We start from the raw sequence: 72089 nt of genomic DNA on the forward strand, positions 1-72089 counted from the left end.
GAATACTAATTGATCCACGACCTCTTCATCAATTTGTTTGCGTGCTACATTTAAAATTTGCATATTAGTCTAAACAGAAAAGAATCCGATAAATATTTATGCTTTCTCTCCATCAATAATTACCGTAGTCCTTCTTATAATCAGTGATTAGCATGGTATCTTTATAGTCTTTCCCGGATAACTTCAAGAACTTTCCACCATTGCCTGTAATTATCGGAAGAATCATTCTTTTGTCACTAAATGGTTGATTATGACAATATTTGGATTAAACTATGTCATTAATAATCCTTTTCTATAAGTACAGTTCTTGAGGGTTTGAGGTACATTTAATTTATCATAAAGATTACGTCTTTTTCTGATACGTTTTTTTTATTTCATTGTGAGCTGAGGACGGATCTTCAGGTTTTCATCAATGCTTTCATTAAAATAGTTTTTATAAAGTATTTATTCTCATAAAACTGACTACTAATGCTAATTTAACGAGTTTTAATCCCCTCCCTTATCAAGTAAGCATCTCTCTCTCTCTCTCTCTCTCTCTCTCTCTCTCTCTCTCTCTCTCTCTCTCTCTTTAATGGTTGTTCATTCAGCAAATGTGTTTTTTAAATTTCCATAACTGGAACATGTAAAATACTGTATTTCTATGTTAGCAAAATATGTTTGTTTTTTAAGGCAATGTTGAGAATGATGCTATGGCATTAAAAACCTGCTGACCAATACTAGTAGTAGTAGTGGTAGTATCATCATCATCATCATCGTTATTATTACTATTATTATTATTATTATTATTATTATTATTATTATTATTGTTACTGAAGTAATTCATGTCTGTTTTAATTTCTTTTAAAAATAAGAATAATCTCAGAAGTGCGAATAGTATCTTACATTTTAAATACCTGGCAATACTAATTATACTACTAATGGTATTATAGTTTTATGGTATGTATTTATATTATATATCAATTTCCCATTATATTCATCAAAAAAGTGTTATTGAAATAATAACATGTGGTCATTTTTCATAAAAGTGACAGTAAATAAAAACTAAAAATAAGGTAAGTGCTGTTTAGATTACACTAGATTTTATTTCAAAATCTAAAACAACCCCGTGCATTGCATTTAAAATGTAAATTTAAAGTCCTCATTTAAAGTTGCGAAAGGAAACAATTAGGAATTCATTAAAGCCTCTCACAACAGAGTACTGAAATTCCGTGAACACTTTTCAGCAAGGCTAATCCCCAGATCAGAACAATGAATTTTTGTGAACACTTATCAGCAAGGATCATACCTAGCCTTTCATCTTTAGCATTAGTTAACGGTCCTTTTAGGGATCCATATATCCAAGCTTATTAGACAATAGGGGTTTCTGAAACCTTGGTATACATTTAGTCAGTCTATTTAACACAACCAATAACATGGAAATTAGTTTGTTAAGAGTTTACAGTTAGCTACCTCTGTAAACAAAGGCATCCAATCAGATGTTAAACTGTATTGTCACAGACTGTTCACCAGCCAATGACAGTGATTAAAATTTATTTACAGAGCTAGGCCACTCCCATATCCTCCATAAATACTCCAGAAGATTGCAACGTCAGTGCTGTATGCCTTCTGGATTTGTGCTGCAAAATAATCCAGTGAGAGAAACATATATAGAATTTTGTGACAATTATCTATAGTATATGTTAAAGAAGTGAAGTACTCACCACGGACCTTTGACACAAGTTCATTTATAATTCATTGTTACCATGGCAACCTTTCATACCTTCACCGTTGGGGACACTGCCTCATTTGACATCGAGGAGAAATTGTCAGAGTCTGGAAGAATTTCACTGACTGATATTGTGGCTGCTACAATTGGGACTTTGGATTCAGAAGAAACAACCTTCGGTATGGATTTTTTAACCCATGCTGATAATGCAAAATATACGGTTAATGACACTTCAGACATAAGTACAGCATCATTTACTGTCCGTGACCAATCGAAGATGCTCATCCAGCTCGATTCCAACCATGACTCATGTTGTTCCAGCGATGATGACAAGTCTAGCAGACTCACGGATGACTCGGTGATGACTAAGCAAAATGAGTCATGTGATTCGGATTTAGAGGAAGCCTGTGCCTTCAGTGACTCTGATGACTTGCTGGACCATCTAGTAACAGCAAAGGGGACTGAGCTGACTTCATCAACAATGACAAATCACTCATCTTTGGACTCATCTACCACTCCCATCTGCGAAGGTCGACATAATACATCCTTCACTGGACTTTTATATTCGCCATCAGATATTGGCCTACTGAACCATCCATTATTTAAGGACTTGCAAGTCACTCTACTGGACGAGTGCAAAATGGATAAATTTCCTAAGAGCCTTGTGGATATGTGTACACCAGAGTCTAAGATGGATGTGTATGCTCGTGAGCGTGCCCTTCAAAGGAAATTTGGCAATTTACAAGAGTTCTATCCACAGGAGACTGGTCAATTGTCAGGATTTTTTCGATACCATTTTATACGGATTGAAACGGAACGATTTAAGATACTTAATGAAAGTGACTACTCGTGCAGCTATCGTGACTCATTAAACTCTCAGTTTGACAGTTACCTGCATAAAATCATGGATCGTGTGGAACAAAGTGTGAAATTATTGGATGAAGCTGCAAAAGGTAGTAGTAGCAAGAGATATATGCCTTATGTACCTCGCCAACGACCAATGCTCTCTCGTCGTTCTGTGAAAATAATGGAGGAATGGTATGCGAGGAATTATGAGCATCCATATCCAAACAGTATTGCGGTGGAAGCCATTGCAAAAACTGGTGGGATCACCAACGAGCAGGTAAAGAAGTGGTTTGCCAACAAACGTAATCGGTGCAAAAACACTCGCACAGTGCCTGTTACAGAAAGAAAATGGCAAAAATTCGCAAGGAATGAACTGGCTATTGTATGATGGATATTTATTGCAGTTTAGTGTGTTTTATGTTGCATTGTTACTTGTTCAATTTGATAGCATTTATCATTTATAACAATACAAAACTTAGACGATTACTCAGCAAATGTCCCTTAATGTTATACATAAATATTTTATATGTTTTTACACAATGTAGTGCTTCTTTATTGGATAATTCATTGCATGAACATATAATAGGCGCTTCTTCATCTTGGATCGGTGTAACCTTTTTTTGGTGTGAGTTTGTTATGTTCATGTGTGTGCTGGACTTGAATGTGTAATGTTATGTCACCTAATATTATGAAGAAAAGTCATTTTGCACAAAATAGATATAATGTTTTGTTTAATTTTATGGTTCTTAAATACATAATATTTTCCCATTTTGACAGGGTGAAATGCTAAGTTTTAATTGTTGTTTATCTTTAAAATATTGATTTTGTGCTATATTTGTTACAGAATATAGTATTTTAAACTACACTTTATTAGTCAGTTTGATGTTATATAAATACTCATATTTTATACAAAATACAGTATTCTGACCTCATCTTTTAGTCATAATTTATACATAACTCAGTATTCTGACCTCATCTTTATTTAGTCATATTTTATACAAAATTCAGTATTCTGACCTCATCTTTATTTAGTCAGTTCAATGTCATATTTTATACAGTATGCAGTATACTAACATCATCTCTGGGGGTTTTTTTTGTCCTTTTCCGACTGGATTATTTGACTTCTGATAACATTGATGTTTAAATTTATATAGCAGAACAGTCATGCCTTTTTGATTTATGTAAGATATGTACTTTTTTTCCATGGGTTTTTACTCCTGAAAGTTACATCAATTTTTTATACATTACTTTTCAACAAGTATTAGGTTAAAAGTTATGTATTTTCATATTTAACAGAGAAGAGAACCATAATCTAGTGAAACATACAATGAAATGGATACCGTGTGTGTCTTTGTGTGTATGTGTATGTGTTTGTGTGCTATATTATATATATTAATAATTTGTTGTACTTATTTTTTTCTAAATGTTATATCTGTAATTTGTGATATTCTCAAAAATGTTTCTGTAAAATGAGAGATTGCCGATTCAGTGTTATTATTATAATTATTCCATTTGCGTACATTTTAGTGCTTAAATTATTAAGATAAATCCTTTCTATGACTGGTTTATTCTATTATTATTAATATTTACGACCATCTTTTAATTGATGAATGATTTAATTGAATCTTTTACTTGATGACACTGATGTTATGGTTAATTTTCAATAAGTTTTTTAAGCTGTTAATATTTTTTAATTAGTCTTAATATTAATTTCTTTGAAACAGCAAAGTGGTTATCAATGGCTTCCTGAAATGTTATGACACATTGGTTTTACTAAAACTTGTAATTACATTCAAAATCCTACTTCCTTAATATTTTTTTCAAATATTGGAAACATAATTACTCAAGAAGAACCATTATAATGTAATGTATATATGAAAATATATCATTCTTGTATATTGATCAAACAATTTATTGTCAACATTGTGTTAGTTGAGAATGTATTTACTTGATCAGAAATGTATATAGGTTAGTAATGGAATCTGATGCCAAAAATATAAAAGTGCTCTGTAATCTTGATTAATTAATGTAATTCACCATTGTCTGTATTGTCCTAAGAGTTTGTTGTCAGAATTCATTAATGTAATTCACCACTGTCTGTATTGTCCTTACTGTTTGTTGTCAGAATTCATTAATGTAATTCACCATTGTCTGTATGGTCCTTACTGTTTGTTGTCAGAATTCATTAATGTAATTCACCATTGTCTGTATTGTCCTTACTGTTTGTTGTCAGAATTCATTAATGTAATTCACCGTTGTCTGTATTGTCCTTACTGTTTGTTGTCAGAATTCATTAATGTAATTCACCATTGTCTGTATTGTCCTTACTGTTTGTTGTCAGAATTCATTAATGTAATTCACCATTGTCTGTATTGTCCTTACTGTTTGTCGTCAGAATTCATTAATGTAATTCATCATTGTCTGTATTGTCCTTACTGTTTGTTGTCAGAATTCATTAATGTAATTCACCATTGTCTGTATTGTCCTTACTGTTTGTTGTCAGAATTCATTAATGTAATGCACCATTGTCTGTATTGTCCTTACTGTTTGTTGTCAGAATTCATTAATGTAATTCACCATTGTCTGTATTGTCCTTACTGTTTGTCGTCAGAATTCATTAATGTAATTCATCATTGTCTGTATTGTCCTTACTGTTTGTTGTCAGAATTCATTAATGTAATTCACCATTGTCTGTATTGTCCTTACTGTTTGTTGTCAGAATTCATTAATGTAATTCACCGTTGTCTGTATTGTCCTTACTGTTTGTTGTCAGAATTCATTAATGTAATTCACCATTGTCTGTATTGTCCTTACTGTTTGTTGTTAGAATTCATTAATGTAATTCATCATTGTTTGTATTGTCCTTACTGTTTGTTGTCAGAATTCATTAATGTAATTCACCGTTGTCTGTATTGTCCTTACTGTTTGTTGTCAGAATTAATTAATGTAATTCACCATTGTCTGTATTGTCCTTACTGTTTGTTGTCAGAATTCATTAATGTAATTCACCATTGTCTGTATTGTCCTTACTGTTTGTTGTCAGAATTCATTAATGTAATTCACCGTTGTCTGTATTGTCCTTACTGTTTGTTGTCATAATTCATTAATGTAATGTAATTGGAATGTAGTGATTGAAAATTAACTCAATGAGAAATATACAAGTACTATGTAATTATGTTAATGTGCTACTTAAATAAAATATAGAATTCATTATTACATATAAATTTTCTTGTGCTGAAACATTAGCGTGTATCTAATGTTTGAACTTATATGGCTACAAATCAAATTGTAATCCAGAGAAAACTTCTTTTCTGTTCAATAAAAATATATAATCCATTAATATTGCATATTATTTGTATATAGTGATTTAAGAACAGAATAAATACCAATGTAGTCCATGAAGTTAAATAATTCCAAACATAAACCAGAATTTATTCAATGATTAAATAAATCTTTTTATTAGTTTCCAGAAACATTAGTCAACAATAATTTACACACGTTATTTATTTATTTAGAAAATATTTAAATAAATTGTTCAACAATCATTTTAAATGGAAATTAATAAACAATAAAATGTACTTTATATTAAAATTTGTTCTTATTATTATGACCAACTGTTTTAATTTATGATTATATAGTCATACGTCTGTGATCACATTAGAATAATAAAAATTAATGTTTACCATAGCCAGTGGAGACTAATACACGCTTGACAGAGGCGAACTATGTCATCATTGATTACGTTCTTGTTATTAGCTCACCTGGTCATAGTATGTGTGTGGGGCTGTGTGTCTTATTTGGCTTTTTAACTTAGCTTTAACAATTTTTCAATCATATCGCTATGATGTCTGCAGTGTGGCCGTTTATAGTGATGTCTAGCACTGGGGCATCATGCTGCATACATGTAACATGATGTCCCACCCAGTCACATTATCCTAACACAAGGATGACCAGTCCTAACACTAACCTCTTAATGCTGAGCGCTGAGCAAGGCAGCTCTTGGTGTCATTTTTAGAAGTCTTTGGTATGACTTGGCCGGGGTTTGATCCCATTTGGTTGCACCGCTGAGACCTTGCGCCTAGAGTTTTCGCCTATCTTGGAGACAAGATAACGACAAGGAAAGAAACCACTATCGTGATGAAAAGCACCACGACGTTTTAGCGAACCAGCCCATGACATTGCCAGTGATCATCATGAAGAACGACACGACTGGCACGAACGTTCCAAGCAAAGCCACCACGGCTCTTACTGCTAGCTTTTTAGCTTTCGATCCAGTCGCTCCAGGTGCTTTTACATCCAATTATTTTACCCAGTCAAATTCTGGTTTAGGTGTCAGGGCTGTAACCCGAAACCGCGACAATTAAGGCAATCGTGATTCACTGTTCGCGGAACAGGTTCGCAATGTTTTAGCGAGGGTTGTGTCCTGACAGACAATTTGCCAAATAACCTCCTTGAGAACAGTCAATTGTTTGCTGATCTTTATCATAACCAGTCGACCTCCTGGGAAAACCCATTCATTTCCCCCTTCTTAGCTGAAATCTGGTCTTTTAGTTTCATCTTGGAGTCGTTCTTTTACTTTTTTTAACGCGTCTATGTAGATTTTTTATTTTGCTGATTTTGGCGCCATTGTACCTGGTTGAGGCACGCAAGCCTCCGCATCGGCAGAGCATTGGTTCCTGATCATCCGCCTCCTTGACCGCCCTGCCATCCGACCTCAGAACTTCAAACTGATCGGCATCTGTGCATACGCTTGCGTCCCCTGATAGCTCTTTCCTCACATTTAGTAGTTTTGTGTTGTCTTGCTGCTAACCTTCGGTGGCAGCCGTTCTACCCCAAAAAATGCATATATGGTCGTGCCGTGGGCTCATTGCAGTCAGTAAAGATTGTATGGCACTGACTATATTCCTCTTTCTTTCTTCAGCCATATGCATTGCTTGGTCTGCTTTTTCACGAGTTATTCTGCATAGACGGATCTTATTTTCATGTTGTATTTTACTGAAAACATTAATCAGCTGATTTTATTTCAAGCTGCTGTTAAGTCGCCAAGAGTCCTGTTCTCTTTGGTCAGTCCGGTCAGTGACATTTCTGCTATTATAAACTTCAAACCACACTTTGTTCCATGCAGCATTTCACAACATATATGTTTAAAGACACCTCTTGTTTTGTTTAATTAAATCTGTGCAGGTTCTTAAGTATATGTTTGTTCTACTCTCCATCCTGTTAAATTTCTATGGAAGGCTATATTTTTATATCTATGTAAACATTCCTACTATATCCTCTTATTTCACTCCATGTGTCTTGCATAATATCTTTTTTTTCTCCATACAATACATGTTTGATAGTATAGTGTAGGCATGTGTATGTGTGTTTATATTTCTGCCCTTTTTCTCTTTTTCCATTTCACTCCTAGGATTATAAGGATCATATAAGAGTGGTAGGTGTGTTAGTTTTGTCTATACAGGGATAACAGAGATGTATAGGGCAATAAGAAAGATGGGGACCACTTCTCATTTTATGGACACAAAAGATCTTTTCTCTACAAGAGCAGACATTCTATGTACGATGAACAAACTTCGACGTAATTATTCTTGCCATTTTCAAACTGGTCATTTTCAAACTCGACCACTTTCAAACTGGTCGTTTTCAAACTCAAGCAGACAATGTCAACTTTACAATACAAGAAACAATTGCATCACACAATATTCTAGCTTATTTTGACAGTGTGACAAGCTTAACTCTTGCCTCTTTTCACTTGTATTTGTATATTCGTAAGCACTCCCACTTGGTAATTAGTAGATAAATGGGCGTTGGTCACTCAAAACAATGTGTTGGATAGTACGTGTGGGGTGTTGGTTTGTAGATAATTGGCGATAGTCACTCAAGATAGATTGATGGATAGTAAGTATGGGGTGTTAGATAATGTATGTCTGCATGTTGGCCACATAAAACGACGTACAGAATAGGGAGTGTGTGACGTTGTTATTAGATGAATGGGCATTGGTCACTAAACCAACGTGTGGGATAGTAAGTATGGTATGTTTGTTAATGACTGTCGGGTGTTGCTTTGTAAATGATTAAGTGTTATTCCCTCCAAAAAGTCAACAACTTAAGCACCATAGACGAACAACCAGATGTTCAATATCAGATTCTCAACATCGGTGGCAACGGTGTTATTATTGCAGCACCACTATGCTGGCATTCACAGGTGATCTGACCAGTGGCACGATAGGATCCGTTGACGGAAGCCGCATAATAATGAAACGCACGGTCCGCGCCATCGTCTAGAATCGAAGACAGTTGTATTTGAAACTTCTACGTCTCTCGGTGCTTTTCCTCTCGACGGTTGTTTGCAATCACAAGTCATACGTTTTTAATCCAAGGCTGCCCATATCTCCCTTTAGAGTGTCAGTGCAATTATTTCTTGGGAATTTTACAGTATTTGTGATAATTGTACAACTATAATTGTACTGTACTGTTTTTGATAGTTATACTGTTCTATTTTTAGATGCCAGGCTAGCACAACAGTCAAGAGAGAGAGAGAGAGAGAGAGAGAGAGAGAGAGAGAGAGAGAGAGACTGAGATTGTACAATAAATATTTGGTAGAAATGACATAATTTATGTCGTCCTATTTTCTTTATTTATGATCTCCAACTAAAAGTGTAAACTAAATTACGATTGTAAAATTGATCTTGTTACATGTCCTTTTGTCATAAATATTCCTATGGGTTCCTACTTTAGGAGACCGCAATTTATAGAAAATGAACAATTTTCAAAATCTTTCACCCTGCCCAGCCAAATAAATAAAGTCATTCGCTGCTGTGTTACCAGCACTGGTAGATGATTGTACTTTAGAAATACATGGCTGACACTATTTGGCATTTTAACTTCATCTGATTATTCAAATTCGATGTATTTTCCATCAGTTCCTAATTTGAATAGAACTATGATATATCTCTCTCGCCTGCAAACAGAACATTTTACAGTTGTAGAAAAATAAAGTGTAGATCATTTACACCAACAGCATTATTCTTCTTGAAATGAACATCTTCTTCTGAAGTAATTTAGCCAGCTTTGTCTTTAGCCATGCCTCAAAAGTACTCAGTGCTCAATCTGTTGCATTTCTGATATTTTTAATCTCAGTTTCATTTATAAGTTTATCGATATCACTGTCACTTACGTTTGTCTGAAATAGTGGCCGTATCTGATACTTGGCTTTTATATGTTCAACCGACTGTCCATCGACGTGAGAATCGCCAGTGTCCGCTATTGTAACTCAGTTATGTCTGGTTCATCTCAGTATCTGCTCCAGAAACTTCAAAAAGTTCAAAACACAGCTGCTCGGATCATACTTAGAGTACCACGATCAGAGCACACGTTCCCGCTGCTCTGTACCCTATACTGGCTATCCATTCGATCCAGAACCAAACACAAAATTTGTTTTATGTGTTACATTTCACTGTCGGACTCTAGTCCAACATACCTATCCGACCTCACCCATGTGTACACACCAGCAAGATACTTACGCTCCTCTTCTGACAATCAGTTATTCCCACTATGAAAACAGTCATATGGACAGCGTTCTTTTGCATACCAGCATGGTGGAATGAATTGCCCACTGAACTTAGACACAAAGACACAGTTATCCCATTCAAGACTGCTCTCAAAACTCACTTATTTCGACTGCAAGAACAAACTTAAAGACCTAAAAATGTTTCCTACCTTAAATATTCTCAGCATGTCTTTTATGTTTTCTAATTTCATGGTATTTGTTTTTGTAATCATATCGTTAGATATGTTTTTGATCTTATAGGTGTTGTCTAATTATTATTATTATTATTATTATTATCATTATATATATATATATATATATATATATATATATATATATATATATATATATATATATATATATATATATATATATATATATATATATATATATAGCATGGGGATGATAAATAGTGATTCGTATGTGCAACAGCACAGTACCTATGGACGTGTGTGAACACAGAAGAGAGGTGGATGATTCAATGCATATTCTTAATAATTGCCGGCATTGATTATCTACGAATGTCTATTTTGTTAATCAGAATATACATAACTAAAATAAAAAGTTTACACTTTCCTTTTGGTACAACGTTTTATGCATTAAAGTTTATCCACAATCTATTTTTAAAAAGACAACATTATTTATCTTCCGGGTCGAGATTAATTGTTTCACAAATGTCGTCAACAAGGCCAAATTTGTACCGTTTACAAGCTTTTGTTTTGGCGTACACACTTCAGCTGGAGTACCAGAAAGATTCAAGTTCTGGTGGATAGTCTGCTTAACAGTACCATGTTTTTGCCGAATGGCATCTTCCACAGCTACCTCATTAAATGTGTTCTTACAATCCGTTTTCTTCTTGCCGATTTTTAACTTTGCACCTGCTTTCCAACGTTTCACAATAAAGGCATTTGGAAACCAGTCTTCCCGATGATCTGGTGTATCGCATGATAATCTCTCTTGTCTGTGTCATGACCTGTAACACGCTGCTCGGACGATTAGCTTTGTGATTCAGGCATGTTCAAAGTTTTGGTGTTATTTTCTCGACAGCATTGTTCATTGCGATACTGCGACCCTCTTGGCTTCCTTCGATCGATCTTTAACATTTTATAGTTAGTTTAGATTTTCACTTATTTTCCTAGAGTCCTCAAATTTTTGTCTTAATTGGTCGTTTTCGAGTAGCTCCCACGTCTTCCTGATCACAGTTCTAATCCCCAGATTGAGAGCTTGTACATGACCTACTTAGTGGCCTGCCGTTCTCCTTCCTTCCTTGCACTCTGAAAACTAGTGTTAAGGGAGACTGAACAATTTTCTTGGCTTGCTCATTTTGTTATGAAAAGATAGGAGAGTTCAGCACTACGTATTGTACTCTTAAAGAGTTTCAGTAAACTGATGGATCGCGTGCTGTAAGAAGTGCAATCCAATTAGCACATTTTGTTCATTTATGGCCCTCTTCAAAAATGCATAAATTGCCAAAATGATATACATACAACAGAAGGAAAACTCACTTTAAAAATTCCAAAAAATTTTTTTTACAAGAGACACATACTATACAAATTAAATGAGGCTCTAAGTTCATAGAAAAAAATTTCACATAGCCGAATGTATCGGTACATCACACTGCAAACTAAGAAAATATCACTAACATTTAAGAGAGTCTATGCTAACTACTGGATTTTGCTTAAATGAATATATCTTTTATCTGCGTTACAATAGCATCCACTGTATATAGAAAATGAATTGAATAAATCATATTTCCAGTTTATTTGGGGCGGTACAACTAAGAAGATTAAAAATGAGAGTTATATGGCATATTTTAAGAACGAGGGATTTAAATGTGATTCACTTACACCAAGTTGTATGTCATATAAAACTTTCCTGAATAAGGCTTGTTTCAGTACACGACAATGGTTTATAGCTAGAATTGGTTTACGAACAAATAATTTCACATTTTCGAGGTATGCGTTTATTTAAATTAAGAAAATTCAATTGAAAGAGATTTCTGAAGCCATTAAAATTACATTTTGACGTGATGCTACGTATGCTTTATCACTATGGAAAATTGATCCTATATTACTTGTCTCAAGATATTTAAATATTGTTCATATAGATAAATACAAAAAGTATATGCAATATGGACAATAAATGGTATTGTACTTATTTACTTTTAGAGGCACGTGTATCGCTTCCAGCTCTGAAAAACTAATATTTTTGTATAGAGTGCTTTCGCCTTATCACAATACTAAAAGCGCGGTGGAAATGGAGATTCGCATTTTTTTATGTAATTGTTTTTTAAAATCTTTACTCTTTAGAATAAGATAAAATAATAAATTTATTTGTAAAAACCTGATAAGAACAAAGATACAAAAGCCAGCAGGGAGACATTAAATTTGGTTAAGGGAGCAGATAAATGGACCAATACTTTTCTTTCATTTATTTTAGCTAAATGTTTGTTCAAAAGATATGTTTGTTAGCTTTAGTGTTAGCTTCCTTCATAGAAATATTGCCACACACCAGTTTTTAAAGAAAACAAAGATTTCTTCATACCAGGTTTTGAAGAAAACATAAATAATTGTAAGCGATAATAATATATGCAACTATAGTGAGCAAAAAATAGAACATATCAATCGTTTATTCGTTGACTATCCAGTAAAAAATAGAACATATCAATCGTTTATTCGTTGACTATCCAGTTAAAAATAGAACATATCAATCGTTTATTCGTTGACTATCCAGTTAAAAATAGAACATATCAATCGTTTATTCGTTGACTATCCAGTTAAAAATAGAACATATCAATCGTTTATTCGTTGACTATCCAGTTAAAAATAGAACATATCAATCGTTTATTCGTTGACTATCCAGTTAAAAATAGAACATATCAATCGTTTATTCGTTGACTATCCAGTTACTTAAGATTTTTGACATTTATTTGTGAAGTGCTTCCTAACTAATGATCTCGAATTTTAAAATGACACGGGAAAATGCGAGAGTGAGCGGGGAATGGGGAGGGGGTTATAGAAAATAGCATTTGTGATAAGCATATTAACGTCGCACATTTGCTTGCAAAATTTGTTGTATAAACACCACGTTTTGCATGCAAATATCTCGAATCTCACACGCTATCAAACGTTTCGTTATATAAAATAAAATGCTGGAAAAATATGAAGCTAAGGTGGATAAAACAATTTTTGTTTCCAAAAAGTGGACCCTAATGTAAACTTCTGGTATGTGGGCATTTAAATATTTACTTTTTCACTTTTAAAGGCCGTTACATAATTTAAGTGGATTTTTTTTACAAACGTAACGATATTAGATCTTTATTTTTTTAAGAAGAAACATTTTAAAAATAATAAAACAGGCAATATAATGACATCTCGGTGATTGTGCGCGAGGCTATCGTTGTCTTCAGAATTTGGGAATTCGTGTGTGTGTGTGTTTAAGTAAGCAAATATATGCAAAGTCCAGAATGCAAAACAATTTAAATAATTCCCTGTACAACCAGGTCAAGTGGTCATGTAGGGAAACATGAAAAATCATGACATAGTGTTCAATTTAAAAAATATCTAAAACGAAATTATGAAAAAATGCAAAATATGTAGGTAAATCTGTTCAGTTTTTACAGTTCTCTTTACGTAACATTTATGGGGCTCTGACAAACAACCAGTAAAGAGAGTATTAGGCAACACTATTCATATGGCTAGCAACCTGATTAGTCAGGAGTTTTATGCGGATCACTGATTCACAATAGTTGATTGACAACTGTCGACACTATCGCAGTGTGTATCGCTCAGTCTTTTGTGAAAATCCACTTAAACATTTTTTTTAAAGTCCTGGTCGTGCACATTATTAGTTTGTTTTTTTTGTTTTTCTTCTTTTGTTATTATATACAAACTTAGCAAACATATGGTGTAGCTAGCTACAGTAATTGTTAACTATGTCCTGTCCTATTTCGTATTTGGATATTCGAAATTCAGATAGCAAACGTGGAAGATTATGTTTAGATGTGAATCACATCCAAACAGTAAATTCACGATCTTTGTCGAAGAATATAAACCACCTGGATCACTTAACTTTTCTTCACTGTTTAATATAGAAATTACAATATTTATTTTCATCCTTGTTTTCGGCAGTTTCAAGGAATTGACTTTTCAGAAAATAACCTTGCTGAAGAGGAAACAAAAACATTTCAAGCACCACTCACGCTACTGGTCAACTCTCGAACGTAAAACTCCACCCTTAAGTTATTCCGTTATTGACCAATCCTCGAAGACATTGTGTGAATCATTGCGTTGTGTCACGTGTACTCTCAGTCTGTCAGACCTAATGCCGGCCTTGTAACATTTCGGTTGTTACCGCTACAAAGCAAATGCAAAATAAAACAGTCGTTGCCGTGATATCTTCGAGAAATATGTAACTTAAAGTTATGCGCATGCGTCAAAATTCTATCCAATAGAAATGAAGCATTTTTTTTCTTTCTTCCTTTTATGTATATATTTTTCTTACAACCCAACGCCAGGCCTTCTCAGTCTGTGATCTCAATATATGCCGGGTAGCATGTATTAATGTGGGCATAGTCTTCCTCAGCTTCGCCGTAATCGACACTGAACTTCGTTGGTGTATCCATAACGTGTCTGTACATCACTTCAGAGGTGCACCTTATTCCACGCAATTTGGCCTTGCGACAAATCTCCACCGCTGCCGACCTGTTTAAAGTAATTTTCATCTGCACATTCTCTTCTTCGTCTGATAACGTCGGCAGCGCCGTCATATCAATGTAGCCTGCAGAATCCCCATCTAAAAATGGGTTTAGATGCTTCGGCATCGTGTCATCTTCTTTCGCTGACACCAGCTCTTGGTACAAATGTTCTGTCGATGTGGTCTCGTGGATGACTTGGATCGCTTCCGCATTCTCTAAAATGTCATTGATGATCATCATACTGCTGTTATTAATGTTTTCTTCACTTGTCAAACTCTGTACGTCAGTTATTTTGCCCAGAGAGTAGTGCCTATAGTCGTCTGTTTGTTTATGCCACCAACTGGGTTGCCTGCACCATGCATCCGTAAGACCCAATTGGCATAGTCTGTCCGTCTTCCCCAGGTGACAATCTAGGGTGTGGTGTAATGGTTCTATGTCGTTCATTATGTAGAACTCGCTATCAGCGTAGTTTGGACATATCCTTCTAGATACACTGGGGAGAGTTTTGGAGTGAGGCGGTATGAAAGACTGTGGACGGTCTTTGGAGTCGCTAAGAGTAAAGATATAATAAATTGTAAGAGACATTTTGAATGCTTCATTGACATGTAGTGAAAGGTATATACACACACACACACACACACACACACATACACTACCGATTGTGAACTGTTACACATGAAAATTCTTCCAGTCACCTAACGTGTGTAGTCCGTATCTATTACAGCGTTTTCAGTGCGACTCCAGATCATCCCCTAGGGTGCCAAATTACAGAATAGAAAGGCCAGAGACCATTTAAGCCGAGTACTCTTAAAAATTTACGCATTCCTATTTCTTGAAATTGACATGGACCTTACATAATTATATTGAATCTAATTTTTACGTATAAACAACTCAAGTATCGATATTTACTCAATTATAAAGAAAAGATATTGTTTTCTGCGAGTTGGAGTCGACCGGCAGTTTTCTGACCAACATTAAAACGCGTTATCTAACTCGGCCACCACTCACACGTAGCAAGTAAACAAGAAAATTCGTACGTAATGTTAAGTGGCTGATAAAAAAACCACGTGAGAGCACTTTCCCTTTGTATAAGCCAGCATGAAAGCTAAACCATTCTGAATGACTTTCTGTGGCTTATTATACACATATTAATACATTATCCCATGTAATATTAGCAAATATAGTCTTGTAATACTAATTTTAGGTTTCTGAAGCACATTTGCAAGCCAATAATTCGTGCAGATTTCCTCCTGTCGAGTATCAATATAACTGACTCTTGTATAAGTCAAGAAATGTATAATTTCGATTTGAGATATCGACGAGCCATACTTAAGCATTTCTTGGTTAAATCCTTTTGCCTTTGAGAATTAAATGGCACGTAAAAAAACAACTAAAAACTAGGACTGAATCTGTGTGCAAATATTGATCGGTTTGCAGTCTGAACTAAAAACTGCATTTCCAGACTCTTGTTCAAATGTTGTATCTGTAATATATTTCGACGCCCATGTTCAATGATTGTGCTCACGTGAGCATCGTGTATGTACTTACGTTGCACCCGTGTATGTATATGTCACGTTGACGGAGGTGTGCATAATAAAATTATAATAGCGATTTTGTTGATTACTGATCAAGGTTAAGGTCTTCTATCCCACATAAATATCCTCTTCCTTCCGGTGCGTAACATTCACGCTTGGTTATGTGAGCTTGATACGAGGACAAAGGTGGGGGGGGGGGGGTAGAAGGCTTTAACATAGATCAGTAAGATAATCTAAACCCGCTGTGGTTATACTACTGTAAGTCACGCGATCATTGTCGCTAAACTCTAGCTACCTGTTTTCAACACTGTTTGTGTACTAAATGTAAAATGAAGTTCAAAAGCCCAAATGCAGATATAATACTTGAAGCATACGCGGGTCTATGAAAGTGTGAAGTCTAGTTGAGGCACTTTGGTTAAAAATTCCTAAAAGCGTGTCCGTTTGCCTTTATTCAAATTTTCAATCAAAGGCTGTACATTTTGGTTGCTTTGACCTAGAGATTGATGTTGGTGCTGAATATCGGGTCTGCCTCAGGGTGATTCCATTTGTCTTAACTGAAGGCCTTTACATATGCCACTGAATATCGGGTCTGCCTCAGGGCGATTCCATTTGCCTTAATTGAAGGCCTTTACATATACTACTGAATATCGGGTCTGCCTCCGGGTGATTTCATTTGCCCTAACTGAAGGCCGTTACATATACTACTGACTATCGGGTCTGCCTCAGGGTGATTCCATTTGCCTTAACTGAAGGCCGTTACATATACTACTGAATATCGGGTCTGCCTCAGGGGGGATACTACTGAATATTTCATGGATATACAAATACAGTTCTGATGATGTTGTGGAATATCTTAACCACCATTGAATTATATCACAGATTTGAGACTTGCATGTCTAAAATTGTGACTATGCGAGAAAGGCATGGACATACCTGTCAGTTCTCTCATCTGCGTAGACTGATTTAGAAATTTCTTTCGTTGGTGGAGCTGAAATATAAGTTGGATACAAGTCTACTTTTCAAAACCCTGCTTACGAAATATATGTCATGTTTGCGAATGACTAGATCTTAACTTACGAGACTATTATTTTTGGAACGCGTTTACTTTCCCTGCTGAATTCATCACTGAAAAGCTTAAATAACTCAACTGCCTAGTCTAATACAGGTCCTGAAGAAACTGGTGAAATGTAAACGTCCATGACAAGTCTATATCTTAAGAAAATTCAAATTACAAATTAATCGTCTTGTTTCCTGGCTACTGCAGATAGTAAATCGTGGTTAATTATAATATAATAAAGATGTTAATGAAAAATTTATATTCCTTCATGTTTGGTAAACAAAATCTTTCAAGTGTTTTATTATTTCTTAAGCTATGGTCCTATGTTTCATTCAGGATTTAAGATAGTCAGGACCCATATAAATGCCTGAGATCTGCTTTAGCTCATACAAGAATTTGGTCTTAAATACGATGCACCCGCTCTTATCAGATCAGTTATGGTATTTTAGTCTGGGCACTTTCGGCTGTAAAAATATTTTTCTTATCATACGGAAATTAGGTTTACTATTGAATATTCCAGTTTACTGTCCGCTCCCAGACGAAATGTATGGCCTACCTTCATGGATAGTGCACACATGCTCTACTATACAGTTGACCCGACCCAGTACGTAATCCGGTCAGTTATTATTTCGTATTCCAGAACATTGTACCACAAACTGTAACCCGTATAAGTTTTATTCTGATAGGTTTAATACTGAACATTCTGGTTCACTGCCTATCATGCCTAAATATTTGACTTTTTCATGTTTCTGGTTCCACTGTTTCTACTGTACAATGCAAACTTCTAATCAGGAAACTAAGTAGTTCTTATTTCTTTCCTTCGTGTCGTTTAAATTTGTGTCGATGTAGGCCTTTACACAGTGGCTTTAATACTGATGATTCAGGTTCCTTGTCCACTCCTGAGTAAATCTTACCGTTACCGTTGTGGTCGGCTTACACGGTTTCTACTACATAATGGAACTATACTGATCCGGCTACAGATCATTTTTCTTCCTGCCCAGTGCGTCTTCAAATTTTAGTCTGAGTAAAACACATTACTATGGATTTGAAATTCAAAATTCCGGTTAATTGGTCTATCCAGCCGGATTAATTAGTTTCCACTGTATTTTGATAACCTTAATTAAGATTTTAAGAAGAATTAGTGGAATACTTACGAGGTAAGGGAGGGGTCGGCCCATGACTGGAAGTATCAAATGCAGAGCCTATGGTCATCACTGGCACGGAGCTTGTTAAGCCATTTTCTTCATTCCAGGCTTCTTCCAGTTCATGATGCTCTCTCACAGACATGCTGCAGTGCTCACAAGTCGTGGATGTTTTGCAGGAACCTTCTTTAGACCGTTTTAAACGTCTCACCCTGTCATGTATTGAAGAAAGTGCAGTAGTATTTCTTATACTGTTAATTCACGTTGATTCGTTGGGTACCAATTTTTGCGGGTTTTGTGTTTTGTCCAAATCGCCAATTTTTAATACCCAACGTAAAATGTATTTGCGAAGCACTCAATTTCAGTCCGAAGCATATTCATGGCTTCCATTTCTAAATAAAATATAACTCGTTTAATAACAAAGATGATGCCACACAAGTTAATGTATTCACAACAATGATGTTATTTAATGGTAAGTTTTAAATCAAAAGACGCAGGTAAGCTGACCACACACACAGGCTTTACGACAATTCGAGGGATATTTTTTTTCTTTTGCAGAATTGAGACGGAAGTGAAATGTTTAAAGATTTCAAGTAAACATGGACAAAAATTATAAAAATTATAACTAGTATAATTTGATGGCATTTGCAATGAACTTGCTTATTTCATTCTGCCCCCATATATGTTTTGGGTGAACCTTTGTCCTTCTTGTCTCACAGCGCAATTTAAAAACAAAAGTTCATCAGCATGATTTTAGTTGCCATCTAAAAGAGTTTCTCCATGTTTATTGTTTAATTTGTTTTAGAAATATTAAACCTAGGGAAGAGTTGTTACTTATCAGAATTTGATTGGCCGGTTTACTTAGACTATATTTAATATATTTATGTTATGTATATTTAATTTGCATAATTATTTAGCTAGTATTTTCAACAACCAAAAAGTTCAATATAAGCTATTGTAATGTAACTTTGTATGTTGGACTTAACCTTGTCCAAAATCAAGTTTATTTTCTACTTGACCTGAATTATTGAAATTTTTTGTTCTTAAACAACTAATACATAACTAGAATGTTCTCTGTGTATGGATTTAATATCAGGATAGAGGTAAACATGTTTATTTTATCTGGGTCTAGGACTCTAGGTTATTGGAATTTCAGAACAAATTACCTGGCGTACCTGATATAGTCCAGATTATATATTATATTTTTTAGCAACATACCTTCTAATTATAACTAACATTTTATTTTGTAAACATTAAGAGCTCTCTAGAAGGTTATCATCCATTCATTAAGTAATGTTTCTTTTAGAAAATGTTAATTGTGGCCTGAGGTCAGTTTGGAAGACTAAATAATCTTGTTACTGGAAAGTTTATTTATTCGTGCTTTAAGACCCAGCAGAATTAAATTATATAACTGCTTTGGGCTGGAATTTATTTCTTCAGATTATTTAATTCAGTGACTAGTTTCTCTGGAAATACAGAGTGCTCACTGAAAATAATATTTGTGGACAGAGACACCCACTGGGATTTATAGTAAATTCAAACCAGGACTAATACTATGGTGTTTTAACAAAGACTGTTGGTACAACAATACGATACAGGCCGCCACAGGCATATCAATACCTTCAGCGTTAGACTTAATTTGGATTTCCACTAAAGTTTATTCAGAACTTTTATTATTAGAACTTGTGTCTGTAATTCTATGATTGTTTTTGGATTTAATTAGCAATACCGTAAGTTAATACTTGATTTTCAGTTTGTATTCTAGAGAAATAAATTATTTGTTGGATTTTACAAAGCTTGTTGCTTTTCACTCTTTTCTGTTACTTATTGTAAAAGCATATACTTGTAATATTACACAGTGATTCAAAGGTGACAGCTGACCCGGTTATTTATTTATTCATTTTTTTATTTATTTATTTTACGCACCAAGCAAAAACAATCACCGTTTGTTGTGGTAAATGTTTTAAATGGACGCCAGGACAAGGCGTAACTGACGCTTATACTCGGATCAGCACGTTTCGGACCACCTTGGTTATTTCAGTGAAAGATACATGTGCCTCTGCTTTATGCCAGCAAGCTAATTTACTAAACAAATCACGCAGCTTGTTCTCCAGAATTTTTTTCGCAAAGAAAGAAACCGTACTTTGGACCACCACAGCAATTTCAACGATTAGATCAATGATTCTCCCTTATGGGGAGGTGGAATTACCGGGGGGAGGGGGGCGCTAATCCTAATTAATGCTTTTTACCGGGTATGGTAGGGGGCGCTGAGGATAACCAAGGGGGCGGTCGTCCGAAAAAGTTTGGGAACCACTGGATTAGATTAAGCGTAAGTATAACTCAGAAGCTGCGAAGATTGAGAAATTGCGAATGAAACTTTGTTTTATGCATTCGCACCCTCTCGATCGTTCCTTGTTTCGTAAATAACCGAGGTGGTTCGAACGGCATTTTATGACAGATATCGGCAAATATTCTATCCGTAGTTTTAACATTGAAACTGCGTTCAGCAGAAGCAAGGCGGCCAATGCAGGTGGAAAGCGGGGGGGATAGGGGGTGGGGTGGAAGAGACGCCATATTTTGCCGTTTTTGATGTACTGAAGCAAGATAGTGAAGGCTTACCGTCTTTGCTATTACTCTAACCATTATATACTTTAAAGATGACTATGATTCTGGTAGACTACAGTATTCGCACATCCTCCAGTTTGTTTGTATCCACGTACCAATTTTAAAAACAAAACAGACAAGGATATAAAAAATGCACAGAACTTAGACATTTCATTCATCAGTTTATAATCTCTAACCTGATTGGTCGCCATGGAGTCCCAAACACTCTGAACTTAATGGCGTTTGAAATAAAATGGCTGTTTCTTTAGTAACACTGTCGCCATGTTCGTACAGACGAGTCCATTCTTTTAAGCAACAGATGTGATATAGTTCAACGTCTTTGAGTCTTAATTATTACCTAAATGTGGGAGTTACGTCCCTTTGAATCAATTACCTAAATGTAGGAGTTACGTCTCTTTAAAAACACATCTATAAAAGAGTTTCTCCATGTTCATTGTTTAATTTGTTTTAGAAATATTAAACTTAGACAATGGAAATATTGGACGCAGACGAAACCGTTTATACTGATATGGACTATTGTGAGAACCAGAAATGGACAGTGAGCAGTCTGTATACTTCTTTAAATCGATAGCTTCTCTTTGGGTTGAAACGTCAACAAATACACATAGTTAGGGACCCCATAGTGACAGTCAGGTAAGAACTTATAAACTTATTAATGAAATGACAAAAGTCTTGTGCATTTTTATATCTTTGATCGTTTCGTTTAAAAAATTGGTGGGGGAGGGGGTACAAACAAATGGAGGGTGTGCAAATACTATCAATCTCGTTTGAAAATATAATTTTGGTCATAACGCAATGAGACAAGCCTGATTCATAGCTGGTAATCGGAGTGGAGAAGGGAGGTAGATGTTATTCCAGTTATATGCGTTACGAGGTCAGTTGATAAGTTCCAAGTTATTCACATCTACTTAGGTAGAAATAACAAATGCTCCACCTGCCTGCATGTGTAATGGCATATTACTTTTCTAGCTCTACCGTTTGGGTTTCGAAACTAAACCTTCAGCAAACTTCTATAAAACGATAAATATTAGCTCGTCCAAATTGTAGCACTTTCTCCTTTAGAGAAATTTCACCATTTTATACTGCATTCAAATATCATATAGGGACAATGACAAGCTAGTTTTAAACAATCTTTGTCCAACATACTTTAATGATCTGGTAATTTTAAACAATCATTATTCAGCATACTTTAATGATCTGGTTGTAAACAAAGTTTTCTTGCTCTTTTGGGTAGAGATTCTGAACGTAGGGGTGTAACAACTATACTCTGGAATTCCATCCAAAACAGTTTTCAAATAAGTCCGGTTTTTAACAATTAAAAATCTTTCTTTAAGATTTGGCCTGGGAGAATTTTGTGTACATGCTCCATATGTAGACACACGTTAAGCAGTTGTTGCTGCTGCTGTTGCCTTATTCTGCTGCGTGTGTAGTGTTCTTCTGCATATTGTAGTGTTCTTCTGCATATTGTGGTAGTAGTGAAGTGGGCCACTTTAGCGTCAATGGAAATCAACATTACACCCCCACCCCACCCGGCCACATTGGCGTCAACATTGATAAAATCACCCTGGGCCGCAATAGCGTCAAGATAAAAGGTTGGGTTTTGTTTAGGGACAATTGTAATGGAACAGGTGGGTGACGTCACGATACTGGACACTGGCAACAATGTTGCAAAGGTCTGACCTACGCGCTACTCTAGGTAGCGACAAATACAGCAGAAGCATAGACAGAGACATATATAACACGCATACATAGATTGATGAATATCAATCATTCACACATAAACTATAACATCGACTAAAAGAATTTAGGGAAGAGAGTACATTTGATTGTTGAGGAAAACCTAAAATTTAAAATCGACTAAAGAAAATTAGGCAAGAGAGCAAATCTTTTTGAGACAGAGGAGTGGTTATGAAAAGGGCATTTGGGTTTCTTTATTTTCTAATTCCTTCTTTTAATCCACTGGTATCTCAATTTTTGCATCACATTTTTTTCTCTTCTTCTTATTTATTTCCTCCTCCTGTTTCTCCTTCTCCTCCTCCTCTTTCTTCATCTTCTCCTTCTCCTCTTCCTTTCTATCTTTTCATTCCATTCTCTCATTGTTTTTCTGTCCTCTTCATCCTCCTTCTCCTCCTTTTCTTTTTTCATCATCTCTCTTAATATTTCCTTTGACTTTCTCAAGTTGTTTATCTCCATTTTGACTCGACGATGACTGTAATAGTAATCATCGTCTAGTTTCACTAGCATCTCCTCTATCATCCCCAAATCGTGTACTACATCCTGTAACTTCTTCATCTTGTCGATGTGATTACTCGCCATATTTGTTTATTCAGTGCTGAATATTGTTTGTTTGTTTAAATTATAGAGGGGTTCACACATAGTGCACGTGCCTCAGGTTAATATCCGCACCGCGGACTGATAATTATTAGTGGGGGAAGAAATTCGTGCCTCATCCCCCACGTATTAATGTGCTCAAAGAGCTCTGCTAATTTCGCCTCAGGTCGGGGGACAATTTTAATACCTAACGACCTGAATGGAGGTCTTTCATGAGTGGGAATGGACCCAATACGCACTCATGTTCAAAAAAGATTTATCAGTCTGTTCCACTGAGCCAGGTGTCTGAAATGCAGAATGTGACGCCCGTTGCGATTGGTCGCAACTATGACGTCACATTGGAACACCTGGATTTAGACGGGTGGAAATTGTTCCACATCACCGTCATGGTAAAGGAATGCCGGGAGAGGCAAGAGGGGATATTACCCGGCATTAGGCGCAAAGGCACAGAGCCCCGAAACACCAGCTTGAAAAACCGATTTAGTCCAGTTATTTTAATGAACAATAGAAATACCAATAATGTGTAAGCCACCTGCTCCATTTGATCAAATCAAACGAGCGAGAGGATACGCTGTGCAAATAGCCATTGCTGAGTGCCAGGCTACTTCTTCGCAATGTATTTGATAGAGCTAATAAAATTCTTAGCCTTTTTGAGGTTGGTTAGGATTTCCAGTAGTCATAGTTCTTCATAGTGCTGCTCTAGTTTATCCTTTTCTTCGTTATCCTCATCAGTATTCTCTTTTTCCGCTTCTACCATTTGTTCTTCTGAGTTTTGTTCTTCGTCTATCTGTGTCAGTATCTCAGTTTCAGTGGAAGCTTTCATTGTAATTATGTCCATCTGAGTTTCTGCATCCTTCATTTTGTTCTGCTGTGTGCTGGTCTGGATAGATGTTGTAGATGTTGAGCTAATCATTTGGGGAGCTTTTATCGAGTGTGGTTGTCCATGTATGCTGCCTAAGTTGCTAGCCGGTGTAACGGAGTGGTTAGCCGCCTTGTTATGGGTGTGTTTCCTTCTCTGGTTACGTTTCCAGTTGCTATTCTTCTTTCTGGTTATACCATAGTCTCTCTCTCCTCTGATATTTTGGTCTTCACCCTCAGTGTTAGAGTCCCAGGTAAGGAGAAGTGTTGTTTTCTTTGTTCCTGCTCTCAAACTCCAGTTCGAAGGTTGCATTTTACCAAGAGTTTTAATAGTTCTTAGTGCTGGAGCGGGAACTACTGCAATAGCTGGTAGCCATCGTGGCACCACGCTGTACATGCTTTGTGTCGCAGTATTGATTCCCATCACTGTTGTGGTGTGTAGCTCGGTTAACGTGAATAATGAATGAATGGCGCAAATGACTGACTGAGTTTTGATTAACGTCGCTTGCGCATATAGTGCATGCGCGACGATTTAAATTCCGCCTAGGCGGACTTAATTAATTGTTCGAGGGGGACGGGAAAAGACCCTCATCCCCCAACGCTTTAATGCACTCAATGAGTGCTTTTTAATTCAGCCAACAGTTCATGAGACAAAATAAATCCCAATCGACCTGTATGAAGAGCTGTCATGAGTGGGTATGGACCAAACACACACTCATGCTATTGAAATGCCTGTTTACTGCAGTATGATACGTCGAGTTTGATTGGGCAATTCTCATATGAAGTCACCCTGGTTCTGTGCGTACACGCTTTTAGGGGCACCTGATTTTAGATGAGTGGCAATCGGCCCACACACTCGTCTTTTCATGTCCGAGTAGGCAGGGAGGAGAAGGACTCGGAGGGAGACACCAAAAACCAGCCGGAACGTACCTAAACGCCATATAATAATTAATATCGAATTATACCCAGTTATCTACATAATGGGTAAATCCTATTGCCAGTATTGTGTAAGCCACATTTGTAATTAGAGCCACGTAATTTAGTTATAAATTTTCCTATATGTAACTTAAATGTAAATCCAAAGGTGCATAGTGAACGTATGTTCTTCAATTTAGAATTGACAAATTAATACGTCTAAGAGACCAATTGCTTTTTATACAGCCATGTTAGGTCAGTTGGTTGTTAATTTAGAACAGCGACTAAATGATCAAGCTTAGTATCTTGGTTTAGTCGAAATGAGTTTCTAAGCCGAAATGGTATCCCTGTGATAATAACCAATTGAATAGAGCCCTAGAAAGGGTTGTTTTAATTTCAGCGGTTAGAATGTACTGCGGCATTCTTCATCTTCTTACAAATTATAACGTTGTGAGGGGAATGTCCCAAGCCTATACAGCTCCGTGATTTGCTCTGCTGCCTCAATCAAACTGGCTAGTGGGTGGTTATTGTATTTTTCCCTCATGGTAATACTGAGTCATGATCCTTATTCCGAATTGCTATTGTTGTGGCCTTGGTATGCGTGTTTTCAGACATCTCCATCCCAGGTATTTAACCGCATTAATCAAATCTTCAAGCGTACTTTCTAATCCTAGGTCCAGAAGTCTCTGTAAGTTAGGATCCATTTCTTCTTCCTCTATAATTTATTGAGTTTCACTATCCTTGTCACTCATAGAGGAACAGGAGCCAGTCTCGTCTTTAGTTTCCGCTGCATAACTGGTAAAATTGGATTATGGTGTAGCCAACTGCTATTGTACCACTGTGCTAATTGTGGTTTGTTGTTGTTGTAATTCAGGTTTTGCTGTAATTATTGCAGTTGCGGTTGTTGTTAAATTATCTTTTTGTTGATTCACCGCTTGGTCTCTGTTAGTTATGTAGTTGTTATGATTGTTTCTTTGGTGGTAGTTTTTTGTGGCTTTTCCACTGGTGGTGATGTCCGTGTAGTTGTTTTAGGAAAAGGTGTTGTTGTTTCTTTTGGATTTTCCTTTGCAAATGCCTCAGTTTGCTCCCTTCTAAACGTATTTAACTCAGCTCCAATACTTCTTCTAGTCTCATTAGGCGAAGGTAGTTGGTCCCCCTTAACCATATTGGGTTGCGTAGCCAGTGCTGACAATGTGGGAACAGGAATAATCGGAGAAGTTGTAGCTGTACTACCCATTGACTTCGGAATCCGGGATTTTTGGTACTCTCCTATTATTCACTGGTCTTCTGTTGTTTCCTCCTGGGGCGTTGACTCTCCAATGAGTTTCATGTGCTTCCCAGATTAGAAAAAGCGGTGTTCTTTTTACCTGAGCTCTAAATCTCCTGCCTGTTGCTAACCGTAGACCGAGGCCTAGGATGGAATTCATGGTTTGCTCTGGTATCTTCACTTCATCTCTAACTCTGTGTTGCTTATGTGTTTCTTTTTCCTTTGCTTGTCGAGACTGGAGACTGACTCGCTCTATATTGATCAAGCGCGGACTCAATAGAAAACATCCCTACAATTTTTGTTGGGTCTGAACGCTATGATAGTTGATTTTAGGGTGAGGGATAGAGAGAAGTCAAAGAGCATGTATAATGATAAAAATTGAAAACAAACGACAGAAACAGTTTTTCAGAACACAACATTTTTTATTCAAACAACAATCAACAATTAGCAATAAAACAAACCATTTTTCAAACAAATTATTTTTGAAAATGTTGAGAACGTTGTGAAGTGAAGTGAAATTTCCACTGAGGGAAGTCATTGGGCCATTGATGTACACTATATTTATTAGCTAAAGAAAAAAGATAGCCTGAATGGTCACAAAACTATCGATCTACGTTGTCATCGTTTCTAGAAGAGTGACGATCAAAATAAGTCACTAAAGGTTATAAAAACCTAAGACTACGTTAATGAAGAAAATACACGCAATATTGTCCACACACCATGGAATATGTGCCTTGTAATTTCACATTATTGAGTCGTATCGTCTGGGCATTTCTTCTCATAAAGTCGATGATATCGTTTTCAAAAGGTGACAATCCATACGAATCACAATACTCCACACATTCATCACGGGAAAAGTAAACGGCTAAATAGTGGGTCCCTGGGAGATGATCGTCTTCCGTGTTGATGACGTAAACTTGATGTTCTTGAGGGTTGCGATGAGGCAGTTTATCTTTACCACACACCACTGGATTCCAAGAAGCAGCGTACGAACTGTTGTTCAGAAGGTAATAAAGTTCCCAGGTATCCACTTTTTTGTTTTGTTTTTGTTTTTACTTGTTTTTTTTTTCTCCACAGGTAATGAATGATAAGACATCAATTCAATCCTGACTTTTGTTTAAAAATCTCTGACAAGTAACCGTTTCTTCGCTTCGTCTCCCCACTCTGAGCCAAGAGAGCTTCGATGTGATGCATCTCTAGAGCAGTTAATCAAGGAGAGTAATGATCACGCAAGTTTTTATACTACTGATACAATACGGCGTCTTCCGCGATGAGACCCCAAGCGTCCTAAAGATACTCGTCTTCCTGAATCATCATCATACATGTACCGTGTTGAAGTTGAATGGTATGGCATATTCTGACATCAAGCTTTCTTGATCAATTCCGTAATTTGTTTCTGCCAGGTGTTTGGCAAAATAGGAGACAAAATGTTCTTGTTCTGGCCATCTGGACCTCAACACTATGACCTCTTCGTCTTTGTCTTTAGGTTCTGTTTCTACGGTATCCTCCCATTCCATTTCCAAATATTCTCCACTATTCATAGAAGGATAGGAGTTTTCCATAGTTTCTAAAAATCTAGAATGACGTCTCTCAAAATGTTGATTTATATCATAGCATCAAATTCGGCATACAGGATGACGTTCACTGTCGCTTCCAGCTCTTTTGCAGACTGAAGTTCCACACGAATCTGACCGGATTTTATAGGGTGGAAATGTCCCTCGTCGCTGCCTTGGTCTGGAGTGAAATTAAAAGCCCACAAAGCGTAACCTCTTGCATATTCTTCGTACGTAATGCGGTGACTGATGGTGGTTCCTAACTGTCCGGTGTCTTCGTAGAGGGATAAGTTCGATCTCAATTAATTCTTGTTCTTAAAGTCAGGTTCGAAATGTCTGGTACACAAGGTTTTGCCATCGCAATTGACTTCGATCGTAAACACGTGGAAGTGCTGAAGTTGAAAGGATTTCGATTGTAGGTTAAATATTTTGGTAACTGTCCTTGGAACAGATGATCTTTAATCATAGATTGGTGTCCTCTGGGAATGGTGAAAGTTTTCACTTCCACTCGTCGTATCGAATACTTGGCAATCGTTCTGCTAAAAGTGTGACTGATGTCGTTTCCCACTTTAGGCATCACTTCCACACGTCGCACGTGGAGTCTGACTTTCTCGATTTTTGTTTTGCAATTAACAGCATCAGCTATCAAATGGAAAGCGGTACTGATTCATTTCAGTCTCAAGCGGACATCCACTCCGTTCAGCAAATACTTCCCTTGTAACCACATGTCCAAATGCAAGTGATCCATTCTAAAATCTGCCCGTCTTTGATTTTGTTTCGTCGCTCTTCAAATCCATGATTCTCATCGAATATTGTGTTAAACTTTTCCGCGTCGCCAGGTTCACATAGCACGCAAGCACCCAGATGGGGTGTTTTTTGGCGTCTGTTTCGTACGTCAAGAGATTTTCCATTTAGGCACGGTAATGGTAAGTATCCATGTTGCTGCTGACTAGTTTGTTATACAAATACAAGGAATGCAAGAAATTGTTGCCGTTAGCTACTTTCTCGGTGTCGCCTATAGTATCTCCAGTCTTATCTTGAACTTTGACTTTCAGGTACAAGTAACTGCTATTCAGATCGATGTAATCTTCGGGCTGTCCTTTGATTTCAAATTCGAACGGAGCTGAATCTGCCAAAGAGAAGACGGGATGAAATTCGACCTATTGGGATTCTTGCATCGTCATCATACTGGGAGACATGGCAAAAAAATTTAGTTCCGACTTGGAACAGGCGCGATACTCTCGGTGCATCATTGTTCTTTCTTTCTCTCTGCGATGTTTTAATAATCAAAACGTCTAAGTCTCGAGCTGTTCTTCTTTTCTTATTATTTCTAGCTTTATGAGTTTGAAATCCTCTGATTGGGGTCTCTTTCTGCTTGTCCTTGCTATGGCATGAAGGAAGCAGGAATGCCTGACTCAGCAGCGTCCAGAGCATTTAAAGGAGTTTCTCGCCGACACAAAATACTTTCACCCATTTGAAGCAAGATATTTTTGCCTGCTCTCAAGAAAGTTTCTTTCGGGTTTTGTTTGTCAACGCGGCATCTTTCAAGGCGTGCGATCCTCGTGTCACCATCGCTTTCAACACGGGGGCCACTGAACAAAACGCCGATTTTAACATATCTCCTAAATCATGTCATCGCTGTCGAACGACTCCTCGGTACACATGATACATGATATACAACTTGTTAGAAAATCGTTTTCGAAAATGAAGTTTCAGTTCTACAGGGGATTTAAAACTCTCGTAAAATCGATCGTTGTTGTTAATGTCTCTGGAATTGGGGTACCATATGAGGTCTCCACCCAAAATGGCAGACAATTGAGGACAAAATGTAATGGACAACGTTTTGGCATCCTGAAATTTTATCAGCAGGCGACGAGCTACTTTATGGTACTCAATCGTAACAGATTTGTTCAGTCTGTCCAGGACATTGCTAAACTGAGCTTTGAAAATACTGGTAATCGTGTCCACCAAATGTTGACCGGAATTTCAAATTCATAGATGCTTAAGGTATTTTTGGCTGGTGATGGGTTTTTTTGTCTTTGTAGAAAAAAAAAATATTTTTGGTACTCAACTCTAGTTGCGCTTGATCGCTCAGGATTTCGACGTAAAAAAATGTTTTCATCTTTGGTGATGTTTTGGATTTGTGTCGGGTTAATCATTTTCACCAAAGCCACTTCCCAATGGGCTTCGTGATCTAACTGGATAGCATGAGGAAATTTTGGTCGTGAAGCAGCACAAAGTGTTGTGGGGAAACACTTCCATGGAACTGTCCCTGGGTAACGTTAAGTAAAATTGGTTCTGCTGTCTGAGGAGTCACTCGAAGTAACCGGAGTATCTAATAGAGGGTTATTGTGGTGGTTATCGTTGGGGTAATGACTGGCGTTGGACACAAGGCTCCCGTTGTTGTTCCCGTTCGAGGAGCATTTCAGGGAAGGATTGGGAATAAGATAACCGATGCCACTACTCAGTAAAATGGTCCACAATTATTTGTCTCCTTGTTGTAAACTCAAATTGGCATCATATTGGCAATGTCAACACCGATGACACAAAACACTACAAAGATTTGGCAGAAAAAGACGATTTGCGTTTTAGGCACACGTTCTCCATACCATACCCACAAGGATTGCTTTTGTAGATCTTGCACAGAAGAACTGGGTGAAGAGGTGGTCACTGTGGTAGTGGCAGCTAAGGCTGTTTTGAAAGGCATGATGTTACCTTCTTTTTATAATCGATGACTTGCGAAGCGTCTCTACAAGAGTCAAAACTGGGTGGATATCCTTTCCAACATACTTTGACTCCTTTGTCACGAAATTTACTCGCTTGAAAGGCTCTTCTTTCGAGAATGCTTTCGATGTAGTACACTTCATCTTCTTTTTCAGTCACCCACTGTAACTCCGGCAAGTAAAACGTTCCTTTTACACTTCCCTGTTAATGTCTTCCAATGTATAGACGGTAGGATGACGGCCACGCACTCGTCCAGTGACAAGAAACATTGGTCCATTTGGGTAAGTAAACATTGTCGAAAGGAAAATGCGTTTGCTTTTTCCAATGCTCACCCAATCTCCTGTTGCTAACATTCCACTTTTCTTGGGGACAGCCACCGTCTAGGACGTGCCATACAGGTGCTCGACAACGGTCACTTCGTTGTCGGGAGTCACTTGTTGGTGGGTGGCACATCTGATGCTCTGATGGTAAGATTGGTTGGTTGGACGCTTGGACCAGGTGCGGTAAGACGTCAATGTATTTGAGAGTGTGTTGATGCATAAAATATTTCCACATGCGTTCTTTCAAGGTGCTGACATTGGTTTAGAGATTATCGGTTGTGAAAAAATGAATGTCACGTTTCTTTAATTCTTTTTGGAAAGTTTGGTTCAGAAATTTGGCGTCTTTGTCGGTTTGCCATCGAAGAGGGTGATGACCACTTTGTTTCAACACCAGTCTGAGGGTTCGCACTAACTCATTGCTCGATTTGGAAATCAATAGCACGACCAAGGCAAATTTGGAAAAGACATCGATGACATAAAACATATCTTTAGCCACGGTTGTAGGTGGCCAAATGAGAGACATCAGCTAAATCGGCTTGCCATGTTGATCGATGTCCTCCACTCGGGTGGGACTTCTGGAAAATTTCGTTGAACGGGTTTGTGTAAGGTGTACGTGGCTTGTTCTTGTAACCATCGTTGTACTTTAGGTAAACGGAGACTTTTCAATCGTGTTTTGTCAGCACTATACAATTTCTGAACTCGTCCGTATCCCGCAGGATGGGCTGGATCGTAGTAATTGCTGGCTAACACCTTCTCCATTTTTGTTAATAAGTCACCCACTCTTCACTGATGCTACTCTTTTTCCGTGTGGTATTTCCTTGGATTATAATGCTTTGCGTGTCCGGCGAGCAACAGGTGTCGAGGAGGAGGATGTCTGAACAGGGGTAGTCTGTTCTGGTTTCACTTCTATCTTCACCTTCCTTTTCTCTTCTGTGGAAGAAGGGGTGGTCATGATCTTTTTAATCCATCCATTTCTGGATGTAGGTGGTGTTATTAACTTGCGTACTTTCTCTTGTTTTTATAATGCGTACTTTTTCTGGTGAAGTTTGAAACTGTTCTTCTTCTTTTTCTGTCTTGGTCGCTGGTGGTAGCGATGGTGGTGGTGATGGGTTGTGATGGGACTTTTCATCAGAGTCTTACAATCTTTCAGAGAGCTGTTTAAAGCTTTCTGGTGAAAGAGGTGAAGTCGTTGCAACGCTTGACCGTACCGTTGCAATTTTTATGTCTCTGACAAATCGCTGCGATCCATCAACGATCGCAATTCGTTGTAACTGGGCCATTTCGGTCAAATGAGGATTGGGAGGTATACAATGGGTCCTTTACTCTAGCCAACGATGGGATTCCATCCATCGTTTGTAAGGCACTAAAGTCAGTTTTGTCCTTGCATCAGATTCCAAAGGTCACGTCTGAGATCTTTTGACCCCAGAGGTCTCTTTTATCTTCTTGGTCCTTTTTTATCTTGCTCCCATGAACCCTCCCAGCATTGTTCCCAATACTCATTTCAGAAAGGGTCCTAACAACATGGGCAAAATCATCCGCGTTGGACCAACATCTTTTGACGGATGGGAATCTTCCTTTAGACCATTTGTCCAAGAACATGTCGATTCTTGGCTACACATTCTTTCTGATGTGGAGACAAAGGTATCATGCCTATCAAGACGTTCAGACAACATTCATACACGGTATCGACGACACCTTTGGAGTCAGTTTGAATGATTTGTTTTCGCATGGGTGGAGGCGCTTTGGACAGGACGGACAACACGTCCCAATCTTTGATTAAACGAGGAGGAAGTCCATTCCTTTTCTTTCCTTTAGGGGTAGAAGATGGATGGCCTCTGGGGGGGTGACATCTTTGTTTGTTCCGGAGCATAACACCACTGATTCCCATTCTTTACCGCGGGTCTTTTTATACTGGAATGCTTCGCCACTGATTGTCTTTACGTCGTATCAACTTGATGACAAATATCACGCGTCATCGATGGGTTCGCAACGGACTAAATCGGGACAGTTCTTGCTTCTATAAATCCAGTAAACTCTGACATACCCGATCTCTCTTGAACTTTGATTTTGGGGGAGGTACTTTGTAAGCAGCTGAAACTGCAGCTATAGAGGCGGATCATATCACCGCTGGAGGAAAAGATGAGACTGAAGGGACTCATGTTGACGCTGTATGAGATAGACCCAAAGTGTCCGAGGTTTTTATAGATTTTGTTGCTGTTGTTGTTGTTAAGTCCTCGACGGGGACGTATACACGACAGGCCATCCGTCTTGGCACCAGTGGTGAAAAACAATGGTTGCGAAATCGCAAATAATCTGGACGGGTGGGTTTTAAATCCACGAGTAAATAGGCGTGTGGGACTTGAGTGTTATCGTCGTACACATGAGTTAGCCAAGGCGTTCCTATCTGTTTAGCATAGACTTGCACTTACGATTTATCTCTAGGGCTTTTAAACAAGACCATGTAATGAGCATTGAGACTGGTGGTACGATGGGTTTTACTTTGTTGAAACGAATTTTGAGTGATGTAACTGACACTGGCATTACAATGATGCCCTTTGCACGTAAACCACAGCTTAATGTCTTCTTCGGCTTCTCCTACCATGTCGTCGAAAATAATCAGATGGGTTTGACTAGGGTCAGGCACGATTCCGGCGTCTTCGACTGGAATGCCTTCCACAAACACGATGGAATCGCCTTGATTTTCTCAAAAGAGACTGTACGCCGATTGCACTCTTTGTAACACCGCACGATCCGTTAAGGAGGACAATCGATCAAATGATGTTTATGTTCGATCAAACGTTTGATATATTCGGTTTTGCCTTAACCGATAGGTCCGGCAATTAACATGTCAAAGGGGGTGGCGAAGATAAAGGCCTCCTAACTAGCACGATCTAAACATCCGACGATGACTTTGAAAGTGAAGGAAGAGGGAGTAGAGACAGCAGATGCAGCCATAGTAGTGCAGGGAATGTCACTTTTGACACGAAGACAGACAACACAGGAGATTTTATACTTTTTTCAGGACACGTTTATTGATTTTTTAAATGGAAAAACACAAAAGACAAAAATACATAAAAGCCGAATGGTTAAGTACAGCGATAAAATACACATCAAAACTATCAAAGTCGAATATAAACAAGTCTCTGTACAACATGCTTTTGGTAATAAAGGTGTCCTGGGGACAATGTGTAATGTTCTTAAGTTTCTACATGGGGTATATTCACACAAGTGTTCTCCCGGAATGGTCTTTCGGGAATGTCCATGACAGTCCTGTCCTGAAGGGAATGGTTTTCCTCGGTGACGGGTCCTTCTTCTGGCACTGTCACTAACATAGGTTTATTAGTTACTTTTTTCACTTTTTTCACTGGACGATTGAATTTAGGATCACAACTCTTGGGCATAATTGGCCACTTCTTTGGTCCAAGCCTCGAAGCCCCAACTTTTCCAGTCACGTACATCTGTCCAGTGAGGGTGTAAGTCACAAGCGCCACAAATATCGTCGTACACATCTTCAGTACCTAAAAGTCGACGAATCATTTTTCCCCGTAGAGGTCGAGAAGTATCCAGATGAAAACGCAAGGTTTTTAACAGAATGAGTCATTCGTAGACATTTAAAGGAACCACTTTCATGTTTTATTCTGTTGCGAGTACTGTTCGCAAAGAGCCTACAAAGAATAGACCGGTAAACGAAATCCCAGAATGGAAAAAGTGTTGGTAATCCTCCACAGTCTGAATACTATCATTGATTTCCTTCCACGGAATCTGTTGTATCACAACTGATAAAGGTCGTGGCATTGTAGACCGTTTTTATACCTTTTTTTTCGTACGTAATAAGTGTACTTTCTGCACAGAGATGATCGTACTCCAGTGGCGAATCTAAATGGTTCAGTCACTAACATGCACATCACACGCCGTTCAGGAGTTTCCTCTCGAACTAAATTTACGTTGTGTACACGACTTTGGTAATCTTCTAACTCTTCTTCTGGAATTCGTTGCAGTATGTTTACCTCGTAGTAAAAAATCACTAACAACAATCCAGTCCTTCTTGCCCGTAAGTAGTTCATCAATGTTTGTCACTGAAACATTTTTATCTGAATCAGTCCTCTTATAGCATTGAGGTACCAGTGGTTTAAACATCGGTGAAGTAACGGATGCAATTATTTTTTATGTTTCACTTGTGTTTTGACCAGCTTTCGGTAAATGCGTTCTCTCAACTCCACAGGCAAACCACGAATGTGCTTTTGTAAAATTTATATTCAGTGTCCTCTATGAATCAAGAATCGCTGAGTCGTGGCCAATAGCCTCGTTTATATTTCTGACTGAAGTAATGTTCTCCCAAAATCAGTCTTCGTTTACTATGGAAAGATCATTGTTTAAAAATGGAGAAATGGTTTTGAGTTCGCTTTTCACTTGTATTTTGACCAACGCTCGGTAAATACGTTCTCTCAGTTTCAGAAGTAGATTCTGAATGTCCTCTTCTAAACTAGACATTCATAGCAATGTCTTTCTATTGTCGGAGGCAATAAGTGTACTTTTTTTCACAGAACTGATCGTACTCCAGTAGCGAATCGAAATCTTTTAGTCACTAGTTCACACACTGCACATCGCACAAAATTTTCCTCTACAGACAAAATTTGATAGCGAAAAATATTTTAGTAATCCTTTAACTCTTCCTCTGGAATTCGTTGTAGTATGGTCACCATGTCAGTAGTAGTATGAGTAGCCACCAAAGTCTTCTGGTCTTCGTCCAGTTCAACAATGTCTGACCACTGGAACACTTTCAAATGCATCAGTCCTCTTATAACATTGAGGTACCAGTGGTTCCAACATCGGTGACGTACCGGATGCAATTGTTTCTTGCGTTTCACTTGTATCTTGACCAACTATCGGTAAATGTGTTCTCTCAACTCCACAGGCAAACAACGTATGTTCTCTTGTAAAGTATCCATCAAGAGATTACTGAGGTCGTCCCACTAAAGGTAGGTAATGAAAATCCAGAGACCACCGAGCATGTTCCATATAAACCGAAACTTTCTGCTCCCACCAGTGAAGTGACACAATGCAACTGAAACACTTGACCTTATCCCCTTTGCCCAAGTAGATAAATTCGGTTCTGGCTAATAATTCGGGGACACAGCGTACGTCATCCCTGCAATCGCAAGGCATAGCATCGCACTTGAGTTTTCTCTCGCTTGGCAATGGTAGTCACAATGAACTATCGGTTTTGGATGTTTTCCCTTTTTTTATCGACGTGACAGTACGGTAAAGTGAAGTGATTGGGAAGACGCACTCGCTTCTAGTTCACGATTTGATAGACTTTTTTCTAGAGGCCGGCTGACGATTTGTTGTGTGTCTAAGTGTACAATCTTGTAAGGCTGCTAAGTGGTCACTCTAAAATCTCGATCCTCTTCAGACTGCAAAGCTTCCTTCAGTACACTAAAGTTCACCACTCGACTGATGCGATAACTGAGAGTCAATCCTTTCACTTTACACTCCGTGTGCACTTCTCTTTGTTGGTCCCGGTATTCGTAGCCATAATTGTTTGGACCACCACTAGCAAAACTTAGAATCTTTTCATCAAGGTGCTCGTCCGTCCAGGCTCCTAAACGGTCTCTCTTGATGTTAGGGTAACAGTGACCGAGGCGATCGATGTAGATGCAACTGTCCGGTCAAAATACAGCACACGATCTCCTGACAGTTCTTAAACTTCGCAAATTTTAAGCGAGCATGGGTTGTCACGTAAGCCGCAATGATGACATTTTCTAATTCATCGGCTTCTACAAAGTCCACTTCTTCTTCGTGAGTGACTAAGATCAAGTCCTCACGAAGGACTTCACGTGTTTCATGTATTTGGTTTTGTCGTGAATCATCTGAAAGTAACGGAAAGGTTCTGTCAAATACTCCGTCTTGGGTAAACAGGCTCGTCGTGCCATTTTGCCCCACAAGTAATTCAACATCACTTTGGCAAACGATCGCCTTCTTTGGTTTTTCTCGATATGGTCTAAAGCGATGCCTTCCTGCTCCCAGTATTTCTCTTTGAATTTCATTTGGTCTTCGGGATTGTGGCACCAGGAAGAATAGCCACTGGCTTCTTGTTTCAGTTTCAATAAGGCATCCACGTAGTCTGCAAAATGCTTTTCTGAGTCTCGTCGCCCTTGTGGTATTGTTCTGTCTTGTGAAAGTGGTAAATTTCGTACACATCTAACAATTGGTTTCCTAGGTCCAGAGCCTTAAACAATTCCACGCTGACCCACGTTCCCGTCAAGGCGCCTTCTTCCTGGGTGTGCTGACAAGGTCAGTCTTAGTTGCACGTTTCGGCACAAGTACGGTATAAGGGAAACATTAGTTCTCCTTGGTAATAGTGCGGTAAATCGGGATGGTACAAGTCCGTGAGAGGCAAGACTTTGCATTTAATCAATCCTTCTTATTGTCGAATGCTGTCCAGGTCAAGGTGTTCCGTTGTGGGTGCCCGGTGGGAAATCGACAATATTTGCAAACTTCCAAGTATATGATTTCTTCTCCTTTCTCCTCGTCGGCGTGGTACAGCAAACAGGTGGCATTCGTCCGTCATCCGTACAAACTGTTCCGCGGGTTCAGTGGGTCCACCTGCTTGTAACTTTCCACGATGCGTTTAAACTCTGGATCGGTTTTCAGTCGGTGATCGTACTCGTTTTCCCGCATTTCCACCTCTTGGTATCCTTGCTGTTCTAACTTCAAGCGCCGCTGACAAGTGGCCTGGTACAAGTCTTCCATCGTCCGTTGCAAAAACTGAGTTTTGGTGTCACGTAACAGATGGGACATCCGTGAAATAAGAATCCATTAAACTCGTACATGATTTGGGGGGTTTTCTATGCCCCAACCATCCACTGAATACTTTCCGATGGTCTCTTTGCCTCCTCCACTGCGGGCGTGCTAGATCCATTTGGCTTCCTTTTCGCACATGTAATGTAACCAGCGTATGACTTTGACCGAGTACTGAGGTTTGACAAAGTCGTTCGTTTGAGGGCTTATGACAGCCAGGGTGTTGTCGGGCATGAATCGTTGGCCGTACACTATGGCGATGGTGCAGGCTTCTTTCAAAGTATCGATCACTCTGTGTTCCATGAATAATTCTCGAAATTTTCCACAGCAACGCCGTAAAATGTCCATGTCCGATCGACAATACTTAAACATTTCTTCCTGAAAGTCTAATGGATCCTATGCGTGAGTGTGGTACCAAGCGTAGAAAGCGTCTTGTTGTCCGGTGCGTATGTTGTCGGTAACATAGTAGCGAGCCTCAGGCAAATGGGGAAGAACGGCGTGTTGATTGGCTTCGGTATTGAAAAAGTGCGGAAATAACCTTAGGCCATTTCTGTCATTCCAAACGTTTTAGGCATTCGGCTCAAAGGCATGGCCAAGTAACCCATCGAATCTTTAAACTGTACTTGTCCCAATTGCATGGAAATGATTTTGGCTCCGTTCATAGTCCCTTTACGACATTAGGTACTTTGATCGGTACAGTATCTGTGACTGAATTTTGTAAGGCGTATTGGGATTGGTTAAAAATAAAACTCAATCCGTTTTTATCCGCTATTCCACTATAAATAACAGCGGTTCACTTCATTCCCTTCACCTATTCTCGTCAGAAGATGTGGACTAACGTTGAATCATCTACCCTCATATCGTCGATGCTGTTCGGTACGGACTTACCCATGTATGTCAAATCATCATGGACTATCATCCGGATCACCGATACGAGCGTTTGGAAAAGAAGGATCTATGTGGAGAGACATGGCTGTCTGAAGAGAGTCCTCATCTACGATCCAGAAGTCAGAAGAAGTTTGATGAAGAGAAGGATACATATGCGATGTCCTCTATGTGATCGGAATGGTGTTAACAAAAAACAACGGCCCTTTTCAGGGCCACTCATATGCCTCGAAAAGATTTGCTCTCTTGCATAAAAAATTGATTAGTCGATTTAAAATTTTAGGTTTGCCTCAACAATCAAATGTACTCTCTTCTCTACTTTTTTAAAGTCGATTTTATAGTTTATGTGTGAATGATCGATATTATCAATCTATGTCTGTGTGTTATATATGTCTATGTCTATATCCCTACTGTATTTGTCTCTACCTAGAGTAGCGCGTATTCAGGTCAGACCCTTGCAACATTGTTACTAATATCCAGTACCGTGACGTTACCAACCTGTTCCATTCCTATTGTCCCTAAACAAAACCCAACCTTTTGTCTTGACGCTATAAGCGGCCCAGGGTGATTTATAAATGTTGACGCCAAAGTGGCCCAGGGGGATTTTGTAATGCTAATTCCCATTGACGCTAAAGTGGTCCACTTCACTACTTGTCTTGTTATGCATGTGTAGTGTTCTTCTGCATGTGTATTGTGTTAATTTTGGTCTTGTGGATTTGCTTGTAACTTTTAATGACCCTAAATGTGGTTTACAATGCTTAAACTTGGTTTTAGATTGACGTTCCTCCTCATTTCAGATGTATATTAGGGTTTGTTTTTTAGGTGTGCCGAATGTTTAGTATTTTAGTGTTTAGTTTTGTATTTTTGTTGATAGCATTTAATTACCTTTAGTTACGCGGTTCTTCTGAACGCTTTCAATTCCGGCGTATGGTTGTTTTGTTCCCTCTATATTTCCCAGTATATGTTAGTGAAATTACTAAATTTATCAAATGTATTATTATCATGTATATATCATTATATTATTTTATACGTAGTATATGAAACTAAGTTTCGTAATGAAACAAAACTATATTATCCTTCGCATCTGGTTTACAGCCTACTTCCATGATCATAAAATCATTGACTTGCATAGATATGTATAGCTTTTCACGGTATGGCTCTTAGCTTAACCAAATATAACTTTTCTTGCTGCAAGTTACTATTTTTAATAGGGCAATAAGTATCATGTCACGCAGCAGGGTGATATGTAACATGAAATAACGATCATGAAACTTACTTGTGCCACATGTGGGTCGTGACTCCACATAAGACGAAGCAAACGAGCAACATGATTGTCACGACGCATAGGATTGCTGAAAAAAATGAGAAATTTTCAGTGGTACTATTGAAAACAGTTTCCCAGTAGACATTTAACAAATGTGCACTTTCTTTCTTTATATCATCATCGTCGTCATTGTCACCTTTCTCATTACCATTGTTATTTAATGATGCTTAAGATTTAGAATAATGATTGCTCACCAAAACTGAGTCACCAATTATGGCGTGTAAGTCAACTAAGTGTACCATTTCCCATCATCGACACTGTTACAATGCTATTATTATTATTAGTATTATTATTATTATTGTTGTTGTTGTTGTTGTTGTTGTAATTGTTAATGTTCTTGCTGAAATAATGTAGAGTAATCATACGTTTTAAATATAAGTCTGTAAAACATGTACGAACCGTAGAAGACAATATATCACGCGTATTTGTAAACATGTTGAAATGTATGCACGGCTTCTATATGACTTACTCCAAATTATATATTTATGCTCACAACCGGCTGTCGGTGACGTCATAATGTATGATTCCAAGTCGTGTACACTTCAGATTGCAAAAGTTGTTGTCGACGTGAATTCTGGAAAGCGTAATTTCGATACATTACAAAAGCCAGGAACTTGGCAATAGGTAGTGAGATATTTGAGAAAATTTGAATTTATATGTTAATAACTTTTTATTATGACTCACATGTATTTAATCTAAAAACGATAAATAAAAAATTACATGTAATTAGTTTGTTCATAATTCCTACAAGCTTTGATTAATGTGAAAGCAGCAAGAGAGTTAAACAAGATTCCCCCATTTTCAAAGTTTGATCGCATGATTAAATGATAAAGTACCTCAGTTACCATGTATAATGCACACACAACATTAAACAGCGTATAGTTATCGGCAAAACTTATGCGAATAAGTACTTTATTAGGCACTTAGTGCATAAAGACACAGTTGTGTGTCGACTTTAAAAACTCGCTCGAATTTCTGCTTTTGATGTTTGATAATTAAATAGATAAAGATAACAGTTGTGCTAGATGATATAATTATCCTTCTAACTTTGCTGGAATGCGAGATAAAAGTATCCTTTTGCAAATCTGAAGTAAGTTACGGATACTTTCTAAAACATCATATAGCGTTCGTAAACCGTGGGTAGGACTGTTATTCGCCTGAAAGTGTTGTGATATGATTTCGTCTGTTCGCAGTCGGGTGTTAAATGAAAAAAAAGACGGTGTGCATGACAGAATAAGCCATCTGACGACTTCAAAGCAAACCTCATTAAAAGGCACATGGTAGATTAGGGGTGTTCGACCTTTTCAGGCGATTGGCCACATTGTTTTCACTCACGGGACCCGTGAGCAAATGTCGGAAAGATAAGACATTAAAAAGCACAAGATAAGCCACAAGTAATGAAAGGTTGGCGGACCAAATAGAAACTTTTGATGGGCTGGATTCTTTCCCGTGTGACGTATGTCGGACAACACAATGCTAGACGATATCTTAGCCTCAGGGTAACTATATTTCTCAACTCCTTTGAATTGTCTTTGTGATCTTAGAAAAATTATTTAATTACTGACCACCCTCCCTCACCCTACCCCTTCTCCTGCTGCAGTACGTCAGATAAAGCATATAGTCATGACAATACAAACAAGATATAGGACTGAGAAAATCCAATCAAACGTATTGCTGACAGCTTAATCTTCAGAGCTTAATGAGAAAATTGCAGCAGGGATTAACAATATTTCCTTAGCAATATAATGCAGTATTTAAAAAAGTGAAAAATGTTGTTAGAGGGCACTAAGAAGAATAATTATTAAAGTTGCCTTAAAGGTCTCCATATAAAATTATAACAATTTGACAGGCATGCCCAGCATACTCAGCTGAATGCTGAACCTTCAACAGTGTTTTGATAAATTGCTACCTGGCAGATGACAGAAATGATTCCTAATCTGTAACTGTGTGATGCGTTCAACAGTTGGAGCTGTCGGAAGACGAATCAAAGAATATGTCCTTCGGTCTATCTGTTTATCTACCTCCCTACCAACGTACCTGGAGATGTAACTACACGAAGAGGTAGACAAGTACTTACCTTCCTGAACAACATTTTTCTTCACATTTTGTGCCAAACCCACCATACAATAACTCTTTCTTCTACACAAGGCTATGCAGGGTAGAATTCATATAGCGCGAGCTCTACCACTCATAGTCTCCATTTGTCCGTCCGGAATAAGGGATACAAGAATGCCAAGATTCAAACGTAAAAATATAGCCAAAGCAGCAAACCATAGGGCTTTTTGAGGTTCGAAATTAAAAGTCATTAAACCACCCGTATATCTATCTGTACGTCATCAATTCATGTGGGGTATCGATAATACTAACATGGAGCAAAAAACAAAAACAACTGTATTTACTAGACATGTTAGATATTAAGATCTTATTTGACAAATTAAATGTTGCTAGATGAGTCAAACTCGGAAGACAATTACCGATCACTAATTTGAAATCTGATAACACATCATAAATAATGATACAACGTCGACGGTAATATGGTAAAAAGCATTACCTGAGTGTAACATGAAAGTAACAATATCTTTTTCAAGAGATGATACCTATTTGTTAACAAGTTTGGATAGAATATACACATTATTAAAGCTGGTTGTGTTGAAAAATAACGTTCAACAGATTACGATTTCCATCACACAAATAGAAAAGTTTCAGAAACAAATGCAGATCTACAGATTACATACATAATGATGATGATGATGTGGAAATAAGTAACATTGTCCATGGTGACAAGTTATTTTAAACAGTGCAGTATGAGGAAGCAACATATTATGCGTTGTATGTCGATAGATAAATATATTTTAAAAAATTACTCTGCTCAAAACATGAAATAATCTGAAGATTTTGTATACTTTGACACTTTAGGCTGACACTTTAGGTTGATACTTTGCTAATATAAAATGGAATAACGTTTCACCAAAGCTTATTAACTGTACAGTAAAACTCACCATAGATCAATAGATATGATTCCGGCTGAAAAAAGCAGGGAAGAACACATATTAAAAATAGAAATGAGTCGATTACTGACCTGAGAACTGATACATTTAGAACGCCTACATTTAAAATAGAATAAACAGCTAGAATTTCAGAATAGATAACATTTTCTAAAAAGGGCTGCCTCCCTACCTTTCACGGGAAATATATAAAATAATACATTTTGAATATTTGGTCGTTTACAAATTGTATGACTTGAAGGGGGAGGATATAGAAGCTGTTTTACGAACAAAAGGGTTCTTTCCATACATCAAAGAAGATTGTATGCACAAAGTTACAATCATTTTACAAACAAAACCGATTAACAGTAAAGATTATGTATCAGTGAAATGGAAATCATCTAATGAATTGTTTAAAAGTTGGAAACCAGCTGAAACCATTCATTACATTAAAATACATGGAGAAAGCAAAACATTTATCGAAGGAAGTACAAAGGGACATGAAAACTTTGGCTGCTGAAAGGCAAGGAATTTCTGCAAAGTGACAGTTTTAAAAAACATCAAGGACTTAAATCATTCACGGTATGTGAATTTGTTTGGTGTTTACAATGAAAAAGCTTGCAATGAAAAAAGACGGTATAAAACTTTTTAAAAGATAATATGACGTATCGAATTGATTCCAACCATATCTATAAAAGCTATTTAAAAATGTGCAAGACCAAAACCTGGTCTACGAGAATTTAATCAAGATAAAAGATGACGAAAGTAAGATAAATGTTGATGTCATAATGGGAACATTAAAACTTCTTTTCAATTTCATGCAAACAAGATATAACAAATATGCCAACAGAAAGTGATCTTAGTGCAATGGCGTGATTAAATATACATTTTCTTCTGGACGGATTATTTAACCATGTACAAGTTTAATACCTCCATAAAATCATCAAAAGCAAAGTCTTACCACAAAATCACCCAAACTGGTTGACCGTGGGGGAGGGGGGATTTTTCGAGCGTTTATATGACATTTAGTAGTAAATGAAACTAAAATACCCAAATAAATGGTATAACTAATGTTGAACTATCCTAGCACACATGCAAAGTATGGTATTGGTGACAAAGGTAAATAAAAAAAAAGAGGACCAATTTCTTCAAAAATGGACCTCAATAATGAACATGTAACTTGTACCTGACTTGATGGTAAACAGGAACAAAATACTGTAATATCACAAAGTCCATGTCACCTAGATTGTGTGCCATATGCATGTGTGTGTTTGTGTTTTCTTTTTCTGTAGATTATATGTATTATCCCTAGATTATCTGATAACCAGAAATGTTTGATTGTAAGGTGACCTTGAGATGGTTCCCCGACCCAGCGGTCAATCAATTACGGGGTTAATAAAAATAAATAAATAAATAAATAAATAAATAAATAAAATTCTTATCATGTATCGATAAATACTATATATAAATTGTTCATATAAAACGGGGCGTGACTAACCCTTCCATTAAAACACGAATCATATATCATACAATCCATGAAATATATGGCATTGTTCACTAACAGCCTCCACGGAAAAGGACAAATAAGCAAAAGGAACATGATTCTAACATTGAGATCGCTTTTAGTATCATAGTTTGCATTTCACTCTTTTCATTTGATGACTCATTTAGCTGGTGTTGTAATCATATTAATGTCTTTAATGGATTGTTCAGACAAAGAAATTTATTTTGTCTACGGTAATTTTCGGTAAGATTCATATTGCTTTAGATGGCATCATCACAACATGCTTAGTAACGTGCTTTGCAATCAAAAATGTTAAGGAAATAATTTCGTAATGTAGCAATTGAAAATATGAAAAAATAAAATGCCGACCTTTTTATAGATATTACCATTGCTCGTGTTGTAGAGAAAGAGTAAATAAAGCAATCTACACATTAAAAAATGGTATTGATGACAAAGTGTAATCGTTCTCATGGAAACATGCATCTGATATACATATAGTTGTATACATTAAAAAAAATGATAGAAGGAATATAAAACAGACTGCAAAATGGCAAGAACATGCACAATTTGTGTAAAATCAACGAGAACACAATGGTTCTCAAATATTTGAAATAAATCGAGAACTAATTACATCAGAATGTGCAAAACATTAAATGGAAGCTCAAAGTATTTGCACGATGAAAAACAATTCCCTATTAATAGTATGACATGTACATAGAATGCATTGATTCTGTGTGGTATATATGCAGCTGTATCGATATAACATGGAAATTAGTGGATAGTTTATATAGCAAAAGTGCAAAGTCACGACAAGAATTTCCTGTTTACACTGTGAGAAATGACTATAATGAAGGAGATGGGGATCCTAAATGTAATGTGTTTCTGAAGATAATAGGGACAATTCTTATTAGGACAATATTATCTTTAAATAATAAATCACCGTTACTATCATCAAAACCACTTTCAGCTATAAAAAAAAACAAAAGATTTATATAAAAAAAATTCAAACAAATCACGTACGACATCCATGTTTGTCTACTCTGTGACACGATAATGTTGACTCTGGCATTGACCAAATATTTAACGAGATAATAAATTACCTCGCTGAGACACAATGTTTCACATATTAACCATTAAACATTATTGATAGATGCATTTTAAAGATGTATAGTGGGATTCTTTCCACATCACAGTGCGATAGGAGTTTTCGTGGCAAAGGCAGGTTGTGATTTCCTGTATTTTGCATTTAACACAACAGTATTCCTGAACTGGTTAAATCTGTTTACAGGTTTAATATTCCTTTCGGGTACGAAAACTGTGGTCGGAATGTACAAATATTTTTCTTGCTGCGGATAGTTTTAATTCAACCAACGATTACTTAAATCTGAAATAAATGCATATTGTATGTTACAATTTTAAGATGTCAGCACTTCATTGCTAGAGATACATTAAGTGAAAGAATAAAAATATCATAGTTACTACCTGAATCTTCAAGATATATCTGATTTTGAAAATAATTTTACTGTGAGAAAATTAAATTAGTGGAGTTCCTTGGAAGGTTAAATCACCATACAAATATTTTAATGAGAAAATTAATGTAAATGAGTAAATAGTTTTGACTTAGTGAAATTTGCCAAAATGCTTTCAGAAAGTCAACTTTGGTGACATACTTGTCATTTCCGATCATATCAATACAGTCATCGATTCTTGGTAATGGAAATGAATCTGTTTTTGTCACACTGTTCATCTTTCTATAATCTGTGCACATACGGAAAGACTTTTCTGGTTTTGGAACAAATATGCATGGTGAACTCCAATCACTTTTACTGGGCTCTATAAAATCATTCTTAAGCAAATACTGAATTTCTTTTTTCAACTATTCCTGTTTGAGAGGGTTCATTCTTTACGGGTGTTGTTTCACAGGTTTGGGATTTACGATTCCAACGTCATGGAAATGTTGGTTATTCTTGTATGAACATCTAAAAATAACATCTAAAAATAAGTGCTCATATTCAAATAATAACTGTTTAAGTTCATTTCTTTCTTGATGTTGCAAATGTGAAAGTTTCTGTTCCTAATCTTTCATAATTTCTGAATTTCGAAGATTTGTCTCTCCAATATCAGCAGAATCTGATGATATTCCTTCATTAAAACTAAACTAATTGCATGTTTAACATGGATATCTATATCAACATATTGGTACTCCTATAATTTATTTAGATCCTAGGAGCACTAATATTACAATTTAACTCATTCATTTTCTTCTTAACTTTGTAAGGGCCGTAATATCTAATCTGAAGAAAATATTGAAGAATGAATAAGAGAGACTAAATTCTATTACCCTGGATTCATTGTTGCACATTTTAAAAAAATAAGCCGATATAATTTGGCGCGTCAGTACTTGAATTGTTAATGTACGAGTTCTACTACAACAACACAAAACGATTAAGATATTGTACACGGAAGAGCACACTTTACATATGCACATTACCACCGATGAAGTCAACGCTAACATGGGCAAGAGATCATATCTGAACGAGTCTAACACTAGCAAATACTCGACGGGCCATATGCTGTTTATTAAATACCAACAATAAAGTGGTGGGGAAATTCAGGGATGAATGCGCTGCCAAGCGCATCGAGGAATTGCGACCCAAATCATACTCGATACAGACTGGCAATAAAAACATCAAGAAAGGCAAATGATTCCCAATTCTGGTTGTGCAAAAGGTGTCTACTCGAGCGACGTGAATTCACCAGACCTTATCCGGTCGCAGTAACATCGCATTGGACTCTACCGTTGCATCAAGGTCAGTTTCTACCCAATAGAATTACCACGTATGGACACCACGCGATGACGCACTGAGAATGTTCGCCAGCGGCAGTTCCATATTTGTTCCATCGATTTGCAATTCTTCCTGAACGAATGACTTGTTTGGTTGTTTTCACGCTCGTGTTTGCACCGCAAAGTAGTCCCGCGCGAAAATGTAGCTTTTTGGTTGTGCCATAATATTAGTCCGGTCCGAGATCGTATTTGCATCAGCGGATCACACTGGGTCGGTACCACGACGTTGTTGGCCTTCTATCTCTACCGGAGCATACAGGTACGGATCCAAATTGTTTTAGAATGAGTCTAACGCAGTTGGTTTCAGCGGTAAGGCTACTTTGAACAAGACAGTTTTCAACAGGATTGCATCAGCGGGTTACTAAACGATCATGCGTATTTTCATTGTTCAATGCGCTATGGTCGGTAGAAGCCATATAACCCACGTCCGAGTGCGTTCTTGACAATTCATGAACAATTACTGCGTGTACTGTTGCCCAAATAATTGTTCCACAAAGGTGCAGCTGAATCTATCCACATTGGCCTAGTCGCGAAGTATGCTAACATGGTAACGAAGCACTCGCACATGGTGTTTCGTCAATGACGGAGCAACAACAACAGTGAAGTCGGGACTATGTTAGCGATCCATGTGCATAGATATGTTTGAACTGTTTGCGATACTTGTTGAATCTTTGGACGTCAACGGATGGGCTTCATTGTGTCTGTTGGTGACGCTTATTTGTATATGCGTCTGCGTACCCGATCATGCGGACGAAACAAAAGATTAACCTCGTGAATTTCGTTCGGGGTTCTCACATCCAACCATCACTGAAATTCTTCCTTGGCTCAGGTAGGTAAATCCCCTGCAACATGTGTTTGGCCAAACAACGCTATTACTAACTTAGCCACACTCGCTAACTTACCGAAGACGGTTTCACCTATCCAGTAATCGCGCAGTCTGTAATATATCGCAGATAGTTTCGTGTCCATATTTGTTATTTCGAGGCTTTACTTCCAAGTGCAGTCTTAGCATTCGTGTATTTTTTGATGATCCGTTTGGCGATTTTTTCTTGGAGTAAAGGCTTAAGCGCGTTCAAGTCATGGATGAAATCCACGTCTGTGTGTTAACGTGCATGGATGATATCGCTTGATGTTTTAAACACCAGATCATGCTTGTAGCATCCACGCGGTTTACAGGCTCTTATCCTGACTTTAGTCGATTATTCGAGCCCAGTTGTATATCCAGCTGTGTCCCAGTCCCGTAGTAATTCGGTATGTGCCCCAGATGGAGCCGAATATGCTTTTCACGAGGTTATTTACTCCACAATGCCCTGGGTAGCATTGTTACGACAGCAGCGATATAACTGCAAAGTTTTTGTAGACCTGGACCCAATGGAACTGTTTGGTCCGGAAGTTCCCACAAAGGCAAACTTCTTTGCTCCACATTGTACGCAAGTTCATGCAATTCCGGCTCGAACACTATGTGTTGAACCTGAGTTGGATTCGCGGTACGTGTTCGTGCGCCGCATCGCACACAGTATGACAACATGATGATTAGTATTCAAAATTCGATATTCAGCATGTCATCACGAACGAAAAACTATATACAGGGCACTGTGGAGTAAATACCACGTGTGTGTGTGTGTGTGTGTGTGTGTGTGTGTGTGTGTGTTATTCTTTATCATTCCACTGTTTCCTGATGCTGATTAGTACAGATGTTTTGCTCATGACCTTCTTGTCTGTGCGTGTCTGTGGCGTGAAAGAAAGAGAGAAGCAATAGGAATGGCTATATCGAAAACAAAAAAAAACTTGATTGGACGAAACTATTTGGGGTCTGTCTTTCTCATTTTTGCTGGTGTTCAGTTGCTGGATTTTGAAAGTTGTATACACGTTTTTTTTTATCTTATAACTTAAAATGCACCCACGTGTTGTATATGTTCTCGTGGATTGTCAAAAACGGGCAAGACGGTCTTCCATTTTTTTCTTCAAATCAACTTAGAAACGAAAAGTTCAATTGCGGGCCTCACCACTGGTGGAAAAGTCTTCTTATCCTTGACTAAGCAACTCTTTTAAAAAGAACTAAGGTGACTGTTCGGGAAGGGGGGGGGGGGTGCTTAACCTGGTACACAGACGCGTGAATGTATGTAAATTCTACTTATGTGTGAACTCCATATTGATACACATATAAAATATTTTGTACATTTTTCACACAAGAAACTGTCGCCAATGTTCCTGTTTAATGGTTCAAACATTAATATAAACTGGTGTACGTCTTTTCAAAGTTTTGTTCATGTTTACATTCTTACAAGAAGAAATATGTTAACATGTCACATTGAAACTCAATACCATGTGACCTAGTTTATTTGAAGAACCTGGGTTCGGGAATACAAACTTCATAAAGATAAAATGCTGTGATGTATATCTGTATAGTTATAATGTACCATCCTTAATTTCCAGGTCATTTAATGTAAAACTTCAAAACTCCGGGACACAAATGAAATAATATAGCACGATTTTCTACATAAACGAAATTTAGAGCCTTTTCTTGGTTATATTAACGACTGAGTATACAAGAGAGTACTGGATCAATACCATGTATTTAAAATAAAATCTTACTGTCATTTTTGTATTTTGATCCAATCCATAAAAGAAAAATCGTTTGATGTATAATAAGAAACTAGTGCCAATTCACTGATTGACAACAAATATATCAAAACTGATAGCCTTGGTTGGTGAAGTAATAAAACTACTATAGTGCCTCACACGCTATACTGTTTACAACCATTGTACTCTCTCTCTCTCTCTCTCTCATAAAATTGATAGAAATTTATCAATTTTGTGATCAATCATTATCATAAGAATATTTTTGTCCAAATTATTAATAATAAAAACTAATCTTTTCGGCCAAACGAAGCATAAACAAAGCAACTTTCGTCGCTACAATTTTGAACATATTTAGTTCATCACTATACACAGTATCAACATCGGGATATTTTTAATGTACAAGGTGTATTCACCCCAGTGATGGGAGGGGGTAGGTGTCAGCAAATGCAAAAGTTGTCCTTTACTGGGGAGATTCTGGCAAGAACAGGACAGAAAGTCACCGCTAAACACATTCATGAGCAAAGCGTTTTAAATGAAAACGAAAATAGGTGTCAGGGGTAAACAACTAAACCTAATGGAAATTTACGTATAATTAATACATTGTCACAAAACAAAAATAAAGTTTTATAATTCTTATATATCATTGACTGTTAGGCATAGAACATTCTAATGCATACTTTTATATAACTGTGTTTCGGAAATATGCTTGAGAAGAGCTTTTTAAACTAGATATCTATAATCCACAAATACAGATTCCAAAATGTAGAAGACAAAAATAGGCAATTTAATGGTTAACTTCCTATATTAAAAACGATCCTGAATAAAAAAAATGATATGCTTATTTAAGGAAGAGAGAAGGGCATATTTTGTCAAAATAAGTTTAATCTGGATCTGAGCATGGGCCAAAAATTACTCTTACAGTACCTACCCCTTTTGGCCACGGGTCATAGGGTTATGCTACGTGGATAAGTCGTCAAACGTAGGATTTGATCCGGAAGTATTATGTACATATCGCCCAAAGAACCTCAGCCGACGGCAATTCAACGTCCGCGAGAAATACATGTAAGTGTATAAAACATACACCGATGTGTGCAAACGAAATTGTCTGCATATAGTTGCACATTTTAAAGAATAGACGATATCATCCCCTAAACCTACAATCAATATCATTACAGATCTGGGTAGATTTATCGGCCTAGCCATACATATAAATGTGTGGTCTTGTCATTTGTAATTTTGAATTCTAAAACACCCTATGTCTAGCTGATCTAATGGTTTGTTTTATTATTATTTTGAATGTTCATTTATCCCTGTACCGGATGCTCCATATTCCTTGCTGATCTAGTGTCATTTTTATATTGAATGTTCTTTTATTCCTGTACTGGGTGTTAAATTAGTCGAGCAATCGCTATATGCATATTGCTAATTTAAAACTCGATAATTAGTTTATCACAATCTATCAACCAGTGGCGTCACTAGGGGTTGGTGTCACCCAGTGTGATAACTCATGGTGTCACCCCCATGGACCTCATTCCTGCACAAAAATTCAAAACATTTATAAACATTCATGTGCGGTAACTCATGGTGTCACCCCATGGACCTCCTTCCTTCACAACAATTCAACAATTTTATAGACAGTCATTTTGGTGACACCCCCTTTGATGGTGGTCCGCACCCCCCCGCATCCTTCTTGTGACGCCACTCCTATCAACCATTGTTCAATCGTTTTGACAGTCTTTTTACATTTTTTCATGGATGATATCATTTTCACACACTTGTTTTTTGGTTACTTTGCGTTTATCCCGCAAAATATAATGGTTTACTGGCACATTTGTTAGTGCCTTATTCTTGGCAGTTAAGATGTAATCTACAACAAAGTTTATATTAACTGGAAATATTCACATATTTTACACATCTGGGAATATTTCGTCTGGAACAATCCTACTGTTAAATAAAGAAAACTATTTGTTCATATTAGCAAAGCTGTTCCTAAAAGTTTCGGCATTCCTCTTCGTTAAAAAAAAAAAACATGTGATTTATAAAGGTCTATATATTTACACGTCAAAAGAGTCATGGAAATTTGACAAGAAATGACAAAATTGTACAAAAATAAATCAACATATTTATGCAGTGAAATCTACATTATGATCATAGTTCTACTCGTTCTCGTTCAACATACATATATTGCCCACCCAAACACAAATACATAATGGGTCACGACATGTAAGCGAATGAAACTGACAGTTTATTTTAATTTCCTTCATACATTTTTTTATTGACAGATTAGTCATTTATTATGGATAAAGTGCACTTTACTTCCCCAGAGAGACAGAGAGAATTGAGACAGAGACTGAGACAGAGACAGAATGAGTCTAGTATTTTGTTTTCGTTTATGAGCTTATACACAATTATATGAATATGAGAAAAATTTAAAGAGCCCTACCTGTACGCGCTTTCTTGAGTCCAGTTCCTTGATATCCTCGTGTGAAATGTATCAAGTATTTATTTTCGGCACATCATGCCTAAAACAGAGTAATCATGTTTGCAGGACAGAGAACAAAAATCATTTCCGTTATACTCTGAACGATTAAAGAGATACATGTGTTACAATGAATGAAATGTTTTGCATGTCATTGTTTCAAAATGAGATTCTGTACATTTTCTTGCGTATCATTACCGTGCAGTTTCCTTGAAAACTGACCTCTTGTATCAGATCTGATATCAATTAAAAAATTGTAAATCACAGTTACCATATTAACCTACATAATGGTAAGCCCTATTTCATGTCTTAGTAAGAACCAGATTCACTAACCACTGACGGTTATTATTTATATTTCCTCTCACAATAAATTTCTACTTCTTTATTTTCTTTTTACCTCTGTGATTTCTGCCCAGTATTGTGTAGGAGTGTTGAAAGTTGGTTTCTTCAATCCTATAATATCAAATCTATGTTCCTTTGTTTAGCACATCCACCATAATGTCCCTTTTAATGTTAATCCTTACCGTAACAATAATCTTGCAACTCACATTTCTTACCTGCATTAGAGCACGATTCGCTAGCTTGTGATTGCAAAATGTTTTAGTTCTCATTGCTTCAAATATCTTGTTTTCTTTATTATTCAACTATTCTTTCCACTATTCTTTATGTTCATTCTTCTTTGCTTTTATCAAAGCCACCAAACTGCCCTGCTTATTGTGGGTCATTGCAATTCAAATATCATGCTAACTATAAAGCAAGATTCGTAAACCTGTTTTTGCTAAACGCTGTATTTATTGTTCATTAAATTTTCTCGTTCTATTCTTTTCTTAATATATTCCAATGCTCTTTCGTTCCACTGATATTTCTGATGGTTGTGTGCTTGTCGCAGCGAACCATGTAAAAACAAAGAAGTGTATTTAACTGGTAAGTGGTCTCACTACCGAGTGAATCAACCAACACATGCGTGCATCTGGCTTGATGTCCATTGTTTCCCATATTCCAAGGACCTCAAGGCAAACGTTATCAACTAAAGGGTTCTTATACTCAGAAATACTACAAACAATGGTCCTCTAATTACCACACATCACAAACTAAGATTTCAGACTGGCACGGTTTATCTTGCTTCACAGTTGTACAACTCATCAGTAAGCCTTTCCAAGCCAAAGAATTGTACTTTATGCCATGTATTACATAGCATTACCAGAATGCCTAATACAAATAATTACAATTATCTTAAGTTACTAACCATATATCCCGATAATTTCTTCTGTTAAAAAATTATAGAGGCTATATTTTACGAAACTAGTCTATGATATCATAAAGTTCCCTGAATACTGCACATAATAACGTCGGTTCATAGAAAATGGGTATTTGCTCAGTTTGAGAAATATGTTCATAACACTGACTCTTAAACAACAAAAACAGAACACTAAATTCAATCAAGTTAGAAAAAGGGACGTAAATACAAATAGCACATACCCCAGGGTTATTTCAGTATTAAAGCTAAAGTCATCCTCTTCCCCTTCCATTAGTAAATATTAATGACATACAACACATACTAATCTTAGCGCATGAAGTAATAAGGTTCGCTTTTTTCATTCAGCCACCATCTACATATAAATGTATCTCTCAACTTCTTCGTTCACTGACCTATCGACGTTTCTCCTCCTAGACATTACCGATTTAACTTTTACACAATTTTTAAGATTTTATTTTAACTTTTATACATTGACATATAATGGGCTTTTATTTTTTTCTCCGATATTAGACGAAAGGTTATAACGGCATGAATATGTGCACGCTATAAAACATTTAACTAGTTATTAGAGTTCTCTTTGTCTAACACTTGCTCGGCTCAGACAATTAAGGAGTAACAGGAAAATTACGCAGTCGTATGCACGTGGCTTGCAGCCTGATTGGTCAGCGTTTAAAGTGTAATTGCAAAAACAAATTTTCCAATGTGGAAATCTAAGTTCTTGAATTATTATTCGTAAATCTGCAGCTGATCTCAAATTTCTGGAGAAACTGGAAAATCCCCATCTTTATTCAGGTATTGGATACAATGCAGCTCAATTATTGATCGCAATATATACCTGGCAGCAGGTAATAAGGTGAGAATAGTCTTCGCCAAATACTCCACGATCGAGCGGTACACTGGACTTCGCTAGTTAGCCCATAACCTGTCCTGTGCATCACTCCCGAGGCAGCTTATTCCACACAGTCTGGCCTTGCGACAAAACTCTCAGCCACCGCTGACCTTTTTAAAGTACATATTATTCTCATCTTCACCTACTCGTGTTATTTTTTTAATCTGGCGAAGTTGGTGGCGCCGTCATATGGACTGCAATTGACTGGCGGAATAATGCGTTTAAATATTCTGGCACCGTGTCCTCTACTTTCACTGATGCCAACACTTCTTAAATATTTTCTGCTGATGTGGTCTCGTGGATGACTGATTGCATATGCGTTATTTTAAACAGTAACGACCTTAGCAAAAGCGGAGCCCGATTTGGATCATTTGGCGGGGCCCCTTGGATTTACGTGCGAGGCCCCTTATGAGCCCGGCATTTGGAAATACACTTTTAAACAAGCTTTATATCACAATGAACTTGAAATATTTTCTTCCATCGCTTTAAAATTAATTTCTTTCGTTAGATATATTTTTAAAAATTACCAACGCGCGTGGGCCCGTGAGCGCGGGATCGATTTGGCCAAATCGGTCCAATCTGCCTTAGACCGGTCCTGCTTTTAAAGTTCATTGACGTCCAACATATTGTTTCCATGAATGTCTTCTTAACATCCAAATTCTGTAGTTATATATTTTGCCCACCAAACAGTAACTTAGTCGTCGGTATGTCGAAGGCACCCAGAAAACTAATTACATTATGCTTCTCTGAGATCCGGTTGGCACTGTCTGTGTCGGACTTGCTCAAGCGTAAAGGGAGGGTTTAGTACAGTACCGGATTAGGGCGGGGTACAGGGTGCACGTGTCCCAGTACCCACCTCCTCGCCAGTCATAGGTTATGGGGGCCCACTGATCTCCGTGGGAAAAAAAATACGTGTGGTTTAAATAAACCATATTAAGCTGTAAAACGCCCAATACTTAACCTATTATAGCTATAACAAGTATAAAAGAGTGTTCAGGCTGTATTTGGAGATCTATATCTTAGGTTCCCCTGACGTCCCAAAGTCTTAATCCACCCCTGGTGAGGTATAATGGTTCTCTGGTGTAGTATAAGGGTTTAAAACTCTAGAAGTCTATCCCAAACAATTTTCGAACAAAATCAAACTTGACAGTTTTGAGCCACACTTAAAGATCTGATCTGGAAGCATGTGTAAATTCTCTATGAATATACTCGTAATCAAAGAAATTGATGTTCTTACCTGTCTTTTAGTTGCCTTGGTTTATGTTCCTTACACTTAGTTTAAATGGATTTTCCACTCCATTTAAGAAGTATATTAGCTTTCATTTACTCTGTTGCGTTTGTAGCGTTTTAGTTTTTGTTCTTACGTTTTGATCATAGTTTTTAATTGCCTATATTTCTGTTATTATGATTGTAGTTTTTAGTTACTCATACTTCTCGCGTATTGCATGGTGGATAGTGCCACTCATTTTTATTTTTATTTTTTATTTTTCATATATTGTTTAAACAAGATAATATCTCGTTTAAGCATTACGTTGTTCATATCTTGTTTAAACATAATACCATCTTTTAAAACCAAAAAATATATTGTTTAAGAAATATAATATCTTGTTTAAATAAAATAATATATTGTTTAAGCAATATAGAAAAATGTTCGTGGCTCTATTCAGCCACCGTAGTAATATTCCCACATATGCTTCCACAGTACATAAGTTGCTCTGTCTTGTGATATATATGCTTCCGGTACAATTCCTAGTCGTATATGTATGCTTTCAGTGCAATGACTAGTCGTATGTGTATCCTCCCAGTACAATGACTAGTCGTTATTTATGCACAAAAAAACAATACTGAATTGTGCGAGAAAAGATTTAATACATGCATTGTTAGAAATATAGGATACACGAGTATATACTCTCTCTCTCTCTCTCAAACATGCTTCTATTCACTATTACCAATATTCTACAACATCAAACTCATAACCAAAATAACATCAATACTTAATTTAAATAGTTTAAAATATTTGGCTCTCTCTGTGGGGGCTACTCATAGGATAGAATCTGAATGTAAAAGACTGATTCCCAATCGGTGCTTGGCTGATCCCAGAATTACAGTGTATTCTGGACTGATCCCAGCTCAAGTAGAATTGGTGCTAGGATGATCCCAGCTCAAGTAATATATGTGCTAGGCTGATCCCAGCATTTGAGTGTAATCTTGGCTGATCCCGTCTTCAAGTAAATCCTAGCATTATTGTGTAATCTGGGCTGATCCCAGCTCAAGGATAATTGGTGCTAAGCTGATTCCAGCACTAAAGTATAATCTGGGCTGATCACAGCTTCCGTAGACTGTGCTAGCTGATCCTGTAAGCTTGAGTCCATGAAGGAGCGAAACACTTTCGGATAACGTAGCCAGAATATTTTGCAACGCCACCACCGTCCTCGACAAGTGGGTCACTGTCGAAACATTGGGATGTATTGAAGGCAGTTCCGGTTACGCAATGAGGAAATGTCTGTTTCGAGAACTGGTTGATTATCATTATCACTGTTGATGCTACATTCCCTGAAGAAACGAACTGACGAGATTTCGTGAATCCCGGGCTGAAATGAATGCCTCAACTAGAAAGTTCTTGTCTAAGTCTGGCAGAGACCAATTCTCTGGAAATGTCTCAAATCCATCAGAAAAGTTTTATGCAGAGACTCTAAATTCGTTGTCTGTACCTTTGAAAAGCCAGAGAAGTCAAACTCTACATTCATTGTCTGTACCTTTGAAAAACCAGAGAGTGATTGATTCCATAGTACTCGATATGATCATGCAATGTTATGTAAGATTATCTAATTTGGTTGGCTCTTTGAACTATGCTGCCAATGCCAACCAATAGGAATAGTGCTGCTCATGCCCCCCACCCCCCGTGAACCTTCCACAAGCCCCATGAACACAGCAAGTAAGAGGCTAATAATAGTTTCTTGCATAATTCCCTGTCTGCCTCTCAATTTCAAGGTACATGTACAACACCCTTACCGGGGCCCCGAGTGGCCTAGTGGTCTAAAGCGCTATCCGTTACGGATCACTGCCATCTCACCTCTGTCTGCGTGGGTTCGAGTCTCGGACTGACAGATTCGGAAAATGTGGGTATGTGAGAAAGTTGCCAGTAGCTTCTCGAGGGTCGGTGGTTCTTTTCTGGGATTTCCCGGGTTCTTCATCCACCATTAGTACTGGCCGAGCAGCAGAGAGGGTGAACAGACCATAGAATTCCGACAAAACAAATAAAACAAACAAATAAATCATCTCGTAGAAAGGTCCAGATTTTACAAATGAACTTTCCTTGAGATGTTTATTTTTGCAATGACCGATTGTGCTAATAAAACCTCAGTTCGAAATAGTAGCTGAAAAAATAAAGTACTCTACGTGTTTATTTATTTCTTGTTTATTTTTTTGACGACCAACGTTGGTAGGTACCCTCTCTGCTGCTATTAATTTACCACCATACCAAGTTTGATGAATATTTTTCAACGCGTTCTCGCTGTCGTTTTTCCTCATCTGTTTCATCTTCATCTGAATCTTCGGAATTTGTTCTATGTTTCAAGTAATATTCAAGTTCTGATGGTGGTTTTTCTATTTTTGGATTTATGTTCTTTCTGTGTTTATAATATATCATCAAACTTCTGTATTCCTCTTCTGCTGATATTAATTAAATTATTATGTTATAATAAAATGGTACATCCAGAATCTCATACTGCAAGAACAGCACGAGAACGATTAGAAACAATTAAAAAATTTCTTCCTGTCAGAGACTCATTTAGAAAAAATCTGCAAGCGCAGCAAGAATCAAAAGTTGAGTACGAAGAAGACACTAAAAAACTATTTAAACCCGTCACTGCAGCTACTAAGAAAGCTGCATCGGCTGTTGAAAAAACTATATGGGGAGATATTGCGGAGGAAGATGAGAAGAGGAAAGAGGGTATTTTTCCGGTATTAGAACAAACTGCAGTGCAGGCTGAAAAAATAGCAGCGAGAACTAAACAGACAAAGAAGATTTTACGAGACCTTCCAACTGGCATAGCCGGGAAAATAGCTGCGGCTCAGCCTCCACCTGTTGGTGAGAAAATACTTGAAGAACTTCGTACTGAAGTCGCCGATGTGAGAAAAGAACTTGCATCTAAATCCAAACCAGCAGAAGAAAACGTAGAATTAATTGCAAAATTTAACGAAGGAGTTGTCGAGGAAATTAGAAAAATTGAAAGAAAGAGATTACCTGAGATGATATTAGATAATATATCTAATAAATCTAGTATTTTAAAACCCCGTTATGAAAAAACAAATGATGATAATTTCATTAAATGGATATATCGCGTATATTACAACAAAAAACAAGCTAGAGGTCCAGAATTTGAAAGACTTAAAGAAGACGTAAAAAGACTTTATAGAGAGAGATGGGAACAACTAGAACAAGGAGAGTCCTCCCAGTATCAGCTTCCTCCACCTCTGCAACAAATAGAACAACAACAATCTTCTTCGCCACAGCAAAGGTTGAAGTCGGAAATTAAAAAGACTAAAGAGCTAATTAAATTACTCCCCTCGAAGAAAATTTCTGCACCGAAAATGACATTTACACCGACAGGTTCACCACATGGATTTCGAGAAGGTTCCCCCCCGGCCACCGCTGAAGTACTTACTCCGGTAATGCAACCACCAGTATTTAAAACACCTCAAGATGAACCTAAAACAGGATCTGGTTTATGTCCTGATAATATTATCAATGACGTGTCACGGTTAGAAGTTCTCATAGGAGGAAAACGTGCCGGAAATAATTCACCAGAAATAACCAATGAAGCAGCTGATATTTGTCGGCGACTATTTCAAGGTGGTATCATGGATATCGGCGTTTACCGAGAACTTATTGATGAGCTCGTTGATGACTAGTTGTTAGATAAATGGTAAATAAAATAAGATGATTGTGCATGATAATCATCGTAAACCCACACAGGTTAGAGCGGTAAACTCACGATTACCAATCTATAGTGTTATTTACGGAAATGGACTTGGTGATGTCATTCGAGGATTATTTACAAGGATAGCTCCCAAAGTAGCACCTGTTGCAAAACAATTATCGATGAAGGCTATTGATATTGTTCGTGATAAAGCTCCTGGTGCAATTGTCAATGTTGCTGGTAAGGCGTTCTCGGCGATCAAAGAAAGACTAGCACGATTATTGCGACGAAAACAACAACCACCGGTGAAACTGGCAAGTACTGAGGTGATGCCCTCAGACGTAAGTAAAATAATAAATCAGGCTGCAAATCAAAAACTAGCGGCGATATCTGAAGAAGCAGAAAAAAATATAACAGCAAATTTAATAGCAGGAAGTGGTCTTCGTCGACGATGATCATCATTTGGAAAAATGGTAACTATAATAAAAATGTTCAGGCGCGAATCAGACCCAGCATTTGATATGGAGGCACCTGTCCTTAAGTACGAGTCAGTACGTGATTATCAATTTTATTCTTATGACGCAAGACTACCAAATCAGCGGGGGAGAATCGAATTACAGGTTCATGATACAAGTAGATATTTCTTGCCCGCTGAGCCGTTTATTGAAGTAGAAGGTAGACTTGTAACGAATGTTGTAGCTAATACGCCATATGCTGCTAATTTACGTGTTGGTTTTGTCAACAACGGGATTATGGCATTATTTAGTGGCGCCACATACATGATTGATGGAAAAAATATTGAATCAATTCAGAATGATGTCGACGTTGCTACAACAATAATTGGTCTGGCGAGATATTCTGACGACTTTACAAGATCAGCCGGTCCAACAATGATGTTTGCTAAGGATATCACCGACAACGCTAACCATAATCAGTATACCAAGGTATTCACTCCAAGGGCTACTGCAGTTGATCCACAGGCAGAAGCTGCCAACCCCGATCGTGAAGCTAGACGAGCAGGTGATTTTGACATCATAAAAGATATTACCCCGACTTTCAACTTAGGGTTTGCAACACGCCGATCAGCGCTGTCGGGAGGTGATAGAAATTTTTCGTGTGCAATTCCATTATCTCACATCTTTGGATTTTGCAGAAATGTTAGAAAAGTCATCTTTGGAGCTAAACACACAATTGTGCTCGTAAGAAAGGGTGATGATAATGATGCAATCTGGCGAGGTGCTGGTGCTGTTGCCGAGGGTAAAGTAATTATATCAAAACTTTCATTGTGGATGCCAGTAATGACTCCATCTATTACTGAGGAACAAAAATTACTATCTTTTATGGATCAAGGCGGTAAATCATTGCTATCATGGTTAACAGTAACCACAGATGCTGCTCAAAGCAATATTAATGGTTTATTTACATGGCATATAGCATCACAACAGGGTGTTTCTGCACCACGACATATTTTTATTGCACTACAAAATAATGCTCGGACGAATAATCAGGAACGTTCACATATGATATTTGACAACCTTGGAGTTAGTGAAGTTTCTTTACGGATAAATGGACATCAAGAACCATCCGAGGATATACAACTAAATTATGCACAAAATCATGTAGCGCGCGCATATCATCGTTTAATGTCATTCATGGGACGTGATCAAAATATAGATACCGGGTTGCAAATATCACAACTAGATTTTACAGGTCTATATCCGATTTATTATTTTTCACTAGAACATCTTGATTTATCCAAACAATCTGTCGTTGATATACACTTTCGAGCTCGTGTTAATGCCCTGCCAGAAATCGCGGCTGGTCCACCAGTTGTTTATGGTCCTTACAGAGCGATCGCGGTCATACTTAGCGACAAGGCCATGTTACTTGAAGGTGGCAGTGGTCGAATGAGGGTCGTTGATGCACCGGTGGAAAATCTTTAATCGTGTTATTTAGAAAAACATATTTTATATAAAAATGTCGTATAGTCATGTTAATGTTACTCTGACTCCTGGTCAGGTAAAAAAGCTTCAATCAAAAACCGCCAACAAATGCGGAACTAAAATATCACTAAAACGAGATCATATTAGTGGTGGTCCAAACAAATTATCGTTGACAAATAATCAGATTAAACATTTCAATAAGGCTCTGGAATCAAAAACTGGAGTTCAATTCCATCTCTCCCCGAGCGCCATCAAAGACATGGTTAAAACAGGTGGTATATTTCCACTTCTTGCGGCCATTCCGGCATTAATAGCTGCGGCTGCTCCAGCCGTAGCAAAAGCGGCCGCGTTAGGTGCTGTTGGAACAGCCGCTGGAATGGCACTAAAGAAAGCAGCAGGGCGGGGATACAAAAAAAAGGGACGCGGTCTAAGATTACCGGGATCTCGTTGGGGGAGAGGCCTAAGGCTTCCAGGGTCATTTCGTTAGACGTTCCATCATCAAATTTTGATTTACTTGATGCTGCTAAAAAATTAAAAATATCTGCCTTTAGAGGTGTTTTTATGCGAGATCAATTACCGAAACAACCAAACAAACTAGAAACAGGTATTATTAATCTTGACAAACGTTCCGGACCCGGTACTCATTGGGTATCATACGCGATTGATCCGCGTGGAATTGTTTATTTTGATTCGTACGGGTTAGCTCCACCTGTTGAATTTATCAAGTATGTCGCACCACTCCACGCAACAACTAGCGGTTATAAAGTTTGGTATTCAACGCTACCCACACAAACAATGACAGATCCGCCAATATGCGCCCGTGAAGTAATTAATGTACTCGACGCTATATCAAAATCATCCAAGCCGCCACATAAAGTCGTGCACGATTATACAAGCAACCGATTTGTTGCGCGTAAAGCATTTTAAACAACGGATCTTATTATAATGGTTGATATTTACGGAAGATCTTCTACTAGTAAGAAAATAAAATCCGACGTTGATCTGTCAAAGTATGCGACTAAAGATGACCTCGCTGATATTATGAACCTTGCTGGAGTTGACCCAGATGAAGTTGTTATTTTTCAAGATCGATATGGTAAACTAAAAACCAGCAATATCAAATGGAATGATATAGTTCGGCGAGTACTCGGTGCAGTTACGGATAATATTCCCGTGTTTACTGACGGTGGTAGAATCAGAGATTCAAGTATGTCACTTAAAACCATCAGAGATGAAATTGCAAAAAGTGTTGCTAATCGCGTGAGAAACACCGGTGACACGATGACAGGTGAACTTAGCATGAACGGGAACAAAATAGTAGCTGTAACAGCTCCAAAATCTGACAACGACGTCGCAAACAAACTATACGTCGACGACGTGGATGGAAAACTATCCACGCTACGGGCCGAGTATGACGTTCACACGGGCGCGTTTACAAGGCTTCGAAGAAATTTTCAAAAAACCGATGATGCCATAAATAAGTTCTTTGGAAATCCTTCCGTCATTGACATGAAACTCGTTGATATCAAAAGTAACCTAGACACGATCAAACGAACACAACTAGACATCGTAGCGGGAATTCCTGAGATTATCAATAAAATCAATCTGATTAAAATTCCAGCTGAAATATCTCCCGGGCATATCACAAACATCGTATACACGGTATCATCGGGATTCGCAACATGGTCAAAACAGAATAATACTATCGAATATACCGCAACAACCACTGGCGTGTACAGGCTGTCTGTGTTTAGTGCTGCAAAATTTGAAATATTTACAACGTTTCCATGGCGTCATTCCACCGACAGGTTTTCCGGGGGTTGTATCTGTTATATTAAATATCGGATTCAAAGAAATATTTATCCTGGAAGCAGATGATAAGACATTAACCGCAACATCCTTCTGGTGGTGTTTGGAATTTGTAGCTGAAACACCTCAATTGGTTACTGCATAAAAATATATATGGACGGTGCACAATACAGATACAATCAAGCGCGTGAATGGCACGCTGCGCTAAAAGATCAAGTCGATCAATATACAGTAAAAGTAAAAAAATATCGACGACGATTGGTTATCGTTGATGTGATTGTTTATTCAGTATCCGCTGTTGTTGCTGGAACCGGTGTAATATTATCAGCGTTGACAACGATGGCACCAGTAGCTGTAACTATTTGTATTTCAGCAGCAACAACTATTGCAGGTGTGCTTGGTATCATCACAAAAAATATGTACTTGTACGAACGAAAAATTATCCGATTACACAATAAAATTACATACAGCGACGGTAGCATACTCGAAATTATCCTCGTTGTTATCAGCGAGTCTCAGTGATGGAATTATATCTGATTTCGAATTTTCAATGATGACCAAAATATACGACGAAGGTATCGGTATTAAAGATACAAGTATCAATAATGACAGAATTACTCCAGCAGATCGTGACCAACACAACTCCGCCAAAGATAACGATGATCTCGGTAAGTTCAACTAATCCTGAATTTAGTGTTAATTTTCCTACTGCAATTCCAGTAAAAGAAATAGCACTAGCACAATTACGAGTATATTACAGCTGGCCCAATATCAGATCAAAATCATTTAATGGTACACCAGCAAATAATTCGCTAGTATTTACTAACAAGAACAAACCCGATGGAACACCTGACTGGGTTGTTGTTGGTATACCAACCGGCAGTTATGAGATCGAACAAATCAGTGAGGAATTTGCGCGTAGAATAAAATCAATAACAGGAAAGGAATCAAAAATATCAATAAACGTTCATGAGCCGACGTTGTCCTCGACGGTTGAAATAAACTCGCCTGATTATGCAGTTGATATTTATCAATCTTCAATCAGATCCGTGCTAGGATGGCCGGATGTTCCCCCGGTGTATGAAGGACCACCAGAACCAACGAGGGGTGATTTTATCACAGATGAAGCAAAATTTATGATAGTTCCTGAATATAGAGGTAAATATCCGTGGAGTGAGGACGTCATTTACGCTTTTACAAGTGCTCCTGATGGTGAAAAAATTCATATAATAATAGATGATGTACGTAATGGTCGTACAGGTGATTTAATATATCCACTCGTAGATGAAGAATTTATTAAATCATATTCTGATCCTGTTAATTTTGAATTTAAACAATCAATCAACAAACTACGAAATTTCTTTACTGATAGCTACAGCGATGACGTAAAACAAAAAATCATTGAGACGATAAAACATCTAAATCAGGTCATATCAGATATTAGACACGTTAATAAAACTATCATTGTGAACATGGTTAAATACGGAGATAAAATTATTGATAATTATAAAGCTAAACCATGGTTTCTCAATCATTACAAAATAACTGAACAACAATTACCAACATTTGTAATACCGGGGATTGATGCTAGAGAACTAGTAAAATTATTAAACGATCTTATCGACGAAAACTTCCCTAAAATACTCGATGCATGGAAAATAGCACAACCTCCAACCGTTCTCAGATATGATAATGATCCACACGGCGGCGGAAGACACGTATCCCCGCGGATCGTTAATATAACACCGACGGTCGCGGTCAATCTGGTTTGTGACGTAATCGATGGCAGCTATCAAATAGATCTCGGAAGATCAAATCAAGCTCAACAAGGATACATCCTATACACGTTCACACCACAAGTCCCCCCTGGAAGTTTAATCGTGCAAGAACCAACTAATCCCGTGTATTTGCGGTGTCACAATAATATGTTAACACGAATCAATTTTAAGCTCACAGACCACCTTAATCGCTTGATTGACATACGTGAAGAAGAGCTTGTAATAAATCTGTATGTGAAATCTTAAGGATTTCTGTCCTAAGACTTCCGTCGTAAGGACTTTTGTCGTAGATCTTCATGTAATGGAGGGTTTTTACACGCGAGGATTTCTTAACAGTTAGAAGAACATTTGTAACAGAGATCAGAATCAAATTCGATCAACTTAAAAAAATATTTTATTATTACTGGCACAAATTTGTGTTTGGTACAAATTAATCGGCCTAGGCAACTAAAAAAGCTAGTCGATGAAAGTAAAATTAAAATTTCTATCACAAAAAAAAATAATATTTATTAATTTTCCAGATTTTTACTGAAATTGTACAAATTACTTGATTTTGACTACCAACTACCCCCTCAGAAACATAAAAATGCACGAACTACTTGATTTTGACTACCAACTACCCCGTCAAAATCAAGAAAGTTCTAACCTTGTCAAATTGTTCCTAACAAATTTTATTTATTATAAATTAATTTTATTTATTAATAATATTATTTTTACTGAGATTTTTATCTTTTTTTTACTAAAATACAACGAAATTGCTCAATTTTCCTGATTTTGACTACCAACTACCCCGTCAGAAATCAAGTAGTTCGTGCATTTTTATTTGATTTTGACTACCAACTACCCCGTCAAAATCAAGTAGTTCGTGCATTTTTCTTGATTTTAGTAAAAAAAAAATAAATTAATTCAGTAAATAAATAAATTAATTCAGAAATAAATAATTTGTAAAATTAAGAAATTTGTACAATTTTATGTTTTTGATGGGGTAAATGGTAGTCAAAATTAAGAAATTTGTACAATTTTATGTTTTTGATGGGGTAAATGGTAGTCAAATTAAGAAATTTGTACAATTTTATGCTTTTGATGGGGTAAATGGTAGTCAAAATTAAGAAATTTGTACAAATTTGTTAAATTTCAGTAAAAAAAACAAATTACTAACCCATCAAATTCAGAAATATTATTTCTGATCAAAGATCTCAGTCATCTTCGGAATTACTACTTTGGATCGTTTCACCAGTAACGAAGTTACCTTGGATCGTTTCACGATCTAACATTATTTTTCTTAATAGTCTTATACGGGTACTAAGCGTTTTCTTTGCCTCATACTCGTGGGATAATAACGACTTAATTCTTTCTACGGCGGTAGAAAGAGGAACGAACTCCTTCACATGATCATCTTCTACGGTAGCTAGCGACTGAAACATTGCCGATTGAATCCGTTTCATGAGCCTGTATTCAGATGATAGTGTGTGTGTCCCCATGGTTTTACGTTCTTGTAAAATCTCAAAGTCAGAAACTATTTTTTCAGGATTAAGTTCATCAGATATATTAATTCCATCTTTTTTTAATTTTTTAATAGCGACAATTACATCATTGATATTTTCATGGTTCATTATATAATATATAAATCTTTAAAATAAAAAAAATATCCCTAGAACACCTATCGAGTGTATTAGCGAGTTCGTCGGGATGTTTCAGGGACAGCACAACCAAGAACTCGTAGCTTGCCACCGCAATCTACCAAGTTCATTAGGCAAATATTCCCTCTACGAGAGCCCCTAACCCGCCAAACAACGGTCTAGAGGCCCAAGAGGGAGGACGGCACAACCCTCATTAAACTCGTAGCTTGCCACCGCAATCTACCAAGTTTAGAGGATATACACATAACATATAACTAACTAAGGACAGCACAAGGACAGCACAGTCCTCATTAAACTCGTAGCTTGCCACCGCAATCTACCAAGTTTATCGGACATACATATAACATATATACAATGAATGGTTATATACAATGAATGAAGAGCCCCTATCGAGTGTATTAGCGAGCTCAGATTATGAATGAAACGGCACTAACTAAGGACAGCACAAGGACAGCACAGTCCTCATTAAACTCGTAGCTTGCCACCGCAATCTACCAAGTTTATCGGACATACATATAACATATATACAATGAATGAAGAGCCCCTATCGAGTGTATTAGCGAGCTCAGATTATGAATGAAACGGTACTAACTAAGGACAATACAAACATGTACGCTCAGCAAAATCACACCCACAATAATTAATCCAGTGGGTGATACGAAAATATGTATCAACCACAAGTCAATATTGTGGTTGTGAATTTGCTGAGCGGAGGGGTTCTTGCGGTTCCCCCCACTATTATAAAAATCGCAATTATGCGCACCACCGACAAATTGTCAGCCATGGGGATTCAATCCTGGACCGCGAGCGCCACAGTCCAATACCATACTGATCGAGCTATCAAACATTGTTACGAACATATGTTTCGGAAGTTAATATATAGCTAAGGAACCAATATTTACACTAAACAGCGGTTTCTGAATAATAACAGTTTCTGTATTTAACAGTTTCTGTATTTGTAGCGGTTTCTGAATAATAACAGTTTCTGTATTTGTAGCGGTTTCTGAATAATAACAGTTTCTGTATTTATAACAGTTTCTGAATAATAGTTTCTGTATTTATAACAGTTTCTGAATAATAGTTTCTGTATTTGTAGCTGGTTTCCTAAGCAGACCGAAAATCAATAATAACAGTAGCATTAATGCACCAGTCAAAGAACTTTCCAGAATGTAAGTTCAGTGAACACACAACTGCAGGTCGATTACAATGAGTAACGGTTTCTGTTTCACACACAGCTTCCTACGGATCAATAATATTATCATGTGTTGTATGATGGGGAAATATTTAAAAACCATAAATAATACTTATGAGTCTAATGAGTTAGGTTCGTCGGCACAATACGATGTAATTAGTTAAACTGACTAATTACAATCATAAAAAACCAACCATCTACGAAGAAAACTATATATTACAAAGTAATCTCCCTTATGTAATCAAAAATTCAGTAGTGTATGGAGGACCTACTGTGACATAAATTAAAAAAATTAATTCAATGTGGTGATGATAGTTAATAATGTGGTGATGATAGTTAATAATGTGGTGATGATAGTTATTGATACTGAAATGTAATTTTCTGCTTATATTTTTTCGAAAAAGCTGTTTTATATATATTTTCTGCCACTCTTTGTACTGAATGCGAGTGAATATCAAAATATTTTGCAGCTGAACGCATCGAACGAAACATAATTATTTTACCGGTTTCTATGTTTGTAGAAATTACCGCCCTCTTTCCGATTGTCTTACATCTTCCTGTATTACCGCGTGTATTATTCTCGCTGTGAGAGATAGCTTGTAAATTGGATAAATTATTGTTTTGAGTGTCCCCGTCAATATGATCAATAACAAGACCATCATTGATCACTCCGAAGAAACATTCATACGTAAATCTATGACAGAAATAATGTTTTTTCCCAACTGTAAATCTAAGATAACCAACATTATTAATACAACCAACTGGTCTCTTCAACTTGCAGTGTCTGATGACACCATTAATATTTGATTCATAGTTTGTTATGACAGGATGTGTGACAAATATATTTTGCTCCATTATAATAATATTATATGTTTAAATCATTGTTTGTCTGAAATCTTGATATATAATCCTCCACAGATTTTATAGCGTTTTCACCGCTATTATTTTTTTTGTCATAATATCTTTTAAGCTCTCTGAACCGTTTCCCGCCACACTTTCCACATAATTCTGTCTTTCCTCGCACTCCAATACCACACCGTAGACATGGTATTGGTCCTAGACTTCCTCGTCGTATGTTTTGTGAGTGCATCCAACAAAATTCCTTTCTACAGGATTTGTTGCATCGATTTACTGAGCCGATCATCAACCATCTACATTGGGACATTGTATATATATATATATATAATTTTCTTTATTTAAATATTTGTTTTAATTATATGAACGAGTTTGAGAGATTATCCCAAACTAGGCCTGTTAAGTATAAATTCAACCTTGACAGATTATCTTCTGACTTGCCAGTACGAGATCTGGTTGATCCGAAAAATAAAAGTTTGATCTCGAAAATTCATGACGCTAAGAAAGAATTTTACACGGATGGTGCATCTCATACATGGTCAACGTTCAAGATCATACGCAATACTGTCACGGACGCCACAATGAACGACAAACGAGCGGCAACTATCATTAACTACATCGCTGAATACGAGGGCAATCAAAAATATTTCTTCAGAGTAAAATTTATTGTATTAACAGAAACAGATAGTTGGATTATCCGTGACAAATATGATCCTGTCCTTGGCAATAATAAAACTATCATATTAAGTAAAAATTCCAGACCGGGTCTACTGACAGGTATTGATAAACCGTATTATGAACGAGCGTATCCTGTAACGGCGGTTATTTATGGAATTTATGAGATAAATAAAAAACCTAACGTTGATAAACTAGCGCCGATGAAATTTTCAAGGTTAAATTGTGTAGCTGAACGAGTAATAGAACACTTTACAAACGCGATGCGTGGAAATGGATTAACCGATTTAAGGCGTGAAAAAATAAACTCGTGGGCTGATTCAGTTAAGGATACCGGTGCTACAATAAAAGATGTTGCTGAGTTAGGAAAAATATTAAAATTTCCAATAACTGTGGCGACAATAACGGGAGAAGTACTGTACCAGTCGAAATATAAATCGAAAGGAGCTCCAATAAATATTATCGATCATAACGCGCACGCATGGACTAACGCGGTAACAATATTTCCACGTGATCGAACTGTTAGATTTTACCCCACAGATATGAGTATGTTTGATTTTATCAACGAAATAAGTAAAACCGATCCTGTATCGGTATGGTTATTCAAAAGTAATGAGGAGGGTGAATTTGATCAGTTTGTCAAACCGAACGGTGAAATATATCGCACAGAATCCCTCCATGACGAGATGAAAAATCTTGCGACGTTTTTACAGTGCAAGCACGCGGAAAATACTGACAAATTACTAACTAATTGTTTTACCGTTCCATCTGTTGCGGCTCATTTCGCCAGAGAACGAAATTCATGGAAACCAACACGATTTGATTTACTCGAGGACGTACGCGCAAGTTGCGTCGAATATGGACATGGCGGATTATGGAATACCAAATACAATTACAATGATGTTATTTCGGTTGATATGGTTGCATGTTATCCAGGAAGTTTTCTGGGATACGGAGATTGTTCTGTGTACTTTGAAAGATTTGGTCACCCTACAAACGAGATGACGCGAGTGGCAATTAATGGACCATTACCTGATTTTGATCTGACTGGATTCGCCTGTATTGAGTCGTTCGAGTTTAACGAAAATCTTCACAAGATTTGTTATGTTTGGTTTGGCAGACATTTTTGTGAAAAACGTTGGGCACCTATAGTTTTGTTGCGATATATGCTAGATTGTGCGATACTGACATCGTTGGTGGTCAGTGAGGCAATTATATCATATCATGCACAGACCAAAGTTTGGTTGCCCATGTCAGATTCTGAAGTTATTAGCGAGTTTAAGGATGATATTCCTAATAAACTCAAAACCGCAAAAGATCTCGGTAGAAAAATTATAGGTAAATTTACTCAAGGTGGTGCATATGATTATAAAAGACATCACGCACGATTAATTCTAGATGATGCCGAGTACGATTTTATAATCGCTGATACAACGGCGAAAAATACATTTGTAAATCGAGAGAGTGTTTATTTATCCGACGGAACAAAATTAGGTACGATCGTTAGTTACATAAATGACGTATCCCCGCAATATACTCATCTAAGATCTTCCATGTTGGCTTATGTTTCTATAAATTTATTATCGATGATTAATAGATTTCCTGAGACCGCAGTCAGAGTCGCAACAGATTCGTTTTATATTTCAAGTAAATATTTAGAATCTGTTATGAAATTTACAAGTAATGATGAACGATGGGGTTCGTGGAGAATAAAAAAGGAACTATTACACAATTACACAGAATCAGCAGATGTTCCAATGAGAGATTTTTATCGTGAGGGTAATAAAATATCAGAAATGTCGAAGGCACCATCGTTGAGTGATCCAATAACCAGATATAAGACAGTATATCTCAATGGACCTGGTGGATGCGGCAAAACGACTCGAACGATTAATGTTTTTAGAAATTCAGATATAATCGTGCTGACACCCACACATAGACTTGCACGTGAGATGAAACAGCGGCAAGTACAATCGTGTACGTATCATAGTTTCTTCCGATGGCGCGGGGATACATGGACTCCTGAACGGATGGGAGAAAAATATATACCTAAAATAATTATTTGGGACGAGATATGTACGGTGTCATTAGATACATTAAAAACGTTTCTTGATTGGTTGTTGACGAAAAATACCGCTATAATAATGTGTGGCGATCATGGTCAACCGCCGCCTTTTGTTGGACCATCTCCACATGATTGGTTAAAAAATTTCGTTGATTATTACGAAGAAATAGATGATGATCATAGAGCTCTTGATGCAAATTTGAAGGAGTTTAAAAAATTAATCAGATTACAATCAAACAAAATTCAGTGTGAAATAATACGTGGAGTGATCTCAGAGACATCAATGAGTGATTTTTTGAACTCATGGAGACCCACCGATTTGATCGTAGCAAGTAGAAAAATAATCAGAGACGCTTTACAACAACAGTTATTTCAACTACATAAAGAACAATATTCAGAACTACCCGTACCGTTGTGTTATAGACCATCAGATACACGAAAACAGAATATTAATGTTGATATTCCAGGACAGACAGAGTCAAGGAAACAGAATCTCGTATTAAATGATATTGTCGCCGTTGATATCAGTGTGGTC

The 72089-nt window shown here is 37.3% G+C and overlaps 1 protein-coding gene across 1 annotated transcript; it reads right to left on the reverse strand.

The window, feature by feature from the left end:
* Positions 1 to 10672: 10672 nt before the first annotated feature.
* On the reverse strand, positions 10673 to 52649 carry LOC149787635 (uncharacterized). The gene is made up of 7 exons (XM_089973811.1): positions 52493 to 52649; positions 43133 to 43157; positions 40603 to 40707; positions 40086 to 40161; positions 18543 to 18742; positions 17265 to 17319; positions 10673 to 15346 (listed from the first exon to the last, which is right to left on the reverse strand). The coding sequence occupies exons 3-7, from the start codon at positions 40646 to 40648 to the stop codon at positions 14623 to 14625; spliced, it is 1101 nt and encodes a 366-aa protein (XP_089829937.1). The 5' UTR covers positions 40649 to 40707; positions 43133 to 43157; positions 52493 to 52649; the 3' UTR covers positions 10673 to 14622.
* Positions 52650 to 72089: the final 19440 nt, after the last annotated feature.

This window comes from Sinohyriopsis cumingii, chromosome 11, assembly GCF_028554795.1.
Source record: "Sinohyriopsis cumingii isolate HCF-2022 chromosome 11, ASM2855479v2, whole genome shotgun sequence".
Taxonomy (NCBI): Eukaryota; Metazoa; Mollusca; class Bivalvia; order Unionida; family Unionidae; genus Sinohyriopsis; species Sinohyriopsis cumingii.

Excerpts from the sequence above, each read along its gene's own strand:
- LOC149787635 (XM_089973811.1), bottom strand. The coding sequence starts at position 40,648 with ATGACGTCACCGACAGCCGGTTGTGAGCATAAATATATAATTTGGA. Across the intron at positions 40,162-40,602 it reads GCATAAATATATAATTTGGA|CAATCCTATGCGTCGTGACA; the intron begins GTAAGTCATATA and ends CATTTTTTTCAG. Across the intron at positions 18,743-40,085 it reads ACGACCCACATGTGGCACAA|GGTGAGACGTTTAAAACGGT; the intron begins GTAAGTTTCATG and ends AATACATGACAG.